General features: G+C 41.4%; 2 protein-coding genes, 1 non-coding gene and 1 pseudogene across 5 annotated transcripts; 1 reads left to right on the top strand and 3 right to left on the bottom strand.

Annotated features, from left to right (window-relative positions):
• The window catches only part of LOC122710042, a 2,961-nt pseudogene extending 2,531 nt beyond the window's left edge, over positions 1-430 (bottom strand).
• An 11,153-nt stretch (positions 431-11,583) lies between these two features.
• On the bottom strand, positions 11,584-11,689 carry LOC122673115. The gene has a single exon (XR_006334603.1). It is a non-coding gene; the product is annotated as a small nucleolar RNA U13 (small nucleolar RNA).
• A 12,648-nt stretch (positions 11,690-24,337) lies between these two features.
• FAM205A (family with sequence similarity 205 member A) lies at positions 24,338-69,528 on the bottom strand. 3 transcript variants are annotated; one of them, XM_043927853.1, is made up of 4 exons: positions 30,445-30,610; positions 29,820-29,865; positions 29,247-29,307; positions 24,338-28,244 (listed from the first exon to the last, which is right to left on the bottom strand). In XM_043927853.1, the coding sequence occupies exons 1-4, from the start codon at positions 30,583-30,585 to the stop codon at positions 24,488-24,490; spliced, it is 4,005 nt and encodes a 1,334-aa protein (XP_043783788.1). In that variant the 5' UTR covers positions 30,586-30,610; the 3' UTR covers positions 24,338-24,487. The 3 variants fall into 3 exon arrangements, 1 of the variants encoding a protein (XP_043783788.1); XR_006345855.1 differs by lacking the exons at positions 24,338-28,244; positions 29,247-29,307; positions 29,820-29,865; positions 30,445-30,610 and adding exons at positions 68,538-68,594; positions 69,160-69,528; XR_006345856.1 differs by lacking the exons at positions 24,338-28,244; positions 29,247-29,307; positions 29,820-29,865; positions 30,445-30,610 and adding exons at positions 68,552-68,594; positions 69,079-69,210.
• On the top strand, positions 45,080-46,018 carry LOC122710213 (E3 ubiquitin-protein ligase RNF138). The gene has a single exon (XM_043927855.1). The coding sequence runs from the start codon at positions 45,167-45,169 to the stop codon at positions 45,902-45,904; it is 738 nt and encodes a 245-aa protein (XP_043783790.1). The 5' UTR covers positions 45,080-45,166; the 3' UTR covers positions 45,905-46,018.
• Positions 69,529-71,824: the final 2,296 nt, after the last annotated feature.

Below are 71,824 nucleotides of genomic sequence, written 5' to 3'. Positions count from 1 at the left end.
TTATTGTCTTGTTCTTGATCTTAGAGGAAATGCTTTCAGCTTTTCATCACTGAGAATGATGTTTGCTGTGGGTTTCTTTATATGGACTTTATTATGTTGAGGTAGGTTCCGGTTCCCTCTATGTCCACTTTATGGGGAGTTTTTTTTTGTTGCCATAAATGGGTATTGAATATTGTCAAAACCTTTTTATGCATCTATTTCCCTAGTTTCTTATTGTCATCAATCTTTATTAGGGCCTCAACGAACTTGACATATGTAGGTTCATCACAGTTGGATGCAAGCACTCAAAGATGGGCATGGAATTGGTCTAATGCTTTGCCACTTTGCAAAATCCATGTGCTAGGCCATTGTGATGAGTGGTTTTCAGCGCTTCTTGCAAAACAATATTAATGTCTATTACCCCTCCAGCACCAGTGCCTTCCTTGGCCATGATGGTGGGTAATGGGTGGAGCTGAATCTTGAATGTACCTCAGGCTCCATCTCTGAGCTACTCAGAGATGGCAGGAAAAGAGCGTCCAGAAGTTTTTTAGTTTGATGTACTCCCACTTTGTTTATTTTTTAAAGTATTTATTTGTTTATTGGCTATGCTGGGTCGTCACTGCTGTGTGCAAGCTTTCTCTAGTTGCAGCAAGCAGGGGCCACTCTCCATTGTGGTGCTCAGGCTTCTCATTGTGGTGGTTTCTCTTGTTATGGAACATGGGCTCTAGGTGCTCAGACTTCAGTAGTTGTGGCACTTGGGCCCTAGAGGACTCAGGCTTCAGTAGCTGTGGCATGCAGGCTCAGTAGTTGCAGCTTGTGGTCATCAGAGTGCGGGCTCATGGAGTTGTGGTACATGGACTTATTTGTTACATGGCATGTGGAATCTTCCTGGAGTATGGATTGAACCCATATACCCTGCATTGGCAGGGGGATCCTCAACCACTGAACCACCAGGGAAGTCCCCACTTGTTTATTTTTTGCTTTGTTTTCATATATACAAAAATATCACTGCCAAGACCAATGCAGAGGAGATTTTCTTCTGCGTTTTCTTCTAGGAGTTTTATGGGTTTAGGTCTTACATTTAAATCTTTAATTAGAATTAATTTCTGTGGGTGGTGTAACACAGGGGTCCAGTATCATTCTTGTACATGTGGCTATCCAGTTTTTTCAACACCATTTATTGAAAAGACTATCCTTTCCCCATTTTGTGTTCTTGGTTCCCTTTCAAAGATTGGTTGACTGTATATGTGTAGGTATATTTCTGGACTCTATATTCTATTGCATTGGTCTATGTTTCTGTTTTCATGCCTGTACTATACTGTTTTGATTACTATAGCCTAGTAATATAGTTTGAAAGCAAGAAGCATGATGGCTCCAGCTTTGTTTTTCTTCCTCAAAAATTATTCTATTTGGGGTCTTTTGTGGCTCTATGTGCATTTTAGGATTTTTTTATATTTCTGTGAAAAATGCAATTGGAATTGTGATAGGGATTGCATTGAATTTGTAGATCACTTTGGGTGGTTATGGACATTTTAGCAATATTAACATGTCAATCCAAGAATACAGGGTATCTTTCCACTTGTGTCTTCTCCAATTTCTTTCATCAGTGTCATAGTTTTCAGTGTATAGGTCTTTCACTTCCTTGGTTAAATTTGTTCCTAGGTATTTTATTGTTTTTGATGCTATTGTAAGTGGGATTGTTTCTTAATTTTTTTCCAGATACTGCTGTTAGTATATAGAAACACAACTGATTTTTTTATGTTGATTTTGTATTTTGCAACTTTACTGAATTTGTTTACTAGTTCTAAGAGGTTTTTGGTGGAGTCTTTGGGGTTTTATATACATACATAAATTTTCTTGCCTAATTGGTCTCCATAAGACTTCCAATACTAAGCTGAATAGAAGTGGTGATAATAACAAAACACCTGTCTTTTGTTCCTAATGTTACAGGAAAAGTTTTCAACTTTTCACATTTGAGTATTATGTTAGCTGAAGGCTTGTCATATATGGCTTTTATTATGTTGAGGTACATTCCTTCTATACCCACTTTATTGAGAGTCTTGTTTAAAAATCATTAATGGGTGTTGAATCTTGTCAAATGTTTTTTCTGTGTCTATTGAGTTGATTGTATGATTTTTATTCTTAAATTTGTTAATGTGGTGTATCATACTGATTGATTTGTGGATGTTGAACCATCCTTGTATCTCTGAAATAAATCCCACTTGATAGTGATGTATGACCCTTCTAATCTGCTATTGAATTTGGTTCTAGCATTTTGTTGAGAATTTTAAAATCTCTGTTCATCAGGGATATTGACCTGTACTTTTATTTTCTTGTAGTGGCTTCATCTGGCTTTGCTATCAGGGTAGTGCTGGCCTCATAAAATGAGTTAGGGAATGTTCCCTCCTCTTCAATTTTTTTTTGGAAGAGTTTGTGAAGGATAATGCTAATTCTTTAAATATTTGGTAGAAAAAATATTTGGTCGTATTCATTAATGAAGCCATCTGGTGCTGGGTTTTCCTTTGTTGGGATATTTTCATTATTGATTGAATCTCCTTACTTGTTATAGATCTATTTAGATTTTCTATTTATTCTTGAGTCAGTTTTGATAGTTTATATGTTTCTGGAATTTATCCATTTCATGTAGGTTACCCAATTCATTGATGTACAATTGTTCATAGTATCCTCTAATAACATTTTTTATGTTTATAAAATTGATAGTAATGCCCCCAGTTTCATTTCTGATTTTAATAATTTGAATTATTTTGAAAACTTCAATTATTTAAAAATTCTTTCTTTTTTCCTTAGTCTAACCTCAAATGTGTCAATTTTGTTGATCTTTTCAAAGAACCACCTTTTGGTTTTGTTGATTTTTCTCTATTTTTTTTATTCTCTATTTCATTTGTTTCTGCTTTACTATTAGTTCCTTCTTTCTGATATTTTGGGTTTTGTTTTACTGACTTCTAGTTTCTTAAAGTGAATAGTTAGGTTATTGATTTGAAGTGTTTTTAAATATAGGCATTCATAGATATAAATTTCCCTCTTAGCATTGCTTTCATTGACTCTCAAAAGTTTTAGTTTCTTATGTTTTTCTTTTTGTTTGTCTCAAAGTATTTTCTAAGTTGCCTTGTGATTTCTTCTTTGACTCATTATTTGAGAGTATTGTTCAGTTTCCACATATATGTGAATTTTCCACTTTTCCTTTTGTTACAGACTTTGTTACTGTGATCAGAAAAGATACTCTGAATGATTTCAGTCTTAACATTTTGTTAAGATTTGTTTTATGGCCTATCATATGGTTTATCCTGGAGAATGTTCCATGTGAACTTCAGAAGAAATTGTATTCTCCTGTTTTTGGTGTGTATAAATGTTAGGTCTAATTTATTTATAGTATTGTTCAAATTCTCTGTTTCCTTATTGATCTCCTGTATAGTTATCCATTATTAAAAGTGAGGTATTAAATTCTACAGCAATTATTGTAGAACTGTCAACTCTCCCCTACAATTCTGTTAGTTTTTTGCTTTATATGTTATGTGGCTTGGCTGTTAGTTGTTTATAACTGCTATATCTTTCTGTATCAAACATTTTATCAAAATACAGTCTTTTTAAATTTCTTATAACTTCTTTTTTTTTACAAAAGTCTGTTTTGTCTGACAGTAATAGAGCCACTGTAGCTCTCTTTTGGTCACTGGTTGCAGGGGGTATTTTTCCATCCTTTTACTTTATTTATTAAAATATTTATTATTTATTTGGCTGTGCTGGGTCTTAGTTGCAACATGTTCAATTTCATTGTGGCATGCAGGATCTTTAGTTGTGGCATGTGGAGTCTTTTTCTTTTTAGTTACCACATATGAACTCTTAGTTGCAGCATGTGGGATCTAGTTCCCTGATCAAGGATCAAACCCAGGTCCCCTACACTGGGAGACCAGGGTCTTAGCCACTGGACCACCAGGGGAATCCATCCTTTTACTTTAAAGCTCTGTATTTGCATCTCAAGTTAGTCTCTTATAGATAGCATATAGATGGATCATGCTTTTATTTTATTTTTGCTTTTATTTTTTCAATCCATTCTGATAATCTCTGCCTTTTATTTATTTACTTACATTCATTTATACATTTTATTTATTTTTGGCTGTGCTGGGTCTTCATTACTGCGTGCAGCTTTCTCTAGTTGTGGAGAGTGGGGTCTACTGTCTGTTTATGGTGCTAGGGCTTCTCATTGCCATGGTTTCTCTTGCTGCAGAGCACAGGCACACATGCCTGTGTAGTTGTAGGGCACATGTGCCTCAGTAGTTGTAGTGAGTGAGTTAAGTAGTTGCGACTCACAAGCTCTAGAGTGTGGGCTCATTAGTTGTGCCACATGGCATGTCAGATCTTTCCGGACCAGGGGCTGAACCAGTGTCTCTTGCATTGCAAGAAAAATTCTTAACCACTGGACCACCAGGGAAGCCCCACATTTTATTTATTTATTTTTATTGATGTATTTTTTTTAGTGGTGTATTACACTGCTGTGTCCGTTTCTGCTATACTGCGAATCAGTCATATGTATACATTTATCCCCTCTGTTTTTGGATCTTTTTCCTGTTTGGGTCAACCATTTAGAGCACTGAGTGGAGTCCCCTGTGCTATACAATAGATTCCCATTAGTTAGCTATTTTATACAAAGTAGTGTATATATGTCAACCCCAATCTCCCAGTTCATCCCATCTCCCCTTTCCCCCTTGGTATATGTTTGTTCTCTATGTCTGTGTCTCTAGTTCTGCTTTGCAAATAAGATCATCTATACCATTTTTGTAGATTCCACATATATGTATTAATGTACAATATTTGCCTTTCTCTTTCTTATTTTACTCTATATGACAGTCTCTAGGTCTATGCATGTTGCTGCAAATTACACAATTTCATTCCTTTTGATGACTAATATCCCACTGTATATATGTACCATATCTTCTTTATCCATTCCTTGGTTGATGAACATTTAGGTTACTTTCATGTCTGAGCTGTTTTAAGTAGTGCTGCAGTGAATATTGGAGTGCGTGAATCTTTTTCTTTCCTTGACTCTGTCAGGTCTTAGTTGTGACATGTGGGATCTAGTTTGCTGACCAGGGATTGAACCTTGGCCCTCTGCCTTGGGAGCGTGTAGTCTTAGCCACTGGACCATCAGGGAAGTCCCTGCTTGTATCTTTTTGAATTATGATTTTCTCTGGGCCCCAAAGTGGAATTCTGAGTCATATGGTAGTTCTATTTTTAGTTTTTTAGGGCTTTCCATGTGGCACTAGTGGTAAAGAATCTGCCTCCCTAAGAGACACAGCTTCAATCCCTGAGTTGGGAAGATGCCTTAGAAAAGGGCATGACAACCCACTCCACTATTTTTGTCCAGAGAGAGGAGAGAGCATATAATATCTATATACTATCTGCAATCTCCATAGACAGAGGAGCCTGGCAGGCTATGGTCCATAGTGTCACAAAGAGTCGGACATGACCAAAGAGACTGAGCGTGCAAGCACACATGCTGTTCTCCATAGTGTCTGTATCAATTTACATTCCCCCAGCAGTATAAGAGGGTACCCTTTTTTCCACACCTTCTCTAACATTTATTGTTTATAGATTTGTTTTTTTGATAATGGCCATTCTGACCAGTGTGAGGTGATACCTCATTGTAGTTTTGATAACCTCTGCCTTTTAATTTGGAGAAGGCAATGGCAATGGACTCCGGTACTCTGGCCTGGAGAATCCCATGGAAGGAGGAGCCTGGTAGGCTGCAGTCCATGGGGTCGCTGACAGTTGGACACAACTGAGCAACTTCACTTTCACTTTTCACTTTCATGCACTGGAGAAGGAAATGGCAACCCACTCCAGTGTTCTTGCCTGGAGTATCCCAGGGATGGGGGAGCCTGGTGGGTTGCCGTTTATGGGGTCACACAGAGTCGGACATGACTGAAGTGATTTAGCAGCAGCAGCAGCCTTTTAATTAGAGAGTTGAACTCATTTTTTTTTCACTTTTTTTCCAGTTTTATTGAGATATAATTGACATATAGTACAGTATAAATTTAAGGTATACAGCATAAATATTTGACATATATATCATGAAATGATTATCACAAATCATCTCATATAGGTACAAAATAAAAGTTTTTCTTTGTGATGAGAGCTCTTAGGTTTACTGTCTTAACAACTTCATATACAACATATAGTAATGTTATTTGTATTAATTATATTGTATATCACATCCCTAGTACTTGTAACTGGATGTTTGTACCTTTTGACTCCCTTCAATCCAGTCCTCCTTGCCCTACCCCACACCTCAGTTCTGTTCAGTTCAGTTCAGTCTCTCAGTCGTGTCTGACTCTTTGAGACCCCATGAGTCACAGCACGCCAGGTCTCCCTGTCCATCACCAACTCCTGGAGTTTACCCAAACTCATGTCCATTGAGTCGGTGATGCCATCCAGCCATCTCATCCTCTGTCGTCCCTTTCTCCTCCTGCCCTCAATCCCTCCCAGCATCAGGGTTTTTTCCAATGAGTCAACTCATTGCATGAGGTGGCCAAAGTATTGGAGTTTCAGCTTCAGCATCAGTCTTTCCAATGAACACCCAGGACTGATCTCCTTTAGGATGGACTGGTTGAATCTCCTTGCAGTCCAAGGGACTCTCAAGAGTCTTCTCCAACACCACAGTTCAAAAATATCAATTCTTTGGTGCTCAGCTTTCTTTATAATCCAACTCTCACATCCATACAAGACCACTGGAAAAACCGTAGCCTTGACTAGACGGACCTTTGCTGGCAAAGTAATGTCGCTGCTTTTTAATATGCTATCTAGGTTGGTCATAACTTTCCTTCCAAGGAGTAAGCATCTTTTAATTTCATGGCTGCAATCACCATCTGCAGTGATTTTGGAACCCCAAAAAATAAAGTCTGACACTGCTTCCACTGTTTCCCCATCTATTGCCCATGAGGTGATGGGACCAGATGCCATGATCTTAGTTTTCTGAATGTTGAGCTTTAAGCCAACTTTTTGACTCTCCTCATTCACTTTCATCAAGAGACTTTTTAGTTCCTCTTCACTTTCTGCCATAAGGGTGGTGTCATCTGTATATCTGAGGTTGTTGATATTTCTCCCGGCAATCTGGATTCCAGCTTGTGCTTCTTCCAGCCCAGTGTTTCTCATGATGTACTCTGCATATAAGTTAAATAAGCAGGGTGACAATATACAGCCTTGACGTACTCCTTTTCCTATTTGGAACCAGTCTATTGTTCCATGTCCAGTTCTAACTGTTGCTTCCTGACCTGCAGGTAACTACAAATCCAGTCTCTTTTTCTATAAATTTGTTTTTGAAGTATAATTGACCTGCAACACTGTTAGTTCCTGGTGTAGGAACTATTTCTGTACAGTTCAAAATGATCACCATAATAAGTTTAGTTAGCTTCTGTCACCATATAAAATGTTACATACTTATTGACTATATTGACTCTGTACATTTCATACTCATGACTCATGTAGTTAGCTTGGAGTTTATAATTAACATCTTAAGCTTATAATAATCTAGTTTGAATACTACCTGCTTTGTTTCAGTAGTGCAAACAAATAGTACTCTGCTCCTGTACATCTTCGTTCTATCTCCTTTATATTATTATTGTCACATATTATATCCCTATATATTGTGTACCCATTAACATAGATTTATAATTATTATTTTATGACTTTTAAATCACATAGAAAAAAGAGAAGTTATAAACCAAGGATATAATATACTATCACTTATATTTGCCTATGTTGTTAACGGCTGTAGCTGTCCATTTTGACTTTTCCAAAATTTTTTGCCAAGTGCAGTCTTTGATGTGTGTGGTCCCTGAAATTTCTGTTCTCTAATCTCTGTGGTCAGCCAATGTCATGACAAAGATTTATCTCTCCCTCTCTCACAGAAGAGTTAAGTCCCCTTAAATATTCTGATATATGCTACTGTGGAAGCTGCTGCAGCTCAAGAGGGCTGAAACCAAGGCAGGCAATTACACCTATCTCTCAGGGAACCCCCAGACCAACCAAAATATAAAACCCCAAGTTTTGGAGGACAGGATTCTCTGCCACCAACCAGCCACTACAGGAATGTGGGCTGCCATCCCCTAGCATTGACTAGTAGCTAGTTCATGTATGATCTCTTCTGAAAGATCCACATCCTTGGCCTTTATCAAGCACTCCTCTCAATGTTATGTGTCCAGCTAGGTTCCAGAGTTCTGATATAGGGGATTCCAATTGCTTTTTTCAGCCCAGTGGTTGTTTCAGTGGAGGGACTAACCCTAGAGTTTTCTACTCTGACATTTTGCATGCTGTCATTCTTATAGTTGAATTTCTAACATTTAAAATCTTGAATCCATTTGGAATTTATGTTGGGATATAGTGTGTGAGGATTATTAGGGCATAATTTAGAATTTGTGTTTAAAACCAGTGTAGAATCTCGAGTTGTGATCACCAGGTTAGGACTAGAATATTCATCTGGTTCCCAGGGTGCTAAACCCAGCATGCCCCTCACCCCCAGGCTTACCCCAGCTTTATGGAAATAGAGGACCACAGGGAGGACAGGACTGGGAGGGGTGCAGTCAGGACAGTGTGGGCCAGGCACAAGGCAGTGACAGAAAGATTGTGCCTGCAGTAGGGGTGGTGCTATCGGGAAAGGATGGGATGCGGAGGGGATGGGATCAGAGATGGAGATATTGTTGGGATGGGGGCCCCAGAAGAGAGGGGCTGGAATCTGAGTAAATTAGAAGAGAGATACTTGGGATCTTGGGTCGGAGGTTTTACAACAGGCTGAGATCTTAAGCAGGGCAGGGAGTGTCCCAGCTGGCAAGAAGCTGGCATTCCTGGAACAGGACTGGGCAAAAACAAGGAGATAAGATTTCTTGGGTTTTTTATCTGGTCTTATGGCAAATCCTGGCATGAGAAAGCTTCTAATTCCCATCTCTAAAATCTTCCCTTCCACAGCTGCCCTACCTTTTGTGGAAGTGTCTAAGTAAATAGTGAACTGCCCATCTCTAAAGAGTTCCCAGAGAGGTGGAATAGCATGGTCCTGGGGGGGACATGGAGCTGATACCAGAGGCATATCATGTTAGATTGTTTACACTGTTTCCAAACTTGTCTGCACTTTGAAATCATGTGAAGAGCTTAATAAATATACAGAATTAGAGGCACCACCCCAGACCATCTTAAACAGAATCTCAGAACAGAGCCAAAGGATCTGTATTTTTATCAAGCTGTCCAAGCACTTTCAAGAATTTGGTAGGGTGGGGCTGGGAGAGTAAATAGTGAACTCATCCCAAACTCCAGATGGGCACAGAGCCACGGAAAGGGAACAAAGGTGGTCTGGGGGAAGAGGAAGCTGAGGTGATATACCCCTAATCTTCCTGAGGGAGGACCTTCTGCCCTGGCACAGCTTGTGGAAAGAGGGAGAACATGAATGGGAAGAGATGGGGACTGTGCAGTCTCCTCTCCTAACATCCCAGGTTCCCTGTCTCTCCCAGGACATCCTGCCCCATTCCCCTTGTTTATGCCATCATGGGGCCTCTTGTTTGTTAGATGGTGTCCGCAGCCTGCTTGGGTCCCATCCTCAATTGTCTTTCCCTTAATTTGGGAAACTTCCGAGGATCTGCTGTAAGTCCCTACCTCTCAACTTGTGCCTGTAGGGGTAGACCAGCCTCAGGGAGATGCTCCATACTGGAGGTACTGGGACTTCCTTACTTGCTACTGTGGCTCAGAATCTAAGTTAGGGGCTCTAAAGGAAGGGAAGGAAAGAGTGGGGATTTTGCCGGAGGGATTAATAGATACCTGGCTGGACCTAAAGCCAGGTTGGGAAAGAACTGCTCTCAGAGCAGGAAAGTGAGAGAAAATTGCTGCCATACCCTGGGAGGCAGATGTCTGACTGGATGGGTGGAGGTGGGAGCCTGGAAGGAAGTGGGGCCCAGGTACAGATGCGGTCCCCAGGAACGGGCCTGCGGTGGTGAGAGGAGTCGTTATCCTTATCCTTCTCTGGGGTCTCAGGTCTGTACCCAGCCATTCCTGGGCCCTCAGATGCTGGCCTGGGCTCATCTCACAGTCTCACCCAAACCCTAAGCTTGGTGTAGGAGTCTGGAACTTGCAGACCTGAAGCAACCCCTCTCTTGGTCCTGCAGCCAGCCTGGGTGTAGACATTAAGGAAGGGGACACAGAGACTCGAATGGCTGCACATATGAGATGTGAGTAGCCACCTAAGTGTTCCAGTTTGTTGGGTGAAGATTTGGGCTTGGTGAGCTCTTGAGGGAGCCTAGGTGGTATTGGACAGTCTCTGAGGTGGCTGAGGTACAGAGGTGTGTTACACCAGAGGTCCTGTCCTGAGGGTGAGGGAGAGGGAGGTGCATGTGACTCCCTTCAGCTTTACTTGCTGATGAGCACAGAGTGAACACACTCTGTCACCAGATCGAGACCCTGGAGGAGAGGGAGGAGATGTGCTCTCCACCCCTACTCGCCCCAGTGTCGGCAGGCTGCCACCTCTTTAAGACAGGCACCTGGGCCAGGCTCTGGGGTAGCGGTAGCGGTCTTAGGTGCGGGTGGTGCAGGAGTCTGGAAACCCCCACGTTGGGAAGAGCCCGCATTCCCTTCAGCCCCAGGCCTGTCCATTCCTGCCTGATGGGGGTTCCAGGACAACAGATGCTCCCAGCTTGGCAGGCAGGAGCCGGGAGGGGTATGGCAGGAATTTTAGCTCAGAAGCCAAGCTAGTCCCGGAACAGGGCTTGGGGTGAGCTGGGCCCCTGAGGGCTCATACACCTAACAAAGGTCAAAGGACCTGGGTGCACTGGTGCTCCTGGGCTCCCAGCTGATCACTGAGGCCTCCAGGGACAGGCTGCCCTGATGACTGTGCAGATGTTACTGAGGGAGCTATGGGGTCCCTGGACTGCAGATGACCCTTTCCTTCATCAGCGTGTGATGTTCGTGTGCTCAGTGTAGTTGCAGACATTACCCTATGTGTGGCTGCCTAGGGCCAGGGTTAGAATTCAGACTACGCTTGGAATATGACATAATGGTTACAGATTGGAAGTAGGTAGTGGTCAGCGTAGGACTGGAATAATGGTGATGGTAAAGTAGGATTTGGAATTGCGTTTATGGTTACTATTGATAGAGCTAGTGCATCTTGGATTAGGATTGTGTTAGGGTTGGGGTAGGGTACTGTTTGAGTTTAAAATTGGGATCAAATGGGACAAAGAGATAAGTTTTGTGTTGGGGGTGAGTTTTAAGCTTCTAAGATGGTCTGAAGAGGGACTTAAGCTTATGTATATTGTGTGATATTGATTTGGTTTAGATGAGAGGTTTTGGATGTTTTCTGGCCCTCTGCCTTTGAGAGTTATAAATGGTTATAAAATGAGAGTTATAAAATTGTTATAAATGGTTATAAAATGAGAGTTATAAAATGATTCCTGAAGCTGCAATCAGACTGGAGGGTAGTAGGGATCTATCTCCTGGGGAGAGGGAATATCTCAGTTTTCTCTCCTAAACTTACCTGATCATGTAAACATTTTTGGGGTAATACTCACCAGCATTACCTTTCTTTTTTTTTTTTTTTTTTTTTTTTTTTTTTTTTCACGTCAGACAGGTAATGTGCCGATGTCGTAACAAGGTTTGTGAGGGAGGCACATGTCACGCAGCAGCGTGAACACCCAATCATCATACTCATGAACTACAAAAGGATCCTACCTTTCTAAGGTATAGTGTTCTGAGGGTCCCGCTTGAAAGACTGTGGTTTTAGATTGTTTGTGATTGGGGTTAGAATTGAGGTTAGGGTTAAGGTTAGGGGCATGGACTACAGTTACTGTTAAAAGTTTAGGGCAGTGTCATGTGGTCACATCCTGAGTCAAGGGCTTTTTCCTGAGGAATCAGGAATGGGTTCTTCACAGTTCCCTGAGGCAGGTTTTGACAGATAGGTCTGGCTGGTAGACTCTTCCTTTAGATTCTGTTTCTGCTGCATCAGAGACTGAGTGAGGGTCAGGGCCCTGCCGCAAACTGGGGACACTTCTTGGAGTTGGAGGGGGTGTGTAGTAAGTGAAGGATGGGACTACTGAAGAGGACAGGGGACTCACTTGCTGACTGTGTTATTTTTTTTTTAAAGCACACAGCCAAGTTATTAAGGGCAGGGGTATGCACGTAGATGCAAGACTGTCTTTATTAAAGGACAGGCAATGGGACAGAAATTCCAAATTGGAGTTTAGAGGTGGATGAACAGGCCTGGGCTGAGGTGGCCTAAGAGGTTTTATGGAGAAAGACTTTGCAGGCTGGATTTGGAATGCATTTGTGTTTGTGGATTTGGAATGCATTTGTGTTTGTGGCTTGCAGGATGGGGGCTGTGTCTGTTCCATGTGTGTGGTGCCAGAGTCTGTGGAGCATGTCTGACGCTGGGTGTCCATGAGTCTCTGGAGGTGTGTTTTCTGAACATGTCTCTGGCTACTCCAAGTTAGTTTCTGAGTGGCGTCACTGAAATTATGTCCTCTTGTGTCTGTAACTGTGTGTCTTTGACTACATGTGAGACTCTGCTCTGGCCTCTCACTTTCCCTGCCCCTCTCCTCTGATGCACCCCAGCTGCCTGCGCTGTTTACCACAAGAGATGGTTTCCTTTCCCTTCCCGCTGTCTGGATTCCCATGTGTCCGGCTGCCTGCCCAGAGCCCTGCCCCTGGGGCCTCAGTGTGGGGCTTGACCTTGGGAATGATACACTCTGGAAAGCCCCCAATATGCTCTCTGCCTGGCTGTGGACCCAGAGATGTTCCAGTGGAGGAGGGGGACAGGGTGGGAAAGGGGGGTGGTTGGCAGCAGGCACCCCTCCTTCTGGAAACAGAGATCGCCTTCTGGCCCCTTCTCAGACCTCCTCTCTGCTCTCTCTGCTCCCATCAGAGTGAGAATGTAGGGTCCTGGCCCCACTGTGCCTATGCCTGGGAAGGGACAGTCCTCTCCAAGCCCCGTTAGGCACAGGTCCTCTGCCCACCCCCCCCGCCCCCGCACCTTGCGTGCCTGCACTGTTCTCACTCCTCATGTCCCCGCCTGCACGCTGGGCTGTCCTCCCTGCTTTCCTCTCCCTGCAGTGGACTCTGTGCTTCCTTCTCCGACAGCCCAGGCCTCTGCCCTGAAGCAGGTGGAGCAACAGGCTTGGCTGACTGGGGAAGAGCAGAGACTCAGCTCCCATCGCATGGCACAGGAAGCAGCATCTCCAGTGGAGTTTATTCCTGTGCCCACCCTGTGTTTGTTGAGGTGGTACAGAAATGAAGCAGCGAGGGTCCCCGTTTGCTGAGACTCTGTGTTTTATAGGAGAAGTGATTCTGTGGAGAAGCCATCCCCCTCACTGCAGGAAGTCAGTTGCCTGAAATCCTCTCTCTAGAATTTTTTAAAAAAATATAAATTTATTTGTTTAAATTAGAGGCTAATTACTTTACAATATTGTAGTGGTTTTGCCATACATTGACATGAAATCTGCCACGGGTGTACATGTGTTTCCCATCCTGAACCCCCCTCCCACCTCCCTCCCCATCCCATCCCTCTGGGTCATCCCAGTGCACCAGCCCCGAGCACCCTGTCTCATGCATTGAACCTGGACTGGCGATTCATTTCACATATGATAATATACATGTTTCAATGCCATTCTCCTAAAGCATTCCACCCTTGCCCTCTCCCACAGAGTCCAAAAGACTATTCTATACATCTGTGGCTCTTTGGCTGTCTCGCATATAGGGTTATTGTTACCATCTTTCTAAATGCCACATATATGCATTAGTATACTGTATTGGTGTTTTTCTTTCTGGCTTACTTCACTCTGTATAATAGGCTCCAGTTTCATCCACCTCATTAGAACTGATTCAAATGTATTCTTTTCAATGGCTGAGTAATATTCCATTGTGTATATGTACTAGAGCTTTCTTATCCATTCGTCTGCTGATGGGCATCTAGGTTGCTTCCATGTCCTGGCTATTATAAACAGTGCTGCGATGAACATTGTGGTACATGTGTCTCTTTCAATTCTGGTTTCCTCAGTGTGTATGCCCAGCAGTGGGATTGCTGGGTCATATGGCAGTTCTATTTCCAGTTTGTTAAGAAATCTCCACACTGTTCTCCACAGTGGCTGTACTAGTTTGCATTCCCACCAACAGTATAAGAGGGTTCCCTTTTCTCCACACCCTCTCCAGGATTTATTGCTTGTAGACTTTTTGATAGCAGCCATTCTGACTGGTGTGAAATGGTACCGCATTGTAGTTTTGATTTGCATTTCTCTGATAATGAGTGATGCTGAGCATCTTTTCATGTTTGTTAGCCATCTGTTTGTCTTCTTTGGAGAAATGCCTGTTTTGTTCTTTGGCCCATTTTTTGATTGGGTCATTTATTTTTCTGGAATTGAGCTGCAGGAGTTGCTTGTATATTTTTCAGGTTAATTCTTTGTCAGTTGCTTCATTTGCTATTATTTTCTCCCATTTGGAAGGCTGTCTTTTCACCTTGCTTATAGTTTCCTTTGTTGTGCAAAAGCTTTTACATTTAATTACGTCCCATTTATTTATTGTTGCTTTTATTTCCAATACTCTGGGAGATGGGTCATAGAGGATCCTGCTGTGACTTATGTTGGAGAGTGTTTTGCCTATGTTCTCTTCTAGGAGTTTTATATTTTCTGGTCTTACATTTAGATCTTTAATCCATTTTGAGTTTATTTTTGTATATGGTGTTAGAAAGTGTTCTAGTTTCATTCTTTTACAAGTGGTTGACCAGTTTTCCCAGCACCACTTGTTAAAGAAGTTGTCTTTTCTGCCTTGTATATCCTTGCCTCCTTTGTCAAAGATAAGGTGTCCATAGGTGCGTGGATTTATCTCTGGGCTTTCTATTTTGTTCCATTGATCTATATTTCTGTCTTTGTGCCAGTACCATACTGTCTTGATGACTGTAGCTTTGTAGTAGAGCCTGAAGTCAGGCAGGTTGATTCCTCCAGTTCCATTCTTCTTTCTCAAGATTGCTTTGGCTATTTGAGATTTTTTTGTATTTCCATACAAACTGTGAAATTATTTGTTCTAGTTCTGTGAAAAATACCACTGGTAGCTTGATAGGGATTGCATTGAATCTATAGATTGCTTTGGATAGTATACTCATGAGTATACTCATGATTCTTCCAATACATGAACATGGTATATTTCTCCATCTATTTGTGTCCTCTTTGATTTCTTTCATCAGTGTTTTATAGTTTTCTATATATAGGTCTTTTGTTTCTTTAGGTAGATATAATCCTAAGTATTTTATTCTTTTCTTTGCAATGGTGAATGGGCTTGTTTCCTTGATTTCTCCTTCTGTTTTCTCATTGTTAGCATATAGGAATGCAAGGGATTTCTGTGTGTTAATTTCATATCTTGCAACTTTACTATATTCATTGATTAGCTCTAGTAATTTTCTGGTGGAGTCTTTAGGGTTTTCTTTTTTTTCCATTTATTTTTATTAGTTGGAGGCTAATTACTTTACAATATTGTAGTGGTTTTTGTCATACATTGACATGAGTTAGCCATGGATTTACATGTATTTCCCATCCTGATCCCCCCTTCCACCTCCCTCTCTACCCGTTCCCTCTGGGTCTTCCCAGTACACCAGGCCCGAGCACTTGTCTCATGCATCCAACCTGGGCTGGTGATCTGTTTCACCCTAGATAATATACATGTTTCGATGCTGTTCTCTCGAAACATCCCACCCTCGCCTTCTCCCACAGAGTCCAAAAGTCTGTTCTGTACCTCTGTGTCTCTTTTTCTGTTTTGCATATAGGGTTATCATTACCATCTTTCTAAATTCCATATATATATGTTAGTATACTGTAATGGTCTTTATCTTTGTCTATAGGGTTTTCTATGTAGAGGATCATGTAATCTGCAATCAATGAGAGTTTTTCTTCTTTTCCAATCTGGATTCCTTTTCTTTATCTGCTCTGATTGCTGTGGCCAAAACTTCCAAAACTATGTTGAATAGTAGTGGTGAGAGTGGGCACCCCTGTCTTATTCTTGACTTTAGGGGAAATGCTTTCAATTTTTCACCATTGAGCATAATGTTTGCTGTAGGTTTGTCATATATAGCTTTTATTATGTTGAGGTATGTTCCTTCTATTCCTGCTTTCTGGAGGGCTTTTGTCATAAATGGATGTTGAATTTTGTCAAAGGCTTTCTCTGCATATATTGAGATAATCATATGGTTTTTATCTTTCAATTTGTTCATGTGGTGTATTATGTTGATTGATTTGCAGACATTGAAGAATCCTTGCATCCCTGGGATAAATCCCACTTGGTCATGATGTATGATCTTTTTAATACGTTGTTGGATTCTGTTTGCTAGAATTTTGTTAAAGATTTTTGTATCTATGTTCATCAGTGATATTGGCCTGTAGTTTTCTTTTTTTGTGGCATCTTTGTCTGGTTTTGGTATCAGGGTGATGGTGGCCTCATAGAATGAGTTTGGAAGTTTACCTTCTTCTGCAATTTTCTGGAAGAGTTTGAGTAAGATAGGTGTTAGCTCTTCTCTAAATTTTTGGTAGAATTCAGCTGTGAAGCCGTCTGGTCCTGGGCTTTTGTTTGCTGGAAGATTTCTGATTACAGTGTCAATTTCCGTGCTTGTCATGGGTCTGTTAAGATTTTCTATTTCTTCCTGGTTCAGTTTTGGAAGGTTGTACTTTTCTAAGAATTTGTCCATTTCTTCCAAGTTGTCAATTTTACTGGCATATAGTTGCTGATAGTAGTCTTTTATGATCCTTTGTATTTCTGTGTTGTTTGTTATGATCTCTCCATTTTCGTTTCTAATTTTGTTGATTTGATTATTCTCCCTTTGTTTCTTGATGAGTCTGGCTAATGGTTTGTCAGTTTTATTTATCTTCTCAAAGAACCAGCTTTTGGCTTTGTTGATTTTTGCTATGGTCTCTTTTGTTTCTTTTGCATTTATTTCTGCCCTAACTTTTAAGATTTCTTTCCTTCTACTAACCCTGGAGTTCTTCATTTCTTCCTTTTCTAGTTGCGTTAGGTGTACAGCTAGGTTATTTACTTGACTTTCTTCTTGTTTCTTGAGGTAAGCCTGTAATGCTATGAACTTTCCCCTTAGCACTGCTTTTACAGTGTCCCATAGGTTTTGGGTTGTTGTGTTTTTATTTTCATTCATCTATGCATATTTTGATTTCTTTTTTTATTTCTTCTGTGATTTGTTGATTACTCAGCAGCATGTTGTTCAGCCTACATATGTTGGAATTTTTCATAGTTTTTCTCCTGTAATTGACATCAAATCTTACTGCATTGTGGTCAGAAAAGATGCTTGGAATGATTTCAATTTTTTTGAATTTACCAAGGCTAGATTTATGGCCCAGGATGTGATCTATCCTGGAGATTGTTTCGTGTGCACTTGAGAAAAAGATGAAATTCATTGTTTTGGGGTGAAATGTCCTATAGATATCAATTAGGTCTAACTGGTCTATTGTATCATTGAAAGTTTGTGTTTCCTTGTTAATTTTCTGTTTAGTTGATCTATCCATAGGTGTGAGTGGGGTATTAAAGTCTCCCACTATTATCGTGTTATTGTTAATGTCCCCTTTCATACTTGTTAGCATTTGCCTTACATATTGCGGCGCTCCTATGTTGGGTGCATATATATTTATAATTGTTATCTCTTCTTCTTGGATGATCCTTTGATCATTATGTAGTGTCCTTCTTTGTCTCTTTTCACAGCCTTTATTTTAAAGTCTATTTTATCTGATTTAAGTATTGCTACTCCTGCTTTCTTTTGGTCTCTATTTGCATGGAATATCTTTTTCCAGCCCTTCACTTTCAGTCCGTATGTGTCCCTTGTTTTGAGGTGGGTCTCTTGTATACAACATATATAGGGGTCTTGTTTTTGTATCCATTCAGCCAGTCTTTGTCTTTTGGTTGGGGCATTCAACCCATTTACATTTAAGGTAATTATGGATAAGTATGATCCTGTTGCCATTTACTTTGTTGTTTTGGGTTCAAGTTTACACACCCTTTCTGTGTTTCCTGTCTAGAGAAGATCCTTTAACATTTGTTGGGGAGCTGGTTTGGTGGTGCTGAATTCTCTCAGCTTTTGCTTGTAAAGCTTTTGATTTCTCCTTCATATCTGAATGAGATCCTTGCTGGGTACAGTAATCTGGGCTGTAGATTTTTCTCTTTCATCACTTTAAGTATATCCTGCCATTCCCTTCTGGCCTGAAGAGTTTCTATTGAAAGATCAGCTGTTTTCCTTTCTCTAGAATTCTGAAAGGCTCTCTGCAGAGACCAGGCTAAGGGCTCCATGTCAGGACAGTGTGGTACCTCAGAGCACAGAGGAAAACTCCGAAGTTCCCAAGCAAGCACCACTGTATTCCTAGCATCTGCTAGCAGTTCTGGAGTTTGTGCTCTGCCGTGAGGGTTTTCTGATTTTAACTCTTGAGCCAAGGGTGGTGGGGCTTGTGCTAGGGTTATAGGATGGGATGAGTGAGGCTTCATCCCACTATACCATCCTGCATGAATGCTAGGCTCTGAGCCTGTCTTCTCTCAGCTCTTGGTTTTGCTGAGAAATTGAGAATCCTGAAGGTCTTGGTTCCAGCTCATCTCTCTGCCCCCAGCCCTTTGTTGCAGGACTTGGTCAGCACTATGAATTCATGCTTTTCTAGGGCCAGTAGCCTGTGGCGGACCACAGGAGGGGCCCATTTCACTGAAGCTAGGATGTGTGCACACTAACCTCAGCTTCCACTTGACCTCCCTCTCCTCTCCTCTGTGGCTCTCTTCTCAACTCCCAGCAAGCTGGGAGGATGTGCCTGCCACAGGACCTCCTCTGATCTTTGGGGAGGCTTCCGGGAAACAATGCTGGATGTGGCTCAGCAGGCCTGGGCCTTGTGCCTCCTCCCCTTGGGGGCACAGTGTCACCATTCAGAGGGACACTCATGCTTCTTCCCGTCCTGGCCTTTCTGCATCCTGCTAGCAGGACACGTTGTGCTACATGCTGGGTCCTCACAGAGGAAGAGTCCTGCCTCCACCTCCTGGTTTGATGTATGTTGAACCATCCTGGATTTCCTTAGGTATCAGTGAGGCAGGGGCACCCCACAGACCCCCACACCATATCACGAGGAAGCTGCAGCACTTCCTGTCCTTACTGCAGCTTTTGGCTCCTCTGTGGTGGGTCAGAAGGTGAGAATGCAAAAGTGTCACCTTGTGAGAGAAATGAGGCATCCAAAACAGAGGTCCCTCCCATCCACTCAGGGCAGCCTCTTTGTCTTTCTGCTTCCCAGTTCTCTCTTCCCACCACAGACATCCCTGGTCTCTTCCTGGACACTAGGATGCCACACCTGCCCTTTTTCTCAGTCTCAAGCCCCAACTTCTTTATGCTCTGTGCATCTGGAGCTTTCTCCCTCTATATTCCAAGAACATTTACTTCACACATGTGGTCACCAACCACATGTTTGCCCACCTGGGCTCACATTCTGCTACTGACTTCTTAGGCCCTAAAAGAAACCACCTGCCATGGTAACTTCCAGAGTTTTGGCTGTCTTTATCAGTCCCTCCCAGTTCGTCATTCACCTCTTTAGGTATTTGCCCTGTTTTCTTAATTGTAGGGAAACTGTTCTCATGATACACAAAGTCACCCATTACTGTCACTTTCTCTGTACTTACCACCAGCAAGCTGTCTGTGATTTAAGCCAAGGTCAACCCTTCAACCCGGGGACTCACTTCTATTCTATTACTTCTGCACAATGACATTGCTCCAGCAACTCCCCCTTTCTCTCCTGCATCATTAAGTTATTTCTCTTGACTGGATCTTTTCCATCAACATCCAACATGCTATTGAATATATCTCCTACTTTAAAAAAACCCTCTTGATGCTATTTCCTCATTTTTTTGCAGCTCTGTGGAACAAACCTCTCTAAAGCAGTTGACTACACTTGTTATCACCAATTGCTCTCTCTCAAATCCACTCATTATGCCTTTACTTCAGTCTCTCACCTTAGTTTATTCTTCTCAAGGCCACAAATGATCTCTGTTATTATTAAATCTAATGATCAACTGTGAGTCCTCATCTTACTTGGCAGATTGGCAACATTCATGCAGTTGACCACTTTCCCTTGAAATACTTATCTCTCTTGGCTTCTAGTACTCTCTTGGTTTTCCTTCTACCTCACTGGCTATTACTTCTCAGTCTTTGCTCATTCGTTCCTACTTTTCACCTCAATTTTTTTTATTTGTTTTTAAACATCGGTGATCAATATCAGTAACCTCAGATATGCAGATGACACCACCCTTATGGCAGAAAGTGAAGAAGAACTAAAGAGCCTCTTGATGAAAGTGAAAGAGGAGAGTGAAAAAGTTGGCTTAAAGCTCAACATTCAGAAAACGAAGATCATGACATCCGGTCCTATCACTTCATGGGAAATAGATGGGGAAAGAGTGGAAATTGGCTGACTTTATTTTTGGGGGCTCCAAAATCACTGCAGATGGTGATTGCAGCCATGAAATTAAAAGATGCTTACTCCTTGGAAAGAAAGTTATGATCAACCTAGTAACATATTAAAAAGCTGAGACATTTTTGTCGACAAAGGTCTGTCTAGTCAAGGCTATGGTTTTTCCAGTAGTCATGTATGGATGTGAGAGTTGGGCTATAAAGAAAGCTGAGTGCAGAAGAATTGATGCTTTTGAACTGTGGTGTTGGAGAAGACTCTTGAGAGTCCCTTGGACTGCAAGGAGATCCAACCAGTCCATCCTAAAGGAGATCAGTCCTGAATATTCATTGGAAGGACTGATGCTGAAGCTGAAACTCCAATACTTTGGCCACCTGATGCGAAGAGTTGACTCATTTGAAAAGACCCTGATGCTGGGAAAGATTGAGGGCAGGAGGAGAAGGGGATGACAGTGGATGAGATGATTGGATGGCATCACCGACTCAATGGACATGAGTTTGGGTGAACTCTGGGAGTTGGTGATGGACAGGGAGGCCTGGTGTGCTGCAGTTCATGGGGTCGCAAAGAGTTGGACATGACTGAGTGAACTGAACTGAACTGATCATTAGAAACATATCTGGAGCTTTGGAGAAAAAAATAATATGCACCTGGATTTTAAAAAGTGATTATAGGTTTTTCTATTAAATGGTAGCTTTGGCGATACAGAATTCTATTATTTTTCTGTTGACTAGTCATGATACAATGGTATTATGTGAATAATACTTACATAATCACAATAGTAAAAGATGTTTATCAGTTTTCACAATCAATAGCCAGATAAAAAGTAAAAGATAATTACAATTGCAAGCCATAATGGGAACATGATTAACTTAACAATATAAAATAATTACGTATAATCTGGGGAGTCAAGCAGAGTGATGTGGTGAGTGGAAGTGCATACATGCACATGTTTTCATCTGCCCAGCCAGTCTATATCTTTTGGTTGGTGCATTAATCCATTTATATTTAAGGTAATTATCGATATGTATGATACTATTACCATTTTCTTAATTGTTTTGGGTTTGTTTTCTGTAGGTCTTTTATGTTTTCTGCCTAGAGAAGTTTTTTTAGCATTTGTTGTACAACTGTTTTGGTGGTGCTGAATTCTCTTAACTTTTGCTTGTCTGGAAAGCTTTTGATTTCTCCATCAAATCTGAATGAGAGTCTTGCTAGGTAGAGTATTCTTGGTTGTAGGTTCTTCCCTTTCATCACTTTAAATATATCATACCATTCCCTTCTGGCTTTGTAGAGTTTCTGTTGAGAAATCAGTTGATAACCTGATGGGAATTCCCTTGTATGTTATTTGTAGTTTTCCCCTTGTTGCTTTCAATATTTTATCTTTGTTTTTAATTTTTGTCAGTTTGATTACTATGTGTCTCGGTGTGTTCCTCCTTGGGTTTATCTTGCCTGAGACTCTCTGTGATTCCTGGACCTGATTGACTATTTCTTTTTCCATGTTAGGGAAGTTTCCAGCTATGATTTCTTCAAATACTTTCTCAGGTCCTTTCTATCTCTCTTCTCCTTCTGGGACCCTTGTAATGAAAATGTTGGGGTGTTTAATGTCCCAGAGGCCTCTTAAGCTGTCTTCATTTTTTTCATTCTTTTTCCATTCTTTCATTCTGTTCTGTGGCAGTGATTTCCACCATTCTGTCCTCCAGGTCATTTACCCATTCTTCTGCCCCAGTTATTCTGCTATTGATTCCTTCTAGTGTATTACTCATCTCTGTTTGTTTGTTCTTTAGTTCTTCTAGGTCTTTGGTAAACATTTCTTGCACCTTCTCCATTGTTTTCCCGAGGTCCTGAATCATCTTTGCTATCATTATTCTAAATTCTTTTTCTGGAAGGTTGCCTATCTCCACTTCATTTAGTTGTCATGTGTCTTTCTGGGGTTTTATCTTGTTCCTTCATCTGGGACATAACTTTCTGCTTTTTCATCCTGATTAACTTTCTGTAATGTGGTTTTTGTTCTAGCCTCTGTGAGATTGCTGTTCTTTTTTTTTTTTTAAATTGAAGGATTATTGCTTTATAGAATTTTGTGGTTTTCTGTCATACATCAAGAATCAGCCATAGGCACACCATGTCCCCTGCCTCCCAGACCTCCCTCTCACCTCCCTCTCCACTCCTCCCTTCAGCCTGTCACAGAGCCCCTGTTTGAGTTCCCTGAATCATATAGCAAATCCCCACTGGCTATCTCTTTTACACATGATATTATAAATTTCTGTAAATTCATCAGCACCATCTCTTCAGATTCCATATATATGTGTCCGTATATGATATTTATATTTCTCTTTCTGACTTACTTCACTCTATATAATGGGCTCTAGTTTCGTCCACCTCATTAGAACAGATTCAAATGCGTTCCTTTTATGGCTGAGTAGCCTCTGTGGGATTGTGGTTCTTGCTTCTTCTGTCTGCCCTCTGATGGAGGAGGTTAAGAGGCTTTTGCAAGCTTCTGTGTTGAGAAAAAAATGTTGGAAGTATGATCTCAGGCGGAAGCTGGGAGATTAGTCATGTTACTATTGCAGTAATCATAGCATCAGAGAGAGACACGGTCATGTTCTGAATTCATTTCTTAAGGTGTAGCCAAGAGGATGGTTTGGATGTGAATGACCAGGAAAAAATGTCAAGGATGACACCACTGTTTTTATCCAGAACAACTGGAAAGATGGAATTGCTATTAACTGATGTGAATACTGTGATTGGAGCATGTTTTGTATATGTAATTAGATGATGGTTGGGGCAGGGACTCAGGAGTTCACTGTTGTTTAGTTTGAGGTGAATATTGGACATTCAGGTATTTATGTTGATTAGACAATTTGGGCAGGTGAGACTCTGCCCCATGAAATCATGAACTCCATTGTGTATGTCCTATGTCTTTGCTGTGATTGTGACAGTACCTCGCATGTTTGTGATAGTACCTTGCATATAGTAAGTAAGCAAATATTTTAATTGAATATAAGATACTTCTCAAGGTTTTTTTTTTCTTCAAGTATTTTTCTTCCCATTTTTACTTTAGCTATGTGGTGCAGCTTGTGGGATCTTAGCTCCCTGACCAGGGATCAAACCCATGCCCCCTGCTGAGTCCTAACCACTGGACCACCAGGGAATTCCCTTCCAGTTTTAAGATATAACTGACACATAGCACTGTTAGTGTATAGCATAATCAAGGTTATTTTTATTGTGACCCTTCTGGGGTCCTCCTAAGAAGAATACTTCAGTAATTCTGTGGCAGGATTCTGTTTCATTACATGTCATACTAATGTAATGATTTCTATGCCTCCCCAGGTGTCATTCACTCCATGCAGTTGATAGGCAGTGGGAGTGGGATACATGCGAGAGAGCTCCAATAGCCTCCCAGGTGTGTTCTCCAGAAAGATCTAACCAATAACCACCTGGTGGCAGAGAGGGGAGAGTCTACCATTTGCTTCTGACATTAGTTATATTAGCTATATGCTGTTGATAATAAACCAAAGCACCTCCTCAAAGTTGGAACACTGGCACTTCCCTCCAGATTGTGGGCATATATAGAAATCATCAATGAATTTTGCTTGTGGGATTCCTGGCTACTCCTTCTTGACAGTACTATCCTCAGGCCCGCAATGGTCCTCTGTGCCCAAGGATGCCAGGATAGAAGTCAAGCCTGACCTTTACTTTCAGTGTACCTTAGACAAAGGCCTTCCTTCTCTGCTTAAGTTCCTTTCTCCACAGTCCAGTGAGGGGGTTGTTGTGCGGAATGCTGACCCAGCTTAAGTGTGAGTTATAGCTCCTTTTCTAGATAGGAAGAACATTTACTTCCCAAGTGCCTTTCCTGAACACACCACAGTGGAGAAAAGAGCAGACACACAACTCTCTGCTTAGAGATATAGAGTGTATTTTGGGCAGTATTCTGCCCACCTGTACATTAATGAAAATTACAGTAGCATCCTCTTCAAGGGATGCAGACATTGGGTAGACTATGAAGTCTTTTGATTGTGCTGGGTCTTCTTGAGCAGGCCAGAGTTTTTGTCTGAGGTGACAGCTGAAGGTCAGGGTGGGTTCCCTGGGTGGGTGGCACAAACCACTCGAGGGCAGTGCCGAGGGCAGTGGTGGGGGGTGCTCAGAACAGAGGCTGAGTGGAGTCGATCCGAGTGGGAGCGGTGCCGGAGCTTGCTGTCCGGGGACCGGGGTATGTCCATGAGGGCCAGGCCCATCTGCTTCTCAGGGGGTGGAAATTGGGCCTTCAGGTCCCCTCTTGTCTTCTCTGTTTTAGTTCTCTCCTTGGGACTTTTGGCTGGAGCCAGGCTCTTGGCTACATTTACTTTTCTTGTGTTAGCCATTTTCTCAGAGGTGGAGGGCATGGATTCCTTATGCCCTTTGCCTTTTGTTTTGAGGTTAATACAGTGCCAAAAAGATTTCATCTTATTTCTAAAGCCAGAATCTGGAAGACTGGGCCTCTGGTGAGTATAGCCTGGCATCACTGGCCCCTGCAACACCTGACCATGTAAAGTGTGGCCCCACAATGGGTTACCTGGAGTGAGTTGGCCCAAGAAAGGCTGGCCCTGTGACCCCTCGAGCACCACAGGCTGGGCATTCTCAGGAACTCTTGCTGGTTTGAGGATGACGTTGAGCTTGGCTTGACTGGCTCGCTGGTCATTCTCAGAGTCTTTCCCCTCAGGGACTCCAGGAGGTAGCTCTGGGAGTTTAAGCTGAGGTTGATGCTGAGGACTGTGCTGGCACGGAGCATCACGATGAAAATGATGTCTCTGGCAACAGGAGCTGTGGGGTGTCCTCTTCAGGAGCAGCCCTTCTGGCCTCTGTGCTTCAGTTGGGTGGCTTTTTTCTCTTGTGGAGGAGAGTGTGAAGCTTGCATCCCCTTCTCCGCGGTCCCCAACTGGTTTGGGTTTGCCTGGCTTCTTTCTTCTTTCTGCCAGTGTGGGAATGTGGGCTGAGCCCTTGCTCTTGTCAGGCCTGTGGGGCTCAGAGCCCCAGGGCTCCTCCAGGCTGGGGCCATCCACACTGGCTTCTAGCTGAACACAGAGTGCCCGGGCCTTGCCCTCTGTTGTGTCCCCACTGGACTGTGAGGTCTGGGCGGCCCAGTGGACAGAACCACGGTGTGCTGCGCTGAAATGACGTTGCTTCTGTTTCTGATGCACTGTCTTTAACTCCGTGGCTAGCTCTTCCGTGAGGTGGAGCCATTCTGGATCTGGGGAATGTGGCGTATCTGGTGGAACGGGGAGATCCTGGAGTGGTAGTTTTCCTTGGTTGTCTAGATTCCCAGGGGACTCCTGTGTGCACACGTTCTTTGGCATTGCTACAGTTTGTTCTCTGGACTCCCTTGCCTTTAGGGGAATTCCCAGTTGTATCTCTAGGATCTTCTTTCTCAGATGGAAATTTAGTTTAGTCAAGATGGGTTCCCTGAGTGAGTAGGGCCTCGCAGGCCCTGTCTGGCTTTCTCGAGGCACTATCTTGATTATTCCTTCCATCTGCACTTCAGCCTGGAATTCACCTGCAGTGTCTGCACAAGCCTCATTGCCATCTTGAAAGCCTGGCCCAGGACTCAGACCCTGCTCTTCAGGTGAGGGCACCTGAGTCAGAAGTTCTGTTGGGAATTGGACAGGTCCAGGCACCATCTCTGTCTTCATAGCTGGGGAGGTGATTGCTGGAGCCATAGCTCTGGAGAGAGCCACATAATAAAGAGCAGGCAGCCCTGACAAGAAGGCCAGATACTTGTGCTGTAAAGTTGTCTTCAGTTTCTCAATGGATCCCTGAGACAGGGCCCAGGGCAACTTAGGATGTTTAATGAGAGCATCTGATGAGGCTTGTTGCTGCTGGTCAAGGGCCGCTGGCATCCAGGGTGTAACTTCCTGTCGTTTGTCCAGGTCATCTGCTGCCTGTAGTTCCAGGGGCTTGCTTTCTGGGATGCAGGTGACGGGAGCCACTTGCAGGCCCCCAGGAATTCTGAACTCACAAGAGCCACGTATGTAGACAGGAACCTTGCCCTGGTGAATCTCCTCGCATTTGGAGTCAACGTGGCTCTGCAGGATTGCCTTGGCCTGGTCAATCACTTGTGGCATAGGGACTGACCCTGGGTCCTTAATGGCTGGGAGTGGGTTGCCAACCCCAGTGCACTCTAGAGCTGTAGGTTGGGGGACATTCACATTGTCCAGGGCTATGCTGCTCCAGGACAGAGTCTGCTGGCCAGCGGGGGGCAGGAGCAACTGGATGGACTGCTGGATCTTCCAGGGCAGGCTCCAGTGATCACGAACCAACTGTCTCTGGAGGTGGAATTCCCGCAGCCTCCTGGCATGCTCTGGGAAGAATAGTTCCTTTGTGATGGTGGAGACAGGCTGACCTGGCCAGGAAGTTTTTACAGTCTCAGAAGATTGGGCTTGGTCAGTGGGCTTACACTGCATGGGGCTCTCAGTGTACTGATCTCTCTGGAAAACATCTGGGAAGTCCCACTGAAGCTGGAGCTGCCTCTGCAGCAGGTGCCACTCCAAGGCTTCACATTCGTCCAGAGTCAGCAAGGGGCTACTGATCTGAGTTTGTTGCTCAGGTGGAGCTGTCCAATTTGGGGAAGATGGAGAAGAGGGTAGAGCTGACTGGGGCAGAGTTTTAGGCATCAGAGGGAAGCAGGAGTGCTCCTTGAAGAAAAAAGGATCCTTCAAGGGGTGCTTGGACATGCTCCCATTCATGGAGAGGCCTTGATAACCCAAGAAGGTGTCAACCAGGGATTCACTGTGCAGAGAAGGGAGGCCACAGAATAGCTGGCTGTATTTCGGCTGCACAGGGCCCCCTAAATCACTAGCCTGTTGCCCAGGCATTAGATAAAGGTCACTTAATTCTTTAAGAGCTACATAGGGTGAGGCTAAAGTTGTATGGTTTGGGATTTGCTGGTAGTAGTGTCTTTGTTCTGGGTCCATTATGGACCACTCAGAAACCCAGAAGGCCTGGGTGGGTTGGCCAGCTATACATGAGCCCCAGTTCTGGTATGAAATGGTCCCGAATTTCTCAACAGAGAATGGAGAAATATCATTCTGGATGAAAGAAACTGGCTGATTATGTACCGGGTGGCAAAATAGTGGTGGGTTTGGCATAAGCTGCCTCAGGGACTCTTCCACACGTCTGGGGAGCCCCCACCTCTGGAAATGCATCAGTCTTCTTACATGTACCTCAAGAAGCCTCAGGACTTCAGGACTAAGGAACGGCAGGTGGGCAGGGAGGACAGTGACCATGTTTAAGGCCATAGGATGTGTTAAAGCTGTGATTTCTCGATTCAGGGTCAGCAGAGAGACCTGGGAATTCAAGGGCTGCTGGCCTTGGTTCCCATAGACAAGGTTGGGGTGGCTCTGGATTATCTCCTGCAGGTTCACTGAAACTCTTGGCTCCTCAAATCTTGAAGAAAGCATAGTCTCTGGGCTCCTGGGCACCTCTGGCATTTGGAATCCCTGCCCTAGCTTGAGGTGTTCAGCCCAGCAGTCACAGATGCCAGCTGTACCAGCTGACTGGGCCACTGACGGTGCCAAGGATTTCTGTGACACTGTGAGGTTTGCAGGTGGAAGTGAAGGGCCTTTGGAGTGTGGGGAACGATGCTCCATACTTTCCTGGAAAGACACTCTAGGCTTGGACAAAACCTCTAGGCAAGAGGAGCCCTGTGCTGGCCCCCCTGAAGTCGGGGAGACCGGGGTGTTCTCATCTGCCAGCACCTGCTGAATCTCCAGAGCCATGCCGTTGCAGGTTTGGCAGCAGGGATCTTCACACAGGAGCTGCCGCACACTCCCCTCTTGAGGAAGCCAGCCCTGGCTGGGGAGGGAAACATGGCAACCGTCTGTTACTGATGGAGTGACAGCTGCCTCTTTGGCCTGAGTCTGGGCTGCCTTCCCCTACTCCTATAGGCTCAGAGGCTTGCCTCTGCTGCCTGTTTACTCATCTATTTTTTTCCCCTAGGGAAATGACATTTGGCAAGTTATGGTGGGCTGGGCTGAGGGCCTGGGGCTTATTGGATGAGGTCTCAGACAACTGATGGGAGCACAGGGCCTTGAGAGAGCGGGTGGTAGGTGAGTCCTTTGTGACCTGTGTTGAGAATCTGAGCTAGGAGAAGGAACCAGGCAGACAGGGGATGCAATGTTTAGCTGATGGCACAGCACAGGAACATCACCATGTAGAACCTGGAGTCATTCTCTTTAGGGGCCGAGGCTGTGGCCTGGTATTCAGTATTTCCAAACTATGAAAAAGGAGATCCTTTCGGGAACTCTGTTCTGGGGATTAAAGAGTGTACACAACATCTCTTGAGAGTCCGTCCCCTTTCTCTAGAGATCTAGAGAAGAAAGAATTAATATGACAAGCTCCTGTCTGAGGGCTGTCCCAGGAACTGACCTCCCTGAAGACAGAACCAGAGGAGGTAATGTCAGCAGGGTCCAGGGGTCTGCCCTTGAATGGGTGTAGCTATAAAGAGAATACGAAAATGATGAATTAATTACGCACTTAATTATCTATTCTCCTGACTGTATAACTTGTCTTGTGGCTTGAGTGCAAAATCATGTAGAGTCTTTTATGAACTAGTGCATCTACTAGTGAACTCCTGAATTCCAGGGCCACTTGAGCCTGGCACAGAGAACTAGGACACTCTCTTCTCAATTAGCTGAGCGCCCCTTGCCCTGGCAACTCTCCAAACCAGTGCTCCAGGCTCCAATGTGTCTGGCTCCCTCCCAGCCATTCTCCTTCTCTCCAACCTTGTCACAGGTCAAGCAGACAAATGGTCACAGACCAGGCTTAATTGGGAGACTGCAAAGAGCAAGAGATCACCTTCTCATGACAGAAAGCAGCTCCCACGGCTTCTCAGCTTCTTCCTGGGAAAGTCTCCTAGCTGAGAAACCAGGAGACAGTGTTACATGGAGCAGGAGAGGGTTCAGGGACATCCTATAGGAAGCCTTTGAATGAGAGGAGATTGCAAACTCCAACAGTGAGTGCTGTAAAGCATGTCTGTGTGTGACTTAACTAGTATGATGTGCTCTTCTGGGCCTGCTCTCATTTGATCTTCACAACTGTGCTGTGAGTGAGGCAGGATCATCAGATACTGTTCCATAGGAACAAGACAGAGATGCAGAGACTTCCAGAGGGTCATAAAACTAGTAAGTGACACAGTTAAGGCCTTCTCCTGTGTTTCCTCTCTTTTCATTCCTGGGGGTGAGGTGGACTTTAGAACATTCCCAGACTCTGATTTCCCATCCCCCCTATTTTTTCCTGGGAGAATTTGTCAGCTTAGACAATGGAAGTGTTCAGTGGTTAGAGTACCTGGCTCCTGGCACCAGGGCCCATCAAGGGACAGGGTTCTTTGCCCGCAGTGGAGGGGAGTCAGAGCAGAGACCGAGACTTTACCTCTTGACGCTTCATCTCTAGCCCCTTGTCTGACTTTTCGGTGGCTCTTAAAGAAAAAGAATTAAGAGTGTGAAGCTGGGACACCATTTTTTTTTTTCACATCCAAAATGAAACAAAGGAAATATACATTTCCCAGTCTCTGTCTGTGTATCTGTCTGTATTTTATACACTCTTCTATATGTTCGTTCTGTACTCCAGCTTTTCACCTGGACATTTAATTTTTAAAATTTATTTCACACTTACTTCAGTGCTTTCCATATTCTATACCTCCTGTCCCCTTTCTCAGGACAAGCTTGTCAGGGGGCTTAGGAATACAGGAGGAATAATGGAACTGATTAAATGGTTGGTGATTCTCAGCCAAGGACTTCTGCTTACTAAGTCCACCAATCAGAAAAATCCCCCATTTTGAGAGGTCAGAAGAAATCCAGTGAGGTAGATTCCATTTTATCTAGCACTCAACCCAAGTCAGGTAGAAATTCTTAATTTTTCAACTAGAGTATACAGAAGGGGTGGGCTAGCAGGGCATTATTTCTAGGCTCTGAGAAACAGAAGTACTATAAAGAGGAACTGAATGTGTCTTATCTAAGACTTAACTAGTGCAGCCATGGTCATAGTGTTTCCCTACCGGGCAGCAGCTCCTTTTATGTTCCGTTAATCCACAGTAACTCTCTTTCACTTGCCAGATAGTTAGGATAATAATGAAGATGGAGCCATAGATATATAAGAGATACCCTAAATCCCACAGAACAGAAGTCGGGATCAGCATGGTCTAAAACCTCATTAGCATGAGGAGACCAACCATTCCTGTATGTAGGCACTCGGGGTCCTGGTGCCTAATGACTCTCCATGCCATGCCTGTGGTCTCCACCTCACAGATGACGGAACCAGCCATCAGACTACATCACAAAGCCTGCCTGTTTCACACGGCAGGTGTGATGTCAAAAGACAAAGCTGTCTAGAGAAGCTCACGTGGTGATTCAGTCTGTAAATGAGGGTATCTTGTTGTAAGGACTGAAGGTGTCGCTTGCAGGCAGTGTCTTTGCTTCCACTTTGTCTTCACTTTCCAGAGCCTCCACCAGCCTGACAGCTCTGCTCTTCCTTTGTGATGGCTGTTTTGTCAGCCGTCCACTGAAAACTGAGTGTTTAGGAACATTAGGTACCTTTTGAGGAAGAGTGGCTGGGACAGAGGAACCTCTATAAACTCCACCTGTACTGAAAATGTATGTGAGGAGCATACATTAGCGTAGGGATGGCAGAGACTGGTTATGGCTTGGGAATGGAGAACTTTATTTATGGCTGCTGTGGGTCTTCCTTGCTGCTCCTGGGCTTTCTCTAGTTGTGGAGAGTGGGGGCTAATCTCCAGTTGTGGACCACAGGCTCTAGGTGTATGGGCTTCGGTAGTTGCAGCATGCTGGCTCAGTAGTTTTGGATTGCTGGCTCTAGGGCTCATGGGCTTCAGTAGTTAAGCACAGTGGCTCATTTGGTAACTTTTAGGCATGATGGGTGTTTTCCAATCACTCCCAAGACCCATCATTCCTCCACTTTGACTATTAGATTTAGACATTATGTTACCTGCTTGGCTGTCTGTGGATACTATGATCTGACTCCAATATCTCAAAATTTCTGAATTTCCTTGAGAAAATCTTTCCCTGGTAAGTGGTCTCACAGCCAAAAAATTCTTGGCCTTAATATCTCTGAAGATACCACTTGGTCCTTCCTCCAGTGTCCAGTTCTCTATCCATCTGGCATGGTGAGTGATCAATCTGTGCTCAGTCCTAAGCTGGACAGTGTCAAGGGTACAAAGATATTTTCAGTCATGTTGCTTTTAGAGCCAGCAACCCAAAACCACCTCACTGGTTTCTAAGATAAGACTAATCCACCTAAAGTAAGAACCAGCAATGGAAAACAAATGGAATCATTTATTCATCTGTAAGGCCCAGGTCACAAACATCCCATTCCTAAGGGGAAAAAACACAGTGAGGATCAGGATGCATAGACAGAGAAGGCTCCTGGGTAGAGTGAAACTGGAGTTGAATGTTTACATGCAGGCTGTGGGTGAAAGGAGTGTGTTCTAGGTAGGAGAAACTTACCAACAGATGCAGAATACTGAGGGATGGGCCATGGAGTTCATTTGGCCGTAAGAAATGCAGTCTACCTCTAGCAGAGGTGCATGTGGGTGGACTGGATTGGGCTTGCAGGGAAATACTGGAGGAGCAGGAATGAGTTCTCTTGATGGAAGCATTTATTTTATTTCAGTAACTTAAAATTGTTTTTTAAAAGTAGGCATACAAAATTACAAAGGCAGAAGAAGGTATGTAGTATGTCTCTTTCTCATCTTTCTCTCCCCTTTTCCTTCCCTGTGTGTCTTTCAGAATTGATTTAGGAATTGATTTGGGATAGGAAGTATAAATAAAGTGATATTTTTTCACAAATGAAAGCATATCATAGACATGGTTTATATCTTGTTTTATTTAATAATATGAAAATATCTTGTGTATATTTTGCAAATAGTTTTTAAATTGAAGTATAGTTGATTTACAATGTTGTATTAGCTTCGACATACAGCGAAGTGATTCAATTTTGCATATATATATTTCAGATTATTTTCTATTATAGTTTATTATAAGATATTGAATATAATTCCCTGTGCTATACAGTAGGACCTTGTTGCTTACCCCAAACTTGTATCTGCTAATCCCAAACTCCTCTGACTGCAGCAGGGCCTTTGCCCTGGCCCCCAGGCAGCATGCTGACCAACACCTGGCAGCAGGTGAAGGTTCACATGCTCAATGAGGACCATCAGCGGGACAACCGGGGCACCAGGCATACCATCCAGCTATGTGGAGTGGCTGAAGGGCATGTCCCTGCTAGTCAGGGCCTGACAAAACGTAGTCCACCTGAGAAGGGAATAGCAAACCATTGCAGTATTCTTGCCTCAAGAACCCCATGAACACAACAAAAGGCAAAAAGATATGACACAGGAAGATAAGCCCCCCAGGTCAGTAGGTGTCCAATATGCTATGGGGGAAGAGCAGAGAAACAGCTCCAGAAAGAATGAAGAGGCTGGGCTAAAGCAGAAACATCATTCAGTTGTGGATGTGTCTGGTGGTGAAGGTAAAGTCCAATGCTGTAAAGAACAATATTGCATAGGAACCTGGAATGTTAGGTTCATCAATCAAGGTAAGTTGGATGTGGTCAAACAGGAGATGGCAAGAGTGAATATCGACATTTTAGGAATCAATGAACTAAAATGGGTGAGAATGGGTGAATTTAATTCAGATGACCATTAAGTCTACTGCTGTGGGCAAGAATCCCTTAGAAGAAATGGAGTAGCCTTCATAGTCTACAGCAGTCCAAAATGCAGTACTTGGGTACAATCTCAAAAACAAGAGAATGATCTCTGTTCATTTCCAAGGCAAACCATTCAGTATTACAGTAATCCAAATCTATGCCCCAATCACTAATGCCAAAGAAGCAGAAGTGGAATGGTTCTATGAAGACCTACAAGACCTTCTAGAACTAACACCAAACAAAGATGTCCTTTTCATCATAGGGGACTGGAATGCAAAAGTAGGAAGTCAAGAGATACCTGGAGTAACAGGCATGTTTGGTTGTGGAGTACAAAATGAAGCAGGGCAAAGGCTAACAGTTTTGCCAAGAGAACACACTGGTCATAGCAAACACCCTCTTCCAACAACACAAGAGACGACCCTACACATGGACAACACCAGATGGTGAATACTGAAATCACATTGATTATATTCTTTGCAGCCTCAGGTGGAGAAACTCTATATACTCAGCAGAAACAAGACCTGGAGCTGACTGTGGCTCAGATCATCAGCTCCATATTGCAAAATTCAGGCTTAAACTAAAGAAAGTAGGGAAAACCACTAGGCCATTCAGGTATGACCTAAATCAAATCCCTTATGATTATACAGTGGAGGTGAGGAAAAGATTCCAGGGATTAGATGTGGTAGACAAGAGTGCCTGGAGAATGATGGATGGAAGTTTGTAACACTGTACAGGAGTGAGGGGGTTAACAGGAAGGCCAGAGACCCCTAAGAGGCAGGAGGAAATAAACTGCAAATGGCAGACATTTTTTTCCTTTCTTTACACAAAATTAAGAGGTTTATTTTAATTCTGTGCTGACAACTCCTGGTTCTGCCTGAAATTAACTCTTCTCAAATCTTGAGTTAACCTACGTGGTTTTTCTTATGGAAATGTTTTTCTTAAGATATGTTAATGAAACTATTTGCTTTGTAGTCTGCCCTTCTTCAAATTGATTCTGGCCTAAGACTAACCATTTTTTCCTTTTCTTAAACATTGGGTTGATAATGGTTCAACAAATCAGTATTCATGTCAATTGTTTTGTGGCTGGGGATGACACGCCTTGTGCCATTCTATCTCAAAAACACATATTGTGGGAGAGGGGCCCGGTCAAAATCCCTTAGCCTTGAGGTGTTTCTTATGTCTGATTAAGAGCTTGCCATGAAATTAAAAGATGCTTACTCCTTGGAAGGAAAGTTATGACCAACCTAGATAGCATATTAAAAAGCAGAGACATTACTTTGCCAACAAAGGTCTATCTGGTCAAGGCTATGGGTCTTTCAGTGGTCATGTATGGATGTGAGAGTTGGACTGTGAAGAAAGCTGAGTGCGTAAAAATTGATGCTTTTGAACTGCGGTGTTGGAGAAGACTCTTGACAGTCCCTTGGACTGCAAGGAGATCCAACCAGTCCATCCTAAAGGAGATCAGTCCTGGGTGTTCATTGGAAGGACTGATGCTGAAGCTGAAACTCCAGTACTTTGGCCACCTCATGTGAAGAGTTGACTCACTGGAAAAAACCCTGATGCTGGGAGGGGTTGGGGGCAGGAGGAGAAGGGGATGACAGAGGATGAGATGGTTGGATGGCATCACCGACTCAATGGACATGGGTTTGAGTAAGGTCTGGGAGTTAGTGATGGACAGGGAGGCCTGACGTGCTGCGTGCGATTCACGGGGCCGCAAAGAGTCATACACGACTGAGCGACTGAACTGAACTGACTGAACAGACATAAAACCATTGGAAAAGACCCTGATGCTGGGAAAGATTGAAGGCGGGAAGAGAAAGGGACAACAGAGGATGAGATGGTTGGATGGCATCACCGACTCAATAGACATGAGTTTGAATAAACTCTGGGAGTTGGTGATAGACAGGGAGGCCTGGCATGCTGCAGTCCATGGGGTAGGAAAGGGTCAGACATGACTGAGAGACTGAACTTAACTCTCAAAAACTTGCAAGGGGGCATTCTTTCTGCCCTCTTCTGATGTCTGTTTCAGAAGCTTTCTCTATCTCTTTTATACTTTAATAGAACTCTGCTACACAAAAGCTCTAAGTGATCAAGTGTCGTCTCTGGCCTCGGACTGAAATCCTCTCCTCCAGAGGTCATGAAACCAGTGTAATTCACAGCTCACAACAGCAACCTTTCAGGAAGTGGAGACCAAAATCATCCCCAAGAAAAAGAAATGCAAGAAGGCAAAGTGGTTGTCTGAGGAGGCCTTACAAATAGCTAAGAAAAGAAGAGAAGCAAAAGGCGCAAAGGAGAATGGGAAAGATATGCCCTAGTGAATGCAGAGTCTCAGAGAATAGCAAAGAGAGATAAGGAAGACTTCTTAAGTGAACAATGCAAAGAAACAGGAAAACAACAGATGGGAAAGACTAGAGATCTCTTCAAGAAAACTGGAGATACCAAGGGAACATTTCAAGCAACTGCTACTGCTGCTAAATCACTTCAGTTGTGTCCGACTCTGTGCGACCCCATAGACAGCAGCCCACCAGGCTCCCCCGTCCCTGGGATTCTCCAGGCAAGAACACTGGAGTGGGTTGCCATTTCCTTCTCCAGCGCATGAAAGTGAAAAGTGAAAGTGAAGTCAGTCAGTCGTGTCGGACTCTTAGCGACCTCATGGACTGCAGCCTACCAGGCTCCTTTGTCCATGGGATTTTCCAGGCAAGAGTACTGGAGTGGGGTGCCATTGCCTTCTTCAAAGATGGGTTCAATAAAGGACAGAAATGGCAAGGACCTAACAGAAGCAGAAGATATTAAGAAGAGGTGGCAAGAATACACAGAACTGTACAAAAAAGGTCTTAATGACCTGGATAACCACAATGGTGTGATCACTCTCACCTAGAGCCAGACATCCTGGAGTGTGAAGTCAGGTGGGCATTAGGAAGCATTTCTATGAACAAAGGTAGTGGAGGTGATGGAATTCCAGCTGAGCTATTTAATATCCTAAAAGATGATGCTGTTAAAGTGCTGCACTCAATATGCCAGCAAATTTGGAAAACTCAGCAGTGGCCACAGGACTGGAAAAGGTCAGTTTTCATTCCAATCCCAAAGAAAGGCAATGCCAAGAAATGTTCAAACTCCCACACAATTGCACATGCTAGCAAGATTATGCTCAAAATCCTTCAAGAGTGGCTTCACCAATATGTGAACTGAGAATTTCCAGTACAAGCTGGATTTAGAAAAGGCAGAGGAACCAGCAATCAAATTGCCAGCATCTTCTGAAGCAAAGAAAAAGGGAATTCTAAAATTCTAAAATCTGCTTCACTGACTATGCTAAAGCCTTTGTGTGGATCACAACAAACTGTGGGAATTTCTTAAAGAAATGGGAATACCAGACCACCTTACCTGTTTCCTGAGAAACCTACATGCAGGACAAGAAGCAACAGTTAGAACCGGACATGGACCAATGGACTGGTTCAAAATCGAGAAAGGAGAACGTCAAGGCTGTATATTGTCACCTTGTTTATTTAACTTATATGTAGAGTATATCACGTGAAATGCTGGATTGGAAGGCTCACAAGCTGGCATCAAGATTGTTGGGAGAAATATCAACCTCAGATATGCAGACCATACCACTTTAATGGCAGAAAGCAAAGAGGAACTAATGAGTCTCTTGATGAAGGTGAAAGAGGAGAGTGAAAAGCTGTCTTAAAACTCAACATTCAAAAAATGAAGATCATGGCATCTGGTCCCATCACTTCATGGTAAACAGATAGGGAAAAAGTGGAAACAGTGACAGATCTTTTTTTCGTGGGCTCCAAAATCACTGCAGATGGTGACTGCAGTCATGAAATTGAAAGACACTTGCTCCTTGGAAGAAAAGCTATGACAAACCTAGACAGTGTATTAAAAAGCAGACATCAGTTTGCCGACAAAGGTGTGTATAGTCAAATCTTTGTTTTTTTTTCAGTAGTCATGTATGGATGTGAGAGTTGGACCATAAAGGCTGAGCACTGAAGAATTGATGATGTTGAACTGTGGTGTTGGAGAAGACTCTTGAGAGTCCCTTGGACAGCAAGGAGATCAAACCAGTTAATTCTAAAGGAACTCAACCCTGAATATTCATGGGATGGACTGATGCTGAAGCTGAAACTCTAATATTTCGGCCATCTGATGTGAAGTGTTGACTCATTGGAAAAGACCTTGATGCTGGGAAAGATTGAGGGCAAGAGGAGAAGGGGGTGACAGAGATGAGATGGTTGGATGGCAGCACTGACTCAATGGCCATGAGTTTAAGCAAGCTCTGGGAGTTGGTGATGGACAGGGAAGACTGACATGCTGCAGTTCATCGGGTCACAGTTAGACACAACTTAGCATTTGAACAATGATTTCTTTGCTGTGCAAAAGCTTCTACGTTTGAATAGATCACATTTGTTTACTTTTGCTTTTATTTTTTTTTTCTTGATGTACAGTTCTTTTTTTTCCATTTATTTTTATTAGTTGGAGGCTAATTACTTTACAATATTGTAGTGGTTTTTGCCATACATTGACATGAATCAACCATGGATTTACATGTGTTCCCCATCCTGATCCCCGCTCCCACCTCCCTCCCCATCCCATCCCTCTGGGTCTTTCCAGTGCACCAGCCCTGAGCACTTTGCATCCAACCTGGGCTGGCGATCTATTTCACACTTGATAATATACATGTTTCAATGTTATTCTCTCAGATCATCCCACCCTCGCCTTCTCCCACAGAGTCCAAAAGTCTGTTCTATACATCTGCGTCTCTTTTTCTGTCCTGCATATAGGGTTATCATTACCATCTTTTAAAATTCCATATATATGTGTTAGTATACTGTATTGGTGTTTATCTTTCTGGCTTACTTCACTCTGTATAATGGGCTCCAGTTTCATCCATCTCCGTTTACTTTTGCTTTTATTTCTTTTGCCTAGAGAGACTGACCTAAGAAAACATGCTGCAATTTATGTCAGAGAATGTTGCCTATGTTCTCTTCTGGAAGTTTTATGGTGTCATGTCTTATATGACTAAGCGATTTTGAATTTACTTTTGCGTAAGGTGTGAGGAAGTGTTGTAACTTCACTGATTTACACACAGCTATCTAGTTTTCTCAGTACTACCTGCTGAAGAGACTGTCCTTACTCTGTTGTATATTCTTGCCTCTTTTGACAAAGATTAATTGACCACAGGTGTGTGGGTTTATTTCTGGACTCTCTTATATTCCATTGACCCATATGTCTGTTTTTTGCCCAACATCATGCTATTCTGATTACTGTAGCTTTTTAAGATTGTCTGAAGTCTAGCAGTGTTATGCCTTCAGCTTTGTTCTTTTTCCTTAGGATTGCTTTGGAATTCTGGGTCTTCTGTGGTTCCATAGAAGTTTTAGGATTAGTTGTTCTAGTTCTGTATAAAATGTCATGGGTAATTTGATAAGGATCACATTAAATCTGTAGATTGGTTTGGGTAGTATGGCCATTTAAACAATATTAATTCTCCCAATCCAAGAGCATGAGATAGCTTTCTATTTCTTTGAGTCACTTGCATTTTCCTTTATCAATGTTTTATAGTTCTCAGCATATAAGTCTTTCACCTCCTTGGTCAAGTTTATTCTTTGGTCAAGTATTTTATATTTTTGACATTTTATTTTAATTAATTAATTTGGTGGCTTGTGGAATCCTTGACCAAGGATTGAACCCAGGCCATGGCAGTGAAAGCCTGTAATCCTAACCATTAGGTCACCAGAACTCCCAGACATAATTTTAAAAAGGATATTTAAAAAATTTTCCCATTCTGATATTTCACTGTTAGTGTAAAGAAATGAACAGATTTCTTTATGGCAATCTTGTATCCAGCTACCTTGCTGAATTTATCAGTTCTAGTAGTTTTTGTGTGGAGTCTTTAGGGTTTTCTATATATACAGTATCATATCATCTGTGTATAATGAGAGTTTTACCTTTTCTCTTCCAATCTGGATACATTTTATTTCTTCTTATTTCAAAAAACCAGCTCTTAAGGCCCAGAAATAAACCCATGCACTTATGGGTACCTTATTTTTGACAAAGGAGGCAAGAATATACAATGGGGCAAAGACAGCCTCTTCAATAAATGGTGCTGGGAAAGCTGGACAGTTACATGTAAAAGAATGAAATTAGAACACTTCCTAACACCATATACAAACAGAAACTCAAAATGGATTAAAGACCTAGATGTAAGATCAGAAACTATAAAACTCTTAGAGGAAAACATAGGCAGAACACTCGATGACATAAAGCAAGATCCTCTATGACCCACCTCCTAGTGTAATGGAAATAAAAACAAAAGTAAACAAGTGGGACCTGATTAAACTTGAAAGCTTTTGCACAGCAAAGGAAACTATAAGCAGGGGAAAAGACAACCCTCAGAATGGGAGAAAATAATAGCAAATGAAACAATTGACAAAGGATTAATTTCCAAAATATACAAGCAGCTCATACAACTCAATGCCAGAAAAACAAACAACCCAATCAAAAAGTGGGGAAAAGACCTATAACAGACATTTCTCCAAAGAAGACATACAGATGGCTAATAAACACATGAAAAGATGCTCAACATCGCTCATTATTAGAGAAATGCAAATCAAAACTACAATGAGATAACACCTCACATGGGTCAGAATGGCCATCATCAAAAAGTCTACAAACAATAAATACTGGAGAGGGTGTGGAGAAAAGGGAATGCTCTTGCACTGTTGGTGGGAATGTAAATTGATACAGCCACTATGGAAGACAGTATGGAGATTCCTTAAAAAACTAGGAATAAAACCACCCTATGACCCAGCAATCCCATTCCTAGGCATATACCCTGAGGAAACCAAAATTGAAAAAGACACATGTATCCCATTGTTCATTGCAGCACCAGTTACAACAGCTAGAACATAGAAGCAACCTAGATGTTCACTGCCAGATGAATGGATGAAGAAGTTTTGGTACATACACACAATGGAATATTACTCAGCCATATACACAATGGAATATTACTCAGCCATATACACAATGGAATATTACTCAGCCATAAAAAGAATCTAATGAGGTGGATGAACCTAGAACCTATTATACAGAGTGAAGTTAGAAGAGAAAGATAAACATCACATTTTGACGCATATATATGGAATCTAGAAAAGTAATATTGAAGAATTTACTTACAGGGCAGCAATGGAGAAACAGACGTAGAGAACTGACTTGTGGACATGGGAGAGGGGAGGAGAGGGTGAGATGTATGGAAAGAGTAACATGGAAACATATCACCATATGTAAAATAGATAGCCAACAGGAATTTGCTGTATGGCTAAGGAAACTCAAACAGGGTCTTGGTATCAACCTAGAGGGGTGGGATAGAGAGGGAGATGGGAGGGAGTTCTAAAAGGGAGGGGATATATGTATACCTATGGCTGATTCATTCCCTGGTGGCTCAGTTGGTAAAGCATCTGCCTGCAATGCAGAGACCTGGGTTTGGCCCCTGGGTTGGGAAGATCCCCTGGAGAAGGAAATGGCAACCCACTCCAGTATTCTTGCCCGGAAAATCCCATGGACAGAGGACCCTGATAGGCTACAGGACATGGGGTCGCAAGAGTTGGACACGACTGAGCAACTTCACTTTTCATGGTTGATTTGTGTTGAGGTTTGACAGAAAACAAAAAAATTCTGTAAAGCAATTATCCTTCAAAAGCAAAAAAGAACCAGCTCTCGATTTTACTGATTTTTTTCCTATTGTTTTTAAAATCTCTACTTTATTTCCTCTCTGATAGGGTATGGTGAACGGTGTCAGATTCTTGATCTCAAAAGATTTAGCTTCGGGACCACAGACCAGGCTTGATCACTCATGAGCTTTTGTGTAGCAGAGTTTTATTAAAGTAAGAAAAGGGACAGAGAAAGCTTCTGACATAGACATCAGAAGGGGGACGGAGAGTGCCCCCCCTGGCTAGTCTTAACAAAGGGAATTATATACTTTTTAAGTTAGTTATTACAATAAATCAAAAGACTGTCTCAAGGTTGAAAGATCTTACTAGACCCACTCCCCAAATTTACCTTTTAAGATGACAGGATTAGAACTAACAATAGAAAGATTTTACCAAACCCACTCCCATAAGATACATTCTAAAATAACAGGATTAGTCAGAAGGCTTTTCAAGAAGGAGAAACTGTCCTCAAGCAGGATACATTGTTGTTATATAATCCTTAGTACAGAGTTTAAACTGAGCTGTTTGTTGTGTAATCATTAGTTCCTGGCTTAAGGAAAAAAATGTTTTATGTGACTAGACTAAGGAATGTAGAGAGAGAAAAAAAAATTTTGTCCTTTCCTCCTCCTTGAGAACCCCAGACCCCTCTCTCCTCCTCAGGGACCCTGGACTTCCTATCAACCTGCCTACAGATTGACTTTCTCATGATCTTTATTATTTCAAATCCTTCCTTCTGCTTACTTTAGAGGACTTCACTGGCAGTCCAGTGGTTAAGACTCTGCTTCCACTGCAAGGGGCATGGGTTCAATCCCTGGTCAGGGAATATCTCACAAACTACCCAGGTAGCTCTAGTGGCAAAGAACCCACCTGCCAATGCAGGAGATGTTAAGAGACGCAAGTTTGACCTGTGGTTTGGTAAGATACTCTGGAGGAAGGCATGGCAGCCCACTCCAATATTCTTGCCTGGAGAATCCCATGGACAGGGTAACCAGGTAACAGTCCTAACAGGTGGGCTGTAGTCCAGTGTGTCGCAGAGTCAGACATGACTGAGGGACTTAGCAGCAGCCACAGCTAATTTGAGATTTTGATTGTTCTTTTTCTAATTCTTTTAGGTGGTAGGTTATGTTGTTTGCAAATTTTCTTGCTTTTTGAGGAAAGTCTCTATTGCTCTGAATTGCTCTATAGTCCCTCTTTTGGACTGCTTTTGCTGTAGATATTGTATGGTTGCATTTTCATTGTCATTTGTCTCAAAGCATTTTTTAATTTCCTCTTTGATTTCCTCATTGACCCATTGGGTTTTTAATAGGGTATTGTTTAGGCTCCGTGTAATCATTTTTTTCTCATTTCTTTTTCTGTGGTTGATTTCTAGTTTCATGCTGTTGAGGTCAGAAAAGATGCTTGAAATGATTAAATTTATCTTAAATTTCTTAAGGCTTGTTGCCTATCCTAGAGAACATTCCATGTGCAATTGAAAAGACCATGTATTCTGTAGGTTTTTAAAAATTCAATATCCTAAAAATATCAGTTAAGTCTAACTGTTCTATTGTGTCATTTAGAATATGTTACCTTACTGATTTTCTGTCTGGAAGATCTGTCCACTGATGTTGGTGAGGTGTTAAAAGTCTCCTACTATTATTGTATTGAATTCCTGTCAATTTCTCCCTTATATCTGTGTTTGTTTTATGTATTTAGGTGCTCCTATGTTGAATGCATATATGTTAGCAAGTGTAATATCCTCTTCTTGTACTGATCTTTTTATCATTATATAGTACTTTTCTTTATGGTCTTTGTTTTAAAGTTTATTTTGTCTGATATGAGTATTTCTGTCCCCACTTTACTGTCATTTCCATTTACATGAAGTATCTTTTTCCACCTCCTTACCTTCAATCTGTGTGTGTTCTTCACCCTACAGAGGGTCTCTTGAGGGCAGCACATTGTAGGCTTTTCTTTTATTATCCAACTTGCCATTCTATGTCTTTTGATTGGAGCAGTTAGTCCATTGACATTTAAGGTGATTATTGGCAGACATATGTTTATTGTCATTTTAAACCTTGTTTTCCAGTTGATTTTGCATTTCTTCTTTGTTCTTTTTTCCTTTTAGGGTTTGATGGTTTTATTTTATGCTTGTGTTCTCTTTTTGGTTTTTGTGAATTTATTGTACATTTTTGATTTGTGATTACCTTGCTTTTCAAGTGTGTTAACCCATTACTATATCTACTTGCTTTAGACTGATAGTCATATAAGCTCAAACGCAATTTTAAAAAAAACTACATCTTTTCATGTGTTTGTTAGCCATCTGTATGTCTTCCTTGGAGAAATGTCTGTTTAGTTCTTTGGCCCATTTTTTGATTGGGTCATTTATTTTTCTGGAATTGAGCTGCAGGAGTTGCTTGTATATTTTTGAGATTAATCCTTTGTCTGTTTCTTCATTTGCTATTATTTTCTCCCAATCTGAGGGCTGTCTTTTCACCTTACTTATAGTTTCCTTTGTAGTGCAAAAGCTTTTAAGTTTCATTAGGTCCCATTTGTTTATTTTTGCTTTTATTTCCAATATTCTGGGAGGTGGGTCATAGAGGATCTTGCTGTGATTTATGTCGGAGAGTGTTTTGCCTATGTTCTCCTCTAGGAGTTTTATAGTTTCTGGTCTTACATTTAGATCTTTAATACATTTTGAGTTTATTTTTGTGTACGGTGTTAGAAAGTGTTCTAGTTTCATTCTTTTACAAGTGGTTGACCAGTTTTCCCAGCACCATTTGTTAAAGAGGTTGTCTTTTTTCCATTGTATATCCTTGCCTCCTTTGTCAAAGATAAGGTGTCCATAGGTTCGTGGATTTATCTCTGGGCTTTCTATTCTGTTCCATTGATCTATATTTCTGTCTTTGTGCCAGTACCATACTGTCTTGATGACTGTGGCTTTGTAGTAGAGTCTGAAGTCAGGCAGGTTGATTCCTCCAGTTCCATTCTTCTTTCTCAATATTACTTTGGCTATTCGAGGTTTTTTGTATTTCCATACAAATTGTGAAATTATTTGTTCTAGTTCTGTGAAAAATACCGTTGGTAGCTTGATAGGGATTGCATTGAATCTATAGATTGCTTTGGGTAGAATAGCCATTTTGACAATATTGATTCTTCCAATCCATGAACACGGTATATTTCTCCATCTGTTTGTGCTCAACATCACTCATTATTAGAGAAATGCAAATCAAAACCACAATGAGGTACCATTACATGCCAGTCAGGATGGCTGCTATCCAAAAGTCTACAAGCAATAAATGCTGGAGAGGGTGTGGAGAAAAGGGAACCCTCTTACACTGTTGGTGGGAACGCAAACTAGTACAGCCGCTATGGAAAACAGTGTGGAGATTTCTTAAAAAACTGGAAATAGACCTGCCATATGACCCAGCAATCCCACTTCTGGGCATACACACTGAGGAAACCAGATCTGAAAGAGACACGTGCACCCCAATGTTCATCGCAGCACTGTTTATAATAGCCAGGACATTGAAGCAACCTAGATGCCCATCAGCAGATGAATGGATAAGGAAGCTGTGGTACATATACACCATGGAATATTACTCAGCTGTTAAAAAGAATTCATTTGAACCAGTCCTAATGAGATGGATGAAACTGGAGCCCCTTATACAGAATGAAGTAAGCCAGAAAGATAAAGAACATTACAGCATACTAACACATATATATGGAATTTAGAAAGATGGTAACGATAACCCTATATGCAAAACAGAAAAAGAGACTCAGAAATACAGAACAGACTTTTGAACTCTGTGGGAGAATGTGAGGGTGGGATATTTCAAAAGAACAGCATGTATACTATCTATGGTGAAACAGATCACCAGCCCAGGTGGGATGCATGAGACAAGTGCTCGGGCCTGGCGCACTGGGAAGACCCAGAGGAATCGGGTGGAGAGGGAGGTGGGAGGGGGGATTGGGATGGGGAATACGTGTAAATCTATGGCTGATTCATATCAATGTATGACAAAACCCACTGGAAAAAAAAAAAAAGAAAACAAATGTGATGACTAAAAATCAAATTATCATTAAAAAAAAAAAAAAAGAAAAGAAAAAAAAAAAACAACAACTACATTTTCTTAAAAAAAAAAAAAACAAAACCAAAACTACATTTCCTTATGTCCCCACCCAACATTTTATGATTTGATGTCTTCTTTTAAAACTTCATGTTTATCCTTTTGTTGTTCATTATGGTTATAATCACGCTCACAATTTTTTTAAATTTTTATTTAAAAAAACCTGTGTAGGAGTCAGGCCCCTGGCCGCCACCGCCACCTCGGCCGCTGCCGCCGCCATCGCCTTCATCCTTCGTCCCCCACCATGGCCGAGGAGCTCTCCGCGGCCACGTCCTACACCGAAGATGATTTCTACTGCCCCGTCTGTCAGGAGGTGCTCAAAACGCCCGTGCGGACTGCGGCCTGTCAGCACGTTTTCTGTAGAAAGTGTTTCCTGACTGCAATGAGAGAAAGTGGAATACATTGTCCCCTCTGTCGTGGAAGTGTGACTAGAAGAGAGAGAGCATGTCCTGAACGGGCCTTAGACCTTGAAAATATCATGAGGAAATTTTCTGGTAGCTGCAGATGCTGTGCAAAACAGATTAAATTCTATCGCATGAGACATCATTACAAATCTTGTAAGAAGTATCAAGATGAATATGGTGTTTCTTCTATCATTCCAAACTTTCAGATCTCTCAAGATTCAGTAGGGAACAGTAACAGGAGTGAAACATCTGCATCTGATAACACAGAAACTTACCAAGAGAATACAAGTTCTTCTGGGCATCCTACCTTTAAGTGTCCCTTGTGTCAAGAATCAAATTTTACCAGACAGCGTTTACTGGATCATTGTAACAGTAATCACCTATTTCAGATAGTTCCTGTGACGTGTCCTATTTGTGTGTCTCTTCCTTGGGGAGATCCTAGCCAGGTTACTAGAAATTTTGTTAGTCATCTAAATCAAAGACATCAGTTTGATTATGGAGAATTTGTGAATCTTCAGCTAGATGAGGAAACCCAGTATCGAACTGCTGTTGAAGAATCTTTTCAAGTAAACATCTGAAGGCTGTAGAAACCTCTGCATCTTTGTACCTGCAAGTGCCATCTTTAAGGAGAAAACTACATGAAGTCACCATTTCAATAACTTGATGTGTATATTAATAAAAGTAATTCAGTCTATTGTTTTAGTTTAATTGAAAAAGGTGGGCCATGTAAAAACTTAATTCTTTTGATAAGTTAAAAGATAAAACTTAGGACATTATCTTTATAAACATTAAAAGGATTATATTTCATTAATAGTGAAAAGAGAATCCCTATTGTACTTATCTTTTTTGCATTACATATTCTTGAATTTTTCCTTGCTTTTGAAATTTGGTGCAGTTCCTCCCATTGACATTATTGTACATAGGTAACACAGTACCAAATTCTGAATGATGTGATTAATATAAACCTAACAAAACTGAGCCAGTTATTTGAGTTGCAAATGGAGACTTGAAGTGCTAAATGAAACAATCCAAAGGAAACTTTTTTAAATACAGATTCTAGCTAAAGAATTCAACTATAAGAAAATCGTATTTATATAATGTTTAGTATTTTTGAAGACTAGTGAGATTTCTTTAATAATTTTAACTCTTTAAAAAGCAAAAGCTCATTGTATAGATATTTCCTTTTTGCTGCTAGAAGGAAATATCAAGAGAAAAATTGATTTCTTTGGTGAACAGTTGGTAATGTCAAATCTTGTTTGTTTGGCTGACTGATTTGTAAGCCTCAAGTACAGTAAGCTGAATTACAGCTCTTTGGCCTCAGAATTTTCAATAACAGAATTGCTGGTTAGCTATGATGAACCTTTTATTAGAAACTTGCAGTTGGTGATATTACATTCTCTCTATATATTTAAATGAGAGGTTTGACTTCGTCTCAATTTAGAAATTTGTTCAAAGCTCAAGATGTGTATGTATATATACATGCACTTTTGTATGTGTATATACACATGTAAGCATGCAATTTGTCTGGTTATATGCAGAATTTCTATTAAGATTTTTAAAAGGGACAAGTAATATGGGGTTGATGTGTTTATCTGAGTTGATTAAAATTTTGTATGTTACCAAAATTTTTAAAGTAACAGTCAAATGCTAAGTTGTCTACTTGGCTACTCTGACACCTTAAAAATTGAGTTTACACACCTACACAATTATATGTTTATATGGTGCTCATTTGTTATCTTAAAGATAATGCGGGACTATAGTAGTGAGATGGATCCTACCAGCCACTCTGTTTCACTACATTTTAGTCAAAATTGAGTTCATTCTTAGTATTCATTAATGAAAGTCATAAAATAACTTGTACTAGATGGCCCAAATCACAGAAAAAAGCTGAAGAGTGGATTAGCTGACATTCCATACTAATATAATTGTTTATGCTTTCTTTAAATTAAAAAACTAAAAGAACATAAAATCTCAGAAGTAGTTTGCTGCTAATATATACATATGTTGTATAAAAAGGTATATTTTGGTTTTGTTAAAACCCTTGTTGACTTTTCTACAGTGAATGTTTTTTTAACTTGATTTAATAAAAATGTTAATTTTGAAACGGAAAAAAAAAAAAAAAAAAAAAAACCTGTGTAATGGCTTAAGTGATTTACCTTTTGTTTTATTAATTATATTGGAGTATAGTTGCTTTACAATGTTGTTTTAGTTTCAGGCATATAGCATAATGATTCAGTTACACATATATTCATTCTTTTTCAGATTCTTTTTCCACATGGGTTATCACAGAATATTGAGTAGAGTTCCCAGTGGGTCTTTGTTGATTATCTATTTTATGTATTGCAGTGTACATATGTTAATCTCAAGTTCTTTTTTATTCCCCTCTACCCCAGGTTTCCCTTTTGGTAATCATAAGCTTGGTTTTGAAATCTGTGAGTCTGTTTCTTTTTTTTAAATAAGTTAATTTATAACATTAAAAATTAGACTCCACATGAGTGGTGCATGCCTGCTAAGTCACTTCAGTTGTATCTCTGTGTGACCTATGGACTGTAGCTTGCCAGGTTCCTCTGTCCATGGGATTCTCCAAGCAAGAATACTGGAGTGGGTTGCCATGCCCTCCTCCAGGGGACCTTCTCAACCCAAGGACAGAAGCTGCATCTCATATGTCTCCTGCATTGGCAGGCGGGTTCTTTACCACTAGTACCACCAGGGAAGGCCCCACATGAGTGATATCATATTGTATTTGTCTTTCTCTTACCTCACTTAATATGATAATCTCTAGCTCCATCCATGTTGCTACAAATAGTATTATCTAGTTCTTTTTAATGGCTAAACAGTATTCCAGTGTATATATGTACCACATCTTCTTTTAAGTGATTCATTTTCTTATTGTGATTTTCTTTTTCCTGTAGGTTTTTATTTTCTATTTAGAGAAGATCTTTTAATATTTCTTTTAGGATATGTGTAGTATTGTTGTATTCTTTTAATTTTTGTCTGAGAAATTCTTTATCTCTCTTTCTGTTCTAAATGATAACCTTGCTGGGTAGAATATCCTAGGTTGTAGGCTTTTACCTTTCAGGACTATGAATATATCTTGTCACTCCCTTTGGCCTGCAACATTTCTGTAAAGAAATCAGCTGATAGACTAGTAAGTTCCCTTGTGATTAATGTTTTGCTTTTAATATGCTTTTCTCTTGCTGCCTTTAGAACTGTCTCTTTAACTTTTGCCATTTTTATTATAATACATCTTGGTGTAGGTCTATTTGGGCTCATCTTCTTTGGGTTCCTCTGTGCTTCCTGTACCTGGACATCCATTTTCTTCTTTAGGTTTGGAAATTTTTCAGCCATAATTTCTTCAGATACATTTTCAATCCCCTTTTCTCTTTTTTCTCCTTCTGGGATCCCTAGTATGTATAGATTGGCTTGCTTTTATATCATACCTTAGGTCTCATATACTGCTTTCATTGAAAATTTTTTGTGTATTTGCTGTTCTAATTGGGTAATTTCTATTACTGTATGTTCCAGATCACTTATTCATTCTTCTGCACTATTTGGTTTGCTGTTTATCGCCGTTAGCTTAGTTTTCATCTTGGCAGGTGAGTCTAATTTTGATCTGCTCTTTATAATTCTAATTCCTTGTTATAGTCATATGCTTTTTTAATCAATAGCCTTTCTTATTTCCTTCAGTATTTTTATTACCTCCTTTTTGAACTTGCAGTCTCATGGACCGGAAGCCTCATGTTACATTGTTCTTTCCTGGGAATGATCCTGACCTTTTAATTGGGAGTGGTTCCTCCACTTCTTCATTTTACTTATATTCCTCTCTGTGTGTGCTAAGTTGCCCAGTCATGTACAACTCTTTGCGACTTCATGGACTGTAGCCTGCCAGGCTTCTCTGTCCATAGGACTCTCCAGGCAAGAATACTGGAGTGGGTTTCCACTCCCTTCTCTGGGGGATCTTCCTGACCCAGGGATCAAACCCAGGTATCTGACATTGTGGGCAGATTCTTTGCCATCTAGGAATTTAGGAGAAAGTTATCTATTGTGGTCTTGAAGAGCTGTTTTTATGTGGGGACCTCCCCTGTGTAGTCTGCATGAGTCTAATGTTTTTGATGTGAGGGCTGTTTACAGTATGGATACCCTCCACAGCTTTTCTCAGTGTGTGCTGGCTGTTATTCTCTTGACAGGGGGTGTGATTAATATTGCAGTGACTACAGCTGCACTGTATGTTGAATAGGGCCTCCTCTTTGCTCTGTGGTTGTCACATCCCTGTCAGGGGCAGAGTCTGTTCCCCAGTGGTTGGGATAGAAGCCCCCAGATTTGGTTCTAAGCTGCAGTGTGAGGTGGGTGGGACTGGAGTGCTCCTGCTGGGAGAGGAGCTACTAAGTATTCCTTTGCAGGAGCTGTGGTGTTGCCTGTCACTTCTGTGAGCTCACAAAGTACACTGTCCTTGGCCTCGTCTCAGCTGTGGGCATCTGCCTGGATGTCCCTCAGGTACTGTGCCCACAAAGCTGCTGATACACTTACATCCAGCTGCTGGATCCACTGTAGTTGTACACCACTGTCCCCATCCTGTGAGCTATAGGAATCAGCCCAGACTGCAGCCCCATTTCTTTGTGTGTGTGCCTGCCACTGCTAATGCTGGACCCCCCTCCAGCCATCGGAGCACCAGTAATCTCGGATGTCTTGCAGCCCCTGCACTTACAAAGCCACCAGTGGTGCAAATCTGCCAAAATCACACAGTCACAGGGAACTGGCTCAGATTTCAACCCCAACTTCGCGTACGAGAAGCCTGCTGATGCTTGTGTGCTCCCACAGCTCCTGGTGCAGGCCCTTAGCCAGTGTGAACACGTGGAGGAGGAGGCGTCTATGGTGGGGCTTTCCCCCTCTCTTTGCATGTGTGTTAACAATAAGGCTGCTATGGAGGACCTGGCTCCATTCTGTGCAAATCCCTGGTTGTGGCCCAGACCATGCTCTAGCCCCTTTGGGCTGTCTCTGCACAGCCAGTCCCAGCCCTCTGTGGAAGCCCATGTTTCAGCACCTAGGCCCCATGCATACCACCAAGGCATGTTTCCAGCTGGAGAGTGCAGCAAGGTGGCTGGGACTGTCTTTGTGGTTTTCTCTGTGTTCCACCTGCAGAAAGTCAGCTGCTGCTCTCTCCCCAGTCTTTGCAGTTCCCTATTTGTCCTGACTGATCTCCCACCAGTGACAGGGGTTCCCAGAGTGAGGGAGCCTTCCCCCTTTTTTAGCTCCCTCCCAGGGGTGCAGGTCTCGTGCCAATTCCTTTTTTTCCATGTTGTCCTACCTGGTAACGTAGTGCCCTTTCTTGTAGCTTTGGTTGTATGAGATCTCCAGCCAGTGTCCAGTAGGTATTCTGTGAGACTTGTTCCAAATGTAGTTGTATTTTTGATGTGTTTGTGGGAGGAGGTGAGCTCCATTTCCTTCTGTTCTGCCATTTTGATCTCTGCCCTCTGCAAATATGTATTTTTTAAGATTTTATTTAGTTATTTATTTTTGGCTGTGCTGGGTCTTTGTTGCTGCACCGTTTTGTCTAATTATGGCAAGCAGGGGCTACTCTCTAGTTGCAGTGTGCAGGCTTCTCATTGTGGTGGCTTCTTGTTGCAGAGCACAGGCTCTAGGGCATGCGGGCTTCTTAGCTGTGGTACGTGGGCTCAACAGCTATGGCTCCCAGGCTCAATAGTTATGGTACATGGACTTAGCTGCCCTGTGGCACATGAGATCTTTCTGGATCAGGGATTAAACCCATGTCTCCTGCATTAGCAAGTGGATTCTTTACTGAGTTACCAGGAAAGCCCTCTGAAAATATTTTTGTTATTTGATATTAATGATGATCTTTTTTTTTGCCATGCAGAAAATCTGTATTGTATGAAGTAAAATTTATTAGCCTTAATATTTTGTTTTATGGCTTCTGTGTTTTAAGAAAACTTAGAAGCAGGGCACTCAAAGCCAGTGCTCTGTGACAACCTGGAGGGATATTATGGGAAGGGAGGTGGGGGGGGGTTCAGGAGGGATGGGACACATGTATACCTATGACTGATTCATACTGATGTATTGCAGAAACCATCACAGTATTGTAAAGTAATTATCCTCCAATTAAAATAAATAAATTTAATTTAAAAAAAAGAACACTTAGAAAGGTTTAAGTTCTCCCCAGTTCTTCAGGTACTCAGTTTTATTTCTTGATGCTTACTCCTTTGCTTCATTTAGAATTTATATTTGAGTAATGTTGCTAGTTGGTACTTGTATTAGTTACAAATTGCATTCTAATACATGTAACAGATTTAACTACAAAACAGTTTCTCAGGGCCTTTTGGATTCTGCTTAGGACAGAGGGAAGCTGGAGATAGCACTGCTTCCACTATTACAACAACAACCAAAAAAATCACAAGACAATCTTTAAATCCACAACTTTTGGGAATTTGTTGGAGAGCTGATGTTTCAGAGCAATCTAATTAATCTTAATCTTAGGAAAGCCAGGAGCCTCCAAGGAGATATAGCACAGATGCACTTGCTTATTTGAGACTGACTCCATACCTGGACACCATCAATCTGGTAAGAATTCAGTTCTAGGTTTTAAGGAATTGCTAAAGGCCAAATATAGGCCAGTGTGAGAATTCAAAAATACTTCTGGGAGCCACAAGTACATGGGCAATCCACACTCACTTGTAGGCTCTTCTCCAAGGATCTTACCATGTGTTCTTATGAAAGATTGGGGCAACATGCAAGTCCTGAGAAAGTTTCTCTTGTGGTACAGGCCTGTAGGAAAGGAAGAACAGCCACTGCAGGGAAAGGCATCAAGCCCTACCCAGATCCTTCTCCCTTGTCTTCCCTATAGAACAAAAGCCTTAAGCTGCTGGTGAAGGGCAGTAAATCCTGTCATTAGACAGCAAATCTTGTATTGGTGAAGACCAGCTGCAGCTGGAGAAAGAGGAAAAAAATCCCTGCCCTATAGGGGACCCAGATCATTAGAGATTTTCCAGCGGAATGTGGGGTAGGATCATAAGGAAGGCCTTAACACTAAGACCTGGTGGTGGTGGGGTGGGTACAGTGTTTATCTAAAACTGACACTGAATCAGAAAAAGAGAGAAAACCTCTCTTTCCCTGTCAAGGAGACTTGTAAGCATCAAGTAATAGGTAATAGCAATCTACTGCTAACATAGCATCAGGAAGATGTGAAGCTGAGGGTGGGGCAGACATTGATAAAATCTGTGGACAACCAGCCTCAACAATAAACACAGGTAATGTTAGGTAAATTTGAAGCCTGCAATACACTGACAGTATCTATAGCACAAACAAAACCCAAAAGCAAGTCAGCTCTTGAGTATACTGACTCAGTCTCTTACACTAAAGTCCTAGCAGAAGGAAAGGTGTGCCTATTTCCAGGCATAAAAGCTATTTACCTCAGTCTTCACTGCCTTGCAATAGATGTCCAGCTTTCAACAAAAATTATTACAAGGCATACAAAGAAGGAAGAGAAAAATCACACACTATTAAGAGACAAAGCAATTAACAGAACCAGACTCAGATATGATACAGATACTGGATTTATCAGATAAGGAAATTAAAGGAACTATGATTAATAAAGTTAAAGGACCTAGTAGAAAAAGTGGAAAGCCTTTAAAACTAGGTGGGTCAATTTCAGCAGAGAGATGAGAACTCTAGGACTAAAGAATCAATTGGAAATACTAGAAACAGAAAACACGGTAACACAAAGATTTCTTTTGTCTGGCTCATCAGTAGTTTTGACACAGAGAAGGAAAGAATCGGTGAACCTGAAGATAATTCAGTAGAACTATCCAAATTGAAATGCAAAGAAAAAAGTGGAAAAAGAAACCCCCAACAGAACAGAGCATCCTAGAGCTGTGGGACAATACCAAAGAGTCTGATATATGTGCAATTGGCATCAGAGGAGAGAGAGGGAGGGAGGGAGGAGAGGAGAGAGAGAAAAAGTGAGAGAAAGAGAAAGCAAAAGAGACAGAAAGTGGGGAGGGGAGAAGAGGAGAGGGAGACAGAGGAAGGAAATGGGACAGAAGAAATATTTGAAGAAATAATGGCCAAGAAATGATTTTCAAATTAATGACAGATATAAAACCACAAATACAAGAAGATTAGAGAATATTAAATAGGATAAACAACTAAAAATACAGCTAGACATATCTTACTTGAACTGCTGAGAACTAAAGAAAAAGGGAAGATCCTGAAGGCAGCTTGAGAAAAAAAACTACATAAAGAAGAGGAAATTACAAACAGCAGACTTTTCATAAAAAACTATATAAGAAGGGAGACAGTGGAGCGACACTTTCAAAGTAGTGGAAGGGGAAAAAAGGGTTAACCTAAAATTCTATAGTAAGCAAAAAAAAGTTTCAAAAATTAAAGAGAAAGCCTTTTTCAGACCAATAAGCTTTCTCCTCTTTATAAAAATAGGAAATTGGCTGCCAGCCAGTGATTCTCCCATTTCTTATCTAACAGAACCCCAATTAAAAGAAATTGAGATAAATTTAATCATTTCAGAAATAAGCTCTATACTCATTAGGCACTCGATCCCCATTCACTCACCTCCCCAGTCCCTGTCAAACACTCATCTGCTTTCTATATCTATGGAATTTCCTATTCTGAACATTTAATGGAGTCATACACCATATAGCCTTTTGTGTCTGGCCTCGCTCACTTAGCATAGTGTTTTCAAGGCTCACTCATGTTGTAGCAGGTATCAGTACTTCATTTTTATAGCTGAAGGCATTTCATTTTATGGATATACCACATTTTGTTTATCCATTCCTTAGCTGATGGACATCTGCGTTGTTTCTGCCTTTTGGCTATTATGAGTAATGCTGCTATGAACAGAATTGCTGGGTCATATGGTAATCGCCTTCGTGGGTCACAGCCTTGTCATGGTGAAGGGGCTTGCATAACTCACTGAAGCTATGAGCTGTGCTGTGCAGGGCCATCCAAGATGGACAGGTTATAGTAAAGAGTTCTGGCAGGAAATGGCAACTCGCGCCAGTATTCTTGCATGGAAAATTCCATGGGCAGAGTCCAGGGGGCCACAGAAAGTCAGATATGACTGAGCAACTAAGCAGCAGCAGCAGCAAGGCTACAGTCAATGACAAAAGCAAAGAGGCTAAAAAGCTGAGCAGAAAATTTAATGGATTCATAGAATAGAGGAAAGAAGAATTAAACTATGAATAAAGTTACTACAAATGTCTGTGTGCATCTGTGTGGGCCTGATAGGAGGGGCTCCAGTAAACACTATGGACTTTTGTTTGGGACCCTGAAAGGCCCATAGCAATAACTGGAAACAGACAAACCTTCACAGGGACTGAATCCTCTATGTCCCTGACTGAACTATGGTAATCTGGAATTGATGGTTGGATGGCATCACTGACTCAATGGACATGAGTTTGAGCAAACTCCGGGAGTTGGTGATGGACAGGGAGGCCTGGCATGCTGTAGTCCATGGGGTCGCAAAGAGTTGGACACGACTGAGTGACTGAACTGAACTGAACTGAATTTGGAATTCCCAGTGCCTCTAGCTTACCTTCCACCTATAAGAAACCAAACAAAGCCTGACAAGGATAGTGTGAGGAAGAGAAATTACAGGCTAATCTCACTTATGAACATAGATTTTACAAGCCTAAACAAAATATTACCAAACCAAATCCAATAAATAATAAAAACAATAACACACTATGACTGAGTTGGCTTTATTTCAGGAATGCAAGGCAAGTTTAGGATTGAAAAAGCAATCACTACAATTTCGTTCTTATTCTTTCTAATAGAATAAGAAGAGTTATACAATTCTTATTAATTGTATTAATTAATAAAAGTAATTAATAAAATAAAAAGTAATAAATATAAAAGAATTTGATAAAATTTATCAAAATTTGAATATCCATTCAAGAGATAAAAAGTTTTCTTAAACAAGGAATAAAATAAATCTAATACAGACTACTACTAAGCAAACCTATATAAAGAAGAAATGTTGAAAGCTTTTCCCTGAGATAAGGAGTGAGACAGGTATGCTTGCTATCATTCTTTATATTCAATATTATACTGGAGGTTCTAGTCCATGTAATAAGGCAAGAAAAAGAAGGAAGAGGGTAAGGATTGGATAGGTGGAAAAAAGTAGCTATAATTCAAAGATGATTTATATGTTGAAACTAAGTCAATTTAGCAAGGTTACTAGATAGAATTATACTTAAATATCATATATATATATATATAGATATATAGTATATATATAGATACATCCATATATAGATATATAGTATATATAAAATCAATAGAATTTTATACAACATTAGCAAAAAATTCCATTTTATTTCCTAAGGGAAATAAAAATAACACAATTTACAAGATCACCAAAAATAATCAAACAGCAAGGAATAAATCTAACAAAAGGTGTGCAAGAGCTTCATGCATAATTTACAAAATGTTATTCAGAGAAATTAAGAGAAAACAAATAAATAAGGAATATACCATTTTCATGTATTATCAATATTATAAAGATGTCATTTTTCTCCTGACTTGATCTATGATTTCAAGAAAATATCAATCTAAATATCAGTGATAATCTTTCATGTGTGTCTGAAAATTGACAATCTGAGTCTAAAATGTATATAGAAACGTAAAGAACCAAGAACAGCAAAGACAATCATGAAGAACAAAAATCATTTACCAGGTATCAAAACTTGACTTATTATAAAGATACAATAATTAGAAAATCTGGACATCACCAGATGGTCAACAACGAATCAGATTGATTACATTCTTTGCAGCCAAAGATGGAGAAGCTCTAAACAGTCAGCAAAAACAAGACTGGGAGCTGACTGTGGCTCAGATCATGAACTCCTTATTGACAAATTCAGATTGAAACAGAAGAAATTGAAGAAAGTGGAGAAAACCACTAGACCATTCAGGTATGAACTAAATCAAATCCCTTATGATTATACAGTAGAAGTGAGAAATAGATTTAAGGGACTAGATCTGATAGAGTGCTTAATGAACTATGGACAGAGGTTCATGACACTGTACAGGAAACAGGAATCAAGACCATCCCCAAGAAAAAGAAATGCAAAAAAGCAAAATAGCTGTCTGAGGAGGCCTTACAAATAACTGTGAAAAGAAGGGAAGCGAAAAGCAAAGGAGAAAAGGAAAGATATTCCCATTTGAATGCAGAGTTCCAAAGAATAGCAAGGAGAGATAAGAAAGCCTTCCTCAGTGATCAATGCAAAGAAATAGAAGAAAACAACAGAATGGGAAAGACCTAGATCTCTTCAAGAAAATTAGAGATACCAAGGGAATATTTCATGCAAAGACGGGCTCAATAAAGGACAGAAATGATAGGGACCTAACAGAAGCAGAAGATATTAAGAGGTGGCAAGAATACACAGAAGAACTGTACAAAAAAGATCTTCATGACTGAGCCAGATAATCACGATGGTGTGATCACTCACCTAGAGCCAGACATCCTGGAATGCGAAGTCAAGTGGGCCTTAGGAAGCGTAACTACAAATAAAGCTAGTGGAGGTGATGAAATTCCAGTTGAGCTATTTCAAATCCTGAAAGATGATGCTGTGAAAGTGCTGCACTCAATATGCCAGCAAATTTGGAAAACTCAACAGTGGCCACAGGACTGGAAAAGGTCAGTCTTCCAATCCCAAAGAAAGGCAATGCCAAAGAATGCTCAAACTACCGCACAATTGCACTCATCTCACACACTAGTAAAGTAATGCTTAAAATTCTCCAAGCCAGGCTTCAGCAATATGTGAACCATGAACTTTCAGATGTTCAAGCTGGTTTTAGAAAAGGCAGAGGAACCAGAGACCAAATTGCCAACATCCAATGGATCATTGAAAAAGCAAGAGAGTTCCATAAAAACATCTATTTCTGCTTTATTGACCATGCCAAAGCCTTTGACTGTGTAGATCACAATAAACTGTGGAAAATTCTGAAAGATATAGGAATAACAGACCACCTGACCTGCCTCTTGAGAAGCCTGTATGCAGGTCAGGAAGCAACAGTTAGAACTGGACATGGAACAACAGAATGGTCAAGGCTGTATATTGTCACACTGCTTATTTAACTTATATGCAGAGTACATCATGAGAAACACTGGGCTGGATGAAGAACAAGCTGGAATCAAGACTGCCAGGAGAAATATCAATAACCTCAGATATGCAGATGACACCACCCTTATGGCAGAAAGTGAAGAAGAACTAAAGAGCCTCTTGATGAAATTGAAAGAGGAGAGTGAAAAAGTTGGCTTAAAGCTCAACATTCAGAAAACTCACGGCATCTGGTCCCATCACCTCATGGCAAATAGATGGGGAAACAGTGGAAACAGTGTCAGACTTTATTTTGGGGGGCTCCAAAATCACTGCAGATGGTGACTGCAGCCATGAAATTAAAAGACGCTTACTCCTTGGAAGGAAAGTTATGACCAACCTAGACAGCATGTTGAAAAGCAGAGACATTACTTTGCCAACAAAGGTCTGTCTAGTCAAGGCTATGGTTTTTCCAGTGGTCACGTATGGATGTGAGAGTTGGACTATAAAGAAAACTGAGTGCCGAAGAATTGATGTTTTTGAACTGTGGTGTTGGAGAAGACTCTTGAGAGTCCCTTGGACTGCAAGGAGATCCAACCAGTCCATCCTAAAGGAGATCAGTCCTGGGTTTTCATTGGAAGGACTGATGTTGAAGCTGAAACTCCAATACTTTGGCCACCTCATGTGAAGAGCTGACTCATTTGAAAAGACCCTGATGCTGGGAAAGATTGAGGGCAGGAGGAGAAGGGGACGACAGAGGAAGAGATGGTTGAATGGCATCACCAACTCAATGGACATGGGTCTGGGTGAACTCCGGGAGTTGGTGATGGACAGGGAGGCCTGGCCTGCTGCGGATCATGGGGTCGCAAGGAGTCAGACACAATGAGTGACTGAACTGAAGTGAATTAGAAAATGTGATACTGGTGCAAGAATAGACAAAGTGACACAACAAAAGAAAGAATACAGAAACAGGCCTATAAATATACAGATGTTTGATTTATGACAATGTGGCACTGCAGATCAGTGGAGAAAGGAAGACCCTTTTAAGTAAACGCAGCTAGGTCATTTAGATATCCTTAGGTTAAAATAAAGGAAGCACCCTCTACCTCAAACTATGCAGAAGATTCAACTCCAGATGTACAGTATATCTAAATGATGAAAGTAAAACCACACAATAAAGAGTCTGACTCATTTTTTATGTTTGACTGCCAATAGCTTTTTAAAGCCTCAGCCCTCTCTCTTCCCCTTGTGCCCTCTATTGGGTGAAACTGGTAAGAAAGCCTGGTTTCTCTCCTTTGGTACTGGTGGAAGATTCACATAAGGCCCTTCCTCATAAATGGGAATAATTACCCTGCCCCAAACACCAAATTTACAATAAGAAGTCCAAGCCAGTCTCTTTGCTTGCTCAGGATCTTCTTTTGAGGGTCTGCCCTGCTCTCCCCAGAGATCTCAACTATGTAAGCAATAAAACTTCTCATAACTTCTTGACATGTGCCTCTGACATCATCAGTCTTGACATTTGAGTCAAATTTTGGGTGGAAGCCTATCTTGTTGCTTTAGGGTAGTTACAACATATCAGAAAGCTTCTGGAATATAACACAGAGGAATATCTTCATGACCTTAAGGATAGGAAAGTTTTCTTTAAAGGGACACATAAAGCACTAACCATAAAGAAAGGCTGATGTATCAGACTACATTATAATCAAGATCTTTTGTTCATCAAAAGATACCATTAAGAGAGTAGAAAGAAAGCCACAGAAGGGTAAAAGATTGTGTGTGTATGTGTATAGTCAATGATATTGTATACATATATATGACATTTAGTCTACAAATTGGGTTGCATCCAGAGTTCTAAAGAAAAAAATATCTAAATCAATAGAAAGAGGCAGACAACCCACTAGACGAATGGGCAAGAGACTTGAACAGGTACTTCATAGAAAAAGATATCTATCTGGCCAGTAAACAAATGAAAAGTTTCTCAATTTCATTAGAAGTCACAGAAATATAAATAATTAAAACCACAATGAGATACTATTATAGGCCTACCCTAAAGTATTCAATTAAGAAGAATGACAATGCCAAAAGATGACAAGGTTCTGGAGCAACTGAAATGTCCATACAGACCTGGCAGGAGTGTAAACTGGTACAATCACTATGGTAAACTGTTTGGTAGCATCTATTAAAGCTTGTTGTTGTTTAGTCACTGAGTCATGTTCAACTCTTTTGTGACCCCATGGACTGTATCTAGGAATACAGTCTATGAATCTATGAATGATTTTCAAATGTATGGTCAACTGAGTTTTGACAAGAGTTGCCAAAACACTTCAGTGAGGGAAAGAATTTTTAAACAAATGGTACAACGGCAAGAGAATATCTGCAAAGAGTGAATTTGGGCCCCTATCATACCAGATGAAAATTAAGTCTAAATGGATCAAAGACCTAAATTTAAGAGCTAAAACTATAAAACTCCTAGAAGAAAACATAGAAGAAAGTCTTTAGATCTTGGATTTGGCAGTATTGTTTTTCTATATGATACTGAAAACATAAGCAAATAAAGAAAAAAAAAAAAAAGGACACTTCAAGATAATGAAAAGACAACCCAAATAATGGGAGAAATATTTGCAAATCATGTATCTAATAAGAGTCTAGTATCCAGAATACATAAAATGTAGCAACAAAATGACAATCCAATCCAAAAGACAGGCAAAAGACATGGACAGACATTTCTCCAAAGAAGATACACAAAGAGCTAATAAATATATGAAAAAATGCTCAATATCACTGGTCAGTAGGAAAATGCAAATCAAGACCACAGTGAGATATCACTTTGTGACCATAATGATGGTTATAATAAAATAGATAGTAACTAGAGTTGGTGAGAGTATACTGCTTGTGGTAATGTAAAATGATGCAGCCACTTTGGAAAACAGCCTGGCAGCTCCTCAAAAGGTAAAGCATAGAGTTGTCATATGACCCATATTCTACTCTAGGCATATACCCAGAAAAATGAAAACATGTCCATACAAAAACTTGTACATGAGTGTTCACAGCAGTATTTCTAATAATAGCCAAAAGGCAGAAACTACCCAAATGCCCATCAACTGATACATGGATAAATGAATGTGGTATATATCCATATATGGGATGTTATTCAGTCATAAAAAATGAAATACCGATATGGGCTACAACATGGGTGAAACTTTCAAACATTCTGCTTAGTGAAAGAAGCCCATCTCAAAAGACCAAACTGTATGATTCTATTTATATTAAATGTCCAAAACAGGCAAATCTATATATAAAGAAAGTAGATTAAGTGAATTTCTAAGGTTGGGGAATGGGAAGGTTGAGAGGTGATGATTAAAGGATATGGGGTTTCTTTTAGGGTGATGAAATGTTCTTAAATTGAAGGTGGTGATAGTTGCCTAACTCTGTGAATATACTAAGAATCACTGATTTTAATCTTTAATTGGGTGAATTATATGATATGTGAATTATATTTCAATTAAAACCATTTCCAAAAACACTATTAGCATGAAGGTTTTGTCCCCTGATCCAGGCCTTAGTAAGAACATTTAGAAAATGATTTAAGACAAAGAAACTATTACTACATGTTATTTTAAAAAGTCTTCTTATTATCTATGCAAAACCAAAATAGATCCTTACATTTAAGATAATTTAGGAATATACTAAGTAGTTTTTATTACTTCCCTACATGTATTATAAAGCCTAAAATTTCATGTGCTGCCTTGACATTCTAAGCCTTACATTAAGGGTCTCAAAGGCCTAACCGTGAGTTCTACCCTCGCTGCTTTGCCCCTCACCCAGAGGGAAAGGTCCCGTATTCACTAGTTTCCCTATTGGCTGGACCAGCTGCACATGACCCATCGTCAACCTAATGGGCTTCAGCTCCCCACAGCCCGTGGAATTATTCAAACAAATCAGATCTTTTGCGGGAACCGAGGGTCACCTCTCCCCCTTGTTACTACAGAGCCTGCCTTCTGCAGCCCGTTTGTTCACGAATCTGGGAGCAGCCCCGTGTGGCACTACACGGTGTTTTGAGTCCTCCTCCCCTGGGATGTGAATATGTGTGATTAAAAAACTGCTTTCAATCGCAGAGGTCCAGTGTCAGATGTTGTGTGTTTGGCTATTCCCAGAATCCGAGGGTGGGTCTCTCCCAGTGGGATGAAGAGAAGGTGAACAGGATACTTTATTTCCTACCCAATCAGCTCCTGCTTCCTGAAGCTGCTGCCATCGTCTTGTTGCTGCAGCATTTCTCACTCTCCCATGAGCCTGACCTCTTGCCCCAGGAAAAAAACCATCAAATTCAGCAAACCTGGCACCAGCTCCAACCCGTATACCGTTTACCTTACAAATAACCCACAGTCACTGTCTTCCCACTAAGCCATTAAAACCTGTGCTGCAAACTCCTCTACAGCACCTTACACAGTCCTTCCTCCTCTGTCTCAGAGCTGAGGACTCAGAGCCAAAGACAGTCTTACGCCTTTTCACAGAGTAGGTCTTTAGTACAGGTTTATTTATTGATTTGGTACCCACTGACAGAGGGTGCTTGTGTGGACAGAGCAATGGGATCAGTGCTTTCCTAAACAGGGGCACATTCATGTAATGAACACATGAGTGTGCTCATTTAAAATGATGTGGGCATGGGCCTTCACATTTACCCTTCCTGCTTCATGGTTTATAGAGAACTCTGGAGGGCTACACAGCTGTAAAGGATTCAGACTCATCTGTTTCTAGAAAACTTACTAAAGTCAGATTCTGCTTCCATGATAATGCTTTGTGTTAGTTGCTCAGTCATGTCCGAGTCTTTTGCAACCCCATGGACTGCAGTCCATCAGGCTCCTATGTCCATGGGATTTTCCAGACAATACTGGAGTGGGTTGCCATTTCCGTCTCCCATGATAATGTTGCTGCTGCTGCTAAGCTGCTTCAGTCGTGTCCGACTCTGTGCAACCCCAGAGACGGCAGCCCACCAGGCTCCCCCGTTCCTGGGATTCTCCAGGCAAGAACACTGGAGTGGGTTGCCATTTCCTTCTCCAATGTGTGAAAGTGAAAAGTGAAAGTGAAGTCGCTCAGTGGTGTCCGACTCTTAGCGATAATGCTACAGCACCTCAATTATTGCTGTAATAGAATTTCTTTAGGAAACTTCAAGGTTACTGATTAATATGTACCATGGGTCATATCATAGCCTCATAAGAAAAATCCTCACAGAGGCCACTGCTATGATTTTTGTCCCTCAATATAAGCCTTACAAAGGACTTATGCTGTGTTTTGTCCCAGGTGCTGCGGAGAGAGTGGCATAGTTGCTGCCACTCAGAAACAATGCTTTTATACAAAAGCATTTTTATTAGTGTCAAAGAGCTAAGACTTCTAGGGAGTTGGACAGGAATCCTCAGAGTAGTGTCAGGCAGCAAGATTATCAGCACACACACAGCAGGTTGCTACACTATGCAGAAGTGTAGCAGGTATCAGTAAATGACAGCCAGAGATGTTCCCTGATGGCTCAGCGGGTAAAGAATCCACTGGTGATGCAGGAGACACCGGAGACGCAGGTTCAATCCCTGGGTTGGGAAGATCCCCTCCCTAGAGGAGGCATGGCAACTCACTCCAGTATCCTCGCCTGAAACAATCCCACAGGTAGAGGAGCTCAGGGGTCCACAGTCCACAGGGTTGAAGAGAGTCATACACGACTGGGCACACAAGCACTAGAGGGAAGCATCTGCCCATTCAGTGAGTCCTGGGGACTCAGGGACAGGAACTTTAAAAGGTCATTCATTTTGCAAAGGAAACCATCAATGAAATGAAAGGAAAATCTACCGAGAGAAAATATTTCCAAATGATATAACTGATAAGGGGTTAATATCTAAAATATATAAATAGTGCGTACAACTCAATATCAAAAAAAACAAACCACCTGATTAAAAAATGGGCAGAAGACCTGAACAGATATTTTTTCCAAAATGTTCACTTCACATCTAACAGAATGGTTATCATCAAAAAACCACAAATAAATGTTGGTGAGGATGTGGAGAAAAGAGAATTTTCATACATTGTTGGAGGGAATGTATATTGGTACAGCCACTGTGGAAAACAGTATGGAGGTTCCTCAAAAAACTAAAAATAGAACTACCATATGATTTAGTAATTCCACTTTTGGAATTATCCAAAGAAATATCTAAAGAAAACAAAACCACTAATTTGAAAATATACATGTACCTCAGTGTTCATGGCCATATCATTTATAATAGCCAAGATACAAAAGCAACCTAAGTGTCCATCAATAGATGAATGGATAAAAAACTGTGACTATATATGTATATGCATATATGTACATACACATACCAGGGAACATTAGCTATAAAAAAAAGTATGACAATTTTCCAGTTGCAACAATGTGGATGGACCCATAGGGTATTATGCTTAGTGAAACAGAGAAAGACAAATACTGTATGTTATCACTTATATACGGAATCTAAAAAATAAGACAAATAAATGTATATGACAAAATAGAAACAGACTTATAGAGAACAAATGAGTGGTTACCATAGGGAGAGGGAAGCAGGGAGGGGCAAGGTAGGGGTATGTAATTAAGAGATACAAACTACTATGTATAAAATAAATAAGCTACAAGGATAAGCACAGGGAATATAACCAATATTTTATAACAAATTTAAATGGAGTATAACCTATAAAAATTTTGAATCACTAGGTTATATACCTAAAACTAGTATAATATTGTAAATCAACTATACCTCAAAAAATATGTGAATTTACACCTTTGAACCATATACTTGATAAACTTCAAATCAATGGAAAATTTAATTTTTTTTTTTTTCTTTCTTTTTTTTTTTTATAGCGGGGGCGGGAGCGTGGGTGGGCTGAGCGGGCCGTCGCCCGCGATTCCCGGCTGTGCCACACCACCGCGCGCCCCCGCTCCGGAAAATTTAATTTTAAAAATCATTCATAGAAAGCTCACACATAAAAATACTAGAAGAGCACATGGAATAATTATTTTTTTCCATTTATTTATATTAGTTGGAGGCTAATTACTTTACAATATTGTAGTGGCTTTTGCCATACATTGATATGAATCAGCCATGGATTGGAGAGAGAATAATAAGACTATGAAATCATAAAATAAAGGATTAATTTCTTCTACTACACAGAATAACTTCTGAATGACCTAACACCATAAACAAAGCCAAAAGACAAACTACAACCTGAAAAAATTGCAACTCTTACTACAGACAAAGGCTAATCTCCTTTGTACATAAAGAGTACCTATCAATTGAGTAGAAATATTAGCAAAGGAAAGAAAATCCATAGAAAAAGAAGTATCAATGACTTAAAAATATGAAAAAGTGTTCAAACTTATTTAAAATAAAATAACATAAATGCAAATTAAAATCATATCACAAATCCATATTCATAAAATCCAAAAGTTTGACAGCACAAACTTTTGGTAAGTTGAAGAGAAATCAATAATTTTTTACTTCACTGATGGGAGTGCAAAATGCTACAATACCTATGGAGAACAATTTTAGAAATATTATAAATTACAAATACCTTTCCCCTTTGACCCAACAAATACAACTCTGGGAAGTATTCTTACATTTAATTCCATCTTGGCAACAGCTTTTCAGAGGACCTAGACTAACATATACACTTTGTTCGGGGAAGTTGGAAAAAGAAAGACTATACATCCATATTTGCTAGTATTACATACTAGAAAGGTATAGAAGAAAATAATAGAAGCAATAGAAATGGTGTGGCAGGGAGAGAACAAGACTTTTGGAACCATGTAAAGGCATTATCTATGCAAAATAAATTAAAAAATGTTCCTCTGCTAACTCTTAGAGAAAGATTTTTTTCCTAAAGTTTCTATTGTGAAATTCTTATAGACTCATGGGAAACTGCAAAGATAGTAGAGGTCCCCTGCACCCTTCACCAATTTCTCCCAATGGTTATGTTTTACACAATTATGGTAACATATGAAAACCAGTAAACTGACACTGATAAAATGTGTGTGTGTGTGTGTGTGTGTATGGTTCTAAGCCACTTTATCACATACCAATCTGTATAACCATCACTTCTATCAAGGTACAGAACTATCCCATCATCACAAAGAACTAGGAGAAAAATTTTGATTGCACATTATGGAAAGAAAGGTGTTAGGAATTTAGGCCTAAATCTAGAGCTCAAACTCAGAATGTCTTGCTTTGAAGAAAGCAACTGCTGTATCTCTCCAACGTTAAGGTTGGCTGAGGCGCTAGTCATGTAGATCAATAATATGTCTGTGTCCTCATTCTCATTCTGAGATTGGCTAAGATATGGTAGGAGGTGAGATAAAAAGCTATACATTATAAAGATTCATCAAGAAAATCTCCATTAAGTAACAGGTACTAAATACCATAGCTGATCCTCAATTCTGAACATTAAATCAGCCTTAACTTGCTAGATTTCAGCTCAAATTCCAGTATTTATATAAGAGCCAGCTATGTAAATGAAGCTAAACTCTATGAGACTGATACCTAGGATCAGTCAACAACATATAAAGGCCTTGCTGGTAGAAACATAAACTGCGACAACTCCTTAAGTAGGGGAAGTGGCTATGGATATCAAAGGCTTATAAATGTGCCAACTTTTGGACTCACTAATACCACTTCTAGGAATTTATCTTAAGGAAATAATTAAGTGTATATAAAAACCCCATGGACAGAGGAGCCAGCCGGGCTACAGTTCATAGAGTCGCAAAAATTTGGACAGGACTGAAGCAATTTAGCATACATGCACGCAAAACCTTATTACTTAGTATGATCATCAAAAGAAATCATTAAATTTCACACTAGAATTGTAACAGGAGGGAAATGGACAGCACACAACTTTTGAAAGTATGACATAGATACAACATAAACTTATTAGAATCAAATGGGTCCAAGACGGAAGACAAGTTGACTTCAACTAGACCTTGATCCTCAATCAGCAAGCTAAAGGACACACTCAGAGGCTCCACGACAGTTCCAAGGCACTGTCAAAAGACCAAGCAGTGGGCAGTGGCCCAATTCCTGGAAATCTCCGTCCTTTCCCCAAAATAGCATATGAAATTACCCAGCCCATAAAAACTAACCATGCCACTTTTCGCCACCACACTCACCTTCTGTAATGGCCTACACTCTGTCTGTGGAATGTGTTTCTCTCTAAATAAATCCACTTCTTACCTATCACTTTGTCTCTCACTGAATTCTTTCTGCAGTGAGACATCAAGGCATCTTGTTGTCTGTTTTTCAAGACAAGAACCTGAGCTTCATTAGGTCCTGAAACCAGGTACTATGGGTTTTAGCTGGGTTTGAGTCCCAGCCATGTGGATTAGAGTCCCAGGCAGGGTTTTGGCTGGGTTTCATTCCCGTCCACGTGCGTTCAAGTCCTAATCTAAGGTAAACAATTTCAGAATATATTCACTTAATGCAAAAGAAGGCAGTAAGGAGGAAAAGAGCAAAAAAGATATGAAACATAGAGAAAACAAACTCAAAATGGCAGACATAAATCTAACCATATCAATAACAACATTAAATGTGAATGGACTGTGTAACAGTATCTTCAGTCAGTTCAGTTTAGTTGCTCAGTCGTGTCTCTTTGCGACCCCATGAATCGCAGCACGCCAGGCCTCCCTGTCCATCACCAACTCCCAGAGTTTACTCAAGTAACGTCTCTGCTTTTTAATATGCTATCTAGGTTGGTCATAACTTTCCTTCCAAGGAGTAAGCGTCTTTTAATTTCATGGCTGCAATCACAGTATCTTAGATGGTAAGAAAGCGGATTCCTTAGCTACTGTGTTTGATCTGGCTGCCTATCATAAAATTTCAAACCTTGCCTCAAAAAATAAACTTATAGTCCTGAGAGTGAGATAGCTTTTCTGTTTCACTTTGATCTTTACTGACTTCAACCAAAAATCCTCCTCAAATGACTTATCTGCAGACTTCCTGCCATAAGAATTCTAATAGATCTCTGATTCAACATGAATAAACCTTTGTTTTCTCATTCACCCATCACATTCTCTCAGTATGCTTCACACTGCATCTCAGGGGACATGCATATCCCATGCCTTAGCAGTGAGCCATCTGAAAACATAATCTATTTTTCAAATATAAACCAGGTTACAAAAGTGGCCCCTGGGGAACCTGGAGTATGTTCAGGTTGCCAATCAATAACTATTCCAAATATGTTCTCCCATTCTGAGAGCTTCATTTTTGCCTTGTTTCTGGTTTCCTTTGTTGTGAAAAATCCTTTAAGTTTAGTTCAGTTCAGTTGCTCAGTCGTGTCTGATTCTTTGTGACCCCATGAACCACAGCACACCAGGCCTCCCTGTCCATCACCAACTCCCGGAGTCCACCCAAACCCATGTCCATTGTGTCGGTGATGACATCCAACCATCTCATCCTCTGTCGTCCCCTTCTCCTCCTGCCCTCAATCTTTCCCAGCATCAGGGTCTTTTCAAATGAGTCAGCTCTTTGCATCAGGTGGCCAAAGCATTGGAGTTTCAGCTTCAACATTAGTCCCTCCAATGAACACCCAGGACTGATCTCCTTTAGGATGGATGGGTTGGATTTCCTTGCAGTCCAAGGGACTCTCAAGAGTCTTCTCCAACACCACAGTTCAAAAGCATCAATTCTTCCGTGCTCAGCTTTCTTTATAGTCCAACTCTCACACCCATACATGACTACTGGAAAAACCACAGCCTTGACTACACAAACCTTTGTTGGCAAAGTAATGTCTCTGCTTTCTAATATGCTATCTAGGTTGGTCGTAACTTTCCTTCCAAGGAGCAAGCGTCTTTTAATTTCATGGCTGCAATCACCATCTGCAGTGATTTTGGAGCCCCCCCAAAATAAAGTCTGACACTGTTTCCACTGTTTCCCCATCTATTTGCCATGAAGTGATGGGACCAGATGCCATGATCTTAGTTTTCTGAATGTTGAGCTTTAAGCCAACTTTTTCACTCTCCTCTTTCACATTCATCAAGAGGCTCTTCACCTTCTACCATAAGGGTAGTATCATCTGTATATCTGAGGTTATTGATATTTCTCCCGGCAATCTTGATTCCAGCTTGTGCTTCATCCAGCCCAGTGTTTCTCATGATGTACTTGGGTCCTAATTGTTTATTTTTGCTCTTACTTTCATTATTCTAGGAGGTGGGTCAAAAAAGAAGCAACAGACAAAAGGTTAATCTCCAAAATAAACAGCTCATGGAGCTCAGTATCAAAAAAACAAACCAATCAAAATATGGGTGGAAGACCTAAACAGACATCTCTCCAAAGTCACACAGGACATACAGATGGCCAAGAGATATATGAAAAGATGTGCAACATCACTAATTACTAGATAAATGCAAAACAAAACAACAATGAGGTATCACCTCACACTGCCAGAAAGGCAATTATCAAAAAATCTACAAACAATAAATGCTGGAGAGGGTGTGCAGAAGAGGTAACCCTCTCAAACTTTTGGTGGAAATGTAAATTGATACAGTCACTGTGAAGAACAGTATGGAGGTTCCTTAAAAAACTAAACACAGAACTACCATGTGACCTGAGGCCCGAGTGGGCAGCTGGCCTTGACAGGAGAGGCCGACCCCAGCCCAGGCCGCTGGGAGAATCATTCTGACCTACCCAGGAAGGTGGTGGAACTGGGAGCGGCCGCAGCCCCCGAGGAGGCCCCTCCCAGACTGTCTCCTCCAGGCAGGCACTAACCTTGCTGAGGCGTTGACGGGGAGCGCCCACAGGCACCGGAACCCACAGCTCATAGGAGCGGGCCACCAAGCCGGGGCCGAGCCACCGCCCTCCAGCGGACCCTCGGCGACTCATTCTCCTGTGCGGTGGCTAGCTGCCGCCCAAGGGCCCAGCGTCGACCCTCAGGAGGCAGGGGGGGGGCGTGCACTTCCCTGCCCGCGGAGGCCGTTGCGCGCGTGCGTACGCGTCATAGGCGCGCGGCCAGAGCTTGGTGTGGCCGGGGCGCGCGGGCGCCCTGAGGACCCCTCTGTCTGCTGCTCCGCCTCAGCGTGCTTCTCTGCTTGTTCCGCCTGCTCGCGGCACTCGGCCAGCACCGGCAGGCGGGAGACCGCCAGCCCGGGCCAGCGTCCCGCAGCCTGACCGTCCCGGTAAGCGGGGACGGGGGCGGCGGGGAACGGGCAAGCACCATGAGGGACTGGTCTGTTGCCAGCGGACAACCCTCTGCAGACTCTGAAGTGTGGTATTGCGGCCGCCCTGGAGCGGTCCCTTTGTGAGTGGATGAACCTGGAGTGTCCCTGCTTCTACCCTCTGGGAGCGTGCCAGAAGCGGAGCTGCCCCCATGGAAGACACCGTGTGAATGGAGACTCCAGGGCACTTTCTGCATTTGCTGCCACGGGGAGGCCCTGTGTGGAGGACGCCAGCTCGAGACCTATGAGAGGGCAGGGTTGGTCTCTGGTGGTGTTTCAGTGGAAGACCATTCGGGAATAGAAGGGAGCCTCAGGAGGCTGCACCGTGGGGATGGACCCCACAGAGGACTGGTATACGGGAGGACCTGAGTTCTGCCCCAGAACTGCCTGGAAGGAATCTAAGTGGAGGGAGGGATTCAGGAGTATCTTTCCTTATGCCCAAGGATCTCTGGCCTTGACCTCCTTCAGGATTTAATGTGCCCTAGGTTGTGTTCTTCCAACATGGTCCAGAGGCAGGGGCCCTGTGGGGCTGCACTTTTGTCCATTCCTCCCCCGTACCCCATTAGAATGAGTATGCTCTGTGGTAGGTCAGTTGGCTCCAAGCTGGATCTTAGTGTGGAGGCATTAACGCTAAGAGAACAAGGTTAGGGGAGTGGGGGAGGACCAGGGAGTCCTCTGAAACAAAGAAAGGAGATTTGAGACCCTAGACTTGACCCTCAGGAAGAAAACGGTGAAATCAGGTAGAATAACTGACTCTGGCAGGTCCTGTAAAGAAAGCACTTTGAAGGAAAAAAGAAAGGAAATGAAGGTTTATTGAGCACCAGTGTGCTAGGCACTACACTAGCAATGTTTAAACTTATAACTTTTAAAATAACCTTGTGAAATTATCCCTTGAGGGATAATTAAACTGAGACAGATTAAGCAATTTGAGAAAGGTTATAAGGATTAGAATCATGAAATATGTTTTTCAGATTTTATTTGGAAAGAAATATCAGAGACTGCAACGAGAATGTATGTTTGTCTGAGATCTAGAACTATAAAACTCAAGAGAAAGAAGGAGAAAATCTTCATGGTCTTGGATTTGGGAATGGTTCCTCAAGTATGACATCAAAAGCACAGACAACAAAAGAAAAAATAGAAAAATTGGGGTTTATCAAAATTTAAATCTTTTGTTTATCAAAGGATGCTATCGTGAAAGTGAAAAGACAACCATGGAATGGGAGAAAATATTTGCAGATCTACAGCTGATAAGGGGTTAATATCCAGTTAAAAACAGAACTTTTACATCTCAACAAGAGCAAAAAACCCAACCTAATTCAAGAATGAGGAGAGGACATGACATGAATATACATTTCTTCAAACAGAAGATATACAAATGATCAACTAGCACATGAAAAGATGCTCAACATCATCATTAGTCATTAGGGAAATGCAATGAGATATTTTAAAAAAGTCAAACTGTAATGAGATGTTCTCATCCACAGAAGGCTGTTCTTGAGAGAAAAAAGGAATATAATGTGTCTGCAAGAATATGGAAAAATTTGAATCCTGCTGCATTGCTGGTGGAAGTGTGAAATGGTGCAGCTGCTGTGGAAAATGTTTCATGGTTCTTCAAAATATTAAAAAAACTTCCATATGACCTAGCAATTCTACTCTAGGGTAAATATCCCCAAAAAATGTGATGGGTTATGGAAACTGACTAAATTTCAAAATTTAGTAGCTTTCTCCCATGAGCAGAGAAATCATATCTGTTGTATTGGTTACCTAACATCATCCCTGCTAACCTTGGCTCACCATTTAGCCTCCACCTCTGAGGAAACACAATGGATATGATGAGCTTGTGATTGCATAGTTTCTAGAAATGAGTTCTGAAGAATTGGTCTTCTCATCCCCCTTTAGCCCACATTGAACTAGAGAGAGGGTCTGACACTGATATTAAAAAAAAAAAAGCTTTTAGCTTTCCTTACTCATCTTTTCAACATTTCTTCAAGAAAAACTTATTGAATACCTACTCTATGTAAAGCTGTGGGAACTATCTCTATTGTTCCTCGAACTGAAAAATCTGGGCTCCTTTTTCTCTCTGTAAAACCCTTTGATTTGGGTTGCTTCCCTACCTTTCAAAAGTTTCTTTTGCGTTTTCATTTCTTGGGGAATACCCCTGTGCAGGTGTGCTAAGTCACTTCAGTCATGTCCGACTCTATGCGACCCTATGGGCTGTA

Source organism: Cervus elaphus, chromosome 16 (genome assembly GCF_910594005.1).
Source record: "Cervus elaphus chromosome 16, mCerEla1.1, whole genome shotgun sequence".
Classification (NCBI taxonomy): Eukaryota; Metazoa; Chordata; class Mammalia; order Artiodactyla; family Cervidae; genus Cervus; species Cervus elaphus.
Note: the sequence above shows the minus strand (reverse complement) of the source record. Positions and strands in the feature narration are given on the sequence as shown.

Excerpts from the sequence above, each read along its gene's own strand:
- LOC122710213 (XM_043927855.1), top strand. The coding sequence starts at position 45,167 with ATGGCCGAGGAGCTCTCCGCGGCCACGTCCTACACCGAAGATGATTTC.
- FAM205A (XM_043927853.1), bottom strand. The coding sequence starts at position 30,585 with ATGCTGATCCCGACTTCTGTTCTGTGGGATTTAGGGTATCTCTTATAT. Across the intron at positions 29,308-29,819 it reads TAGAGATGAAGCGTCAAGAG|CTAGGAGACTTTCCCAGGAA; the intron begins GTAAAGTCTCGG and ends CTGGTTTCTCAG. Across the intron at positions 28,245-29,246 it reads CTGCTTTCTGTCATGAGAAG|CCAGGGCTGGCTTCCTCAAG; the intron begins GTGATCTCTTGC and ends TTCCCTCCCCAG.